Source organism: Phocoena sinus, chromosome 10 (assembly GCF_008692025.1).
Source record: "Phocoena sinus isolate mPhoSin1 chromosome 10, mPhoSin1.pri, whole genome shotgun sequence".
Lineage (NCBI taxonomy): Eukaryota > Metazoa > Chordata > Mammalia > Artiodactyla > Phocoenidae > Phocoena > Phocoena sinus.
This window is the reverse complement of record NC_045772.1, coordinates 9,146,683-9,209,490: the sequence shown is the minus strand read 5'-3', so window position 1 is coordinate 9,209,490 and position 62,808 is coordinate 9,146,683. Positions and strand designations below refer to the sequence as shown.

Below are 62,808 nucleotides of genomic sequence, written 5' to 3'. Positions count from 1 at the left end.
CCTGCCCTTTACCCAGATGGTGCTGAGCTCAAGAACCTTCCAGAGCTCCTGCGTCCTGCCTCGAGGCACCTGCTGCGTTGGAGTCCTTCGTGTGCTTACCCCTCTCCCCCCGCCCCTCCACCCTGGATCCTGCACAGCCCCTGGGCAGGTCGAAGAAACGTCAGGTGAACGACGGTAGGTGCACTGCCCAGAGAAGAACTTCTGGAACTTTCCTACAGGAAACATCTGTACCCTGTAGAAAACTCCCACCCCAGTACCCCCCGAGTTTGGAAGTGTGTAAGCAATTCGATGTCTCCTAACTTACTTTGAATATCTAGGTGAATTCTGCAGGCAAATCCACAATAATCTCATGGTTGTTTTAGTACAAAAGCAACATTTTTTCAAAAATAATATTTAAAATTACTTATTGTCAAGTAAATTGATGCTTCAGGAAGTGCTCCATGTCAGTCCTACAGGTTTGTAGGTCTCAGCCCACCGCAGGGAACCCAGCAGGACCCAGGTGGAGGGGCCCAGGTGACCCTATAAAACCCGCTAACTGCTATGTGCCAGATGGGAACTTGCAAGGCATTAACTCCTGAGAGGCCCTCACGGTGGTCGCCCCCCACATGCCCCCCAGTGCCAGCAGGCAGGGATTTGTGTCTGAAGGTTCACTGGGTCCTATTGTTGGTTCCCACTTTGGAGATGAGGAAATAAAGCACAGACAGGTGGAGGAGTTTGCGCGGAGTGATCGGGAGACAGATTTCTGCTCAGGATCGGAAAGAACTTTCTGATAGCGTGTGAGTTAAACGTCGGAAGGGGCTGCCTATGGGAGGTGGGAGGTTCCGATCTTTACGGCGTGTGAGCAGAGCGGCACCCACAGCATCCGATGGAGCCGGAAGCGTTGAGCTGCAGGCCCAGCCTGGGTGCACGTCAGAGCCGTGTGCCAATGGTGGGGGGGGGGGGGGGGGTAGTTGAAAATACAGATTCCTTGGCCCTACCCTGGGCTCACAAATCACAGCCTCCAGAGGGAGGCCCCCGAGTCTGGAATCTCACAAGACCACGTGCTCCTGGAGTTCCTGACTAAAGGCCGAGCTGAATGGCTTCTGCCCTCCGGCCCGCTCCATGTGCCCTTCCGTGATTTGGTGCTTCTGTGAGTCCTACGTCTGTGTGTCCCTGAGCGGCCTTGGATGAGGCCCAAAAGCTCTCTGATCCCTGTCTCATCTCAAAATGAAGGTTTACAGTTCAGCTTTTTGTGAAAACAAAAACAAGCCCCACACCTATCACTTAATGAGTTGTAACCATGTACCAGGCATGTACCTGACGTGATCTCACGGGATAGTTAACAACTCTGCAAGGAGCAGATGTCAGTGATCCCACTATAGACATAAGGAAGCCAAGACTCAGAAAATAAGCCAGGTGCCCAAGATCACACAGGAGCAGGAATTTGAACTCGGGACTTTTCTCTGTGCCCCCACAATGTTTCCTCATGATTTTCAAAGGCCCTTCCAGGCCTGAGAGCTGGGATTTGACAGCAGTCTCTCCATGCTAGTTTAACACATCCTGACTCTCCTGGATGTAGGAGAGAAACTTTCACAAGGACCCTCTGAGATCAAAGGTCACACTGGAATTTTGTCACCTGGTCTAACTTGTATGCTGGACTGGGGACAAGGGAGGTACCAAGCCTTTCCCAGCACTGGGACTTGGCCCTCAACTTCAGACCAGGCGAGAATCAGCCACAACCCTGTCCTGGCAGAGCTCACAGGCTGGGGCTGCCCCTGACCAAGACTCAGGGGCTCCTGGAAGGTTGCCTGGAGGAAGTGGGCTTGCATCTTGATGGAGCAGTAGCGATCAGCTGGGGGAGGAAGGGAGAGAAGGCAGGAGCACAGGCCTAGGGTGTGGAGGGCCAGGCGGGGGCGGCCGCAGGGGGCCTGGGGACGCCATGGGGGTCAGGCCATTCTTTCTCCAGAGTCCTGGAGGAGACAGTGCACGTTTTAGCAGGGGGTGGGGCTGGCTGACAGAGCAGGTGACAGGGATCTGGGAGGAGAGTCAGGCAGTGGTGGGGTGGCAGGGAATGAGGGGGAGTGTTGCTGGCGCCAGTCCTTCCCAGGAGGTCCCAACCCCTGAGGCTCTGTGTCTGTAGCACCTAATGAGGTCGGCCCTGCCTCGCAGGGACCAGCAGGGCCTCAGTTCCCTTTAGTGGGGTGGCCTGCAGTTGAGGTCCTGGCCCCAGCCTTCCTGAACTTCCAAGCACTCTTGTGGTCTCAGGCCCAGGAAGAAGATCCAAGAAGGGTTCAAGAGCAGGTAGGGGGAGATCAGGAGCTGAAAGCAGAGGGATGTCCCCTCACACTCGGCAGTCGGCGGCTCCAAGCCTTTGCCCAGCTGTGTCTTCTTCCCCGTGTGCCCTTCCCTTTTTCCTCTGTCTAGCGACAAAACACGCCTAGTGCCATCTCTGTGCAGCCCTGAGCCAGAGGGTGTGGGTGGGAGGGTGGAGAGAGGAGGGAGTCAAATGACCCAGTTAAGACTCCTGCCCTGGAGAGAAGATAAACCAGCACCTGGAGCTCCAGCCCGAATAGGCCCCGAGACCCAGGCTGAGCTGGGGACCGCTTCCGGCTGATGGGTTCAGAAGCTCCCCGGAGTGGGGGCTGGTGTACTTGTGAAGGATATGGGCTTCCAGGCTAGTCGTATCCTGACAACCTCCCTAAAGGTGGCAGACTAAACACATACGCCAAACGTCTTCTGCTCCTAAAGCCCCATGAAGACTACAGAAAGGAATTGATTCTCTTTTTCTTTTTTTTAAGGTATAGGATTCCCTGGCGGTCCAGTTTTAAGGTATAGGATTCCCTGGCGGTCCAGTGGTTAGGACTCCGCGCTTGAAAGCAGAGGACCTGGGTTCAACCCCTAGTTGGGGACTAAGGTCCCACAAGACGTGTGGCACAGCCGGAAAAAAAAAAAAAAAGTATAAACCCATGAGGATGGGACAAGCAGGACAGGAGGCAAATCAGTGCAATTTTGAAGCTGGAAAGTAAACGTAGAGTGACGGCTGACTCGGGCTTCCCTGGTGGCGCAGTGGTTGGGAGTCCGCCTGCCGATGCAGGGGACACGGGTTTGTGCCCCGGTCCGGGAAGATCCCACATGCCGCCGAGTGGCTGGGCCCGTGAGCCATGGCCGCTGGGCCTGCGCGTCCGGAGCCTGTGCTCCGCAACGGGAGAGGCCACGGCAGTGAGAGGCCCGCGTACCACACACACAAAAAAAAGAGGTCTCAGAAAAGCCACATGCCAGCCAAGCAGGGTGGCAGCTAAGCCCCAGCATGATTTACCCCACAGGACTGCCAAGGGCTCAGCCTGAGCTGGCAGCCCCAAGTGGGGGTAATGGATGGGGGTGAAATATGGAGCAGTCAGACCCCCAAATCCCCTCCCAGAGCTGCTAGGTAGTCACCCTCCCCCACCCCAGCAGGAAACCAGAGGCATTCTCTGGCGACGGTAAACCAGGGGTCCCTGGCCTGGGGATAGGGGCATTGTACTGAAAACAGGGAGCTGAGAGTCAGGGGCTTCTGAGTCTGGGTTCCCACCCTTGTCTCCTGTCCTGCTCCCAGCGACAGCCAGGTCTTTACCCTCCAGGCAGGACACTGAAGGTCCTCTCTGGAGATTCGAATCCTCCCAAGAACAAAGTCCCAAAAATACTGACATGGGGGGGATCCCCAGCAAGTGCCCCCCACAAGCCTCCTTTCAGCAAGATCTAGTGTCTGTCCTAACACACCCTGAGGAAGCAGTCGTCTCTTTGACAAAGTGTATCTAGGACTCTGGTAAATAAGGTAAAAAAGACAAACAGAACCAGCCTTTACCATATGACCGAGCAATTCCACTCCCAGGATATGGAAACATGTCCACACAGAATTTATACACAAATGTTCATAGCACCATTGCTTATAACAGCCAAAAGGCAGAAACAACCCAAACATCCCTCAGTGGGTGAATGGATAAGCTAACGGTGGTCTGTGCGTACAATGGAATATTATTCAGCCATAAAAAGCAACGAAGCCCTGATAGATTCTATAAAATGGATGACCCTTGAAAACAATATGCCCAGTGAAAGAAGATAGACACAAAAGGTCATGTATTATATAATTCCATTTATACGAAATGTCCAGAATAGGCAAATCCATAGAGATAGACAGCAGATTAGTGGTTGCCAGGGGCTGGGGGAGGAAAGAATGGGAGTGATTTCTCAGTGGATATGTGGTGTTTTTCTGGGGTGATGAGAAAGTCTGAAACTAGAGAGAGGTGGTGGTTGTCCAACGTCGTAAACACACCAGGGACCACATAGAATTGTACACTTTCACGTGGTTGAGTGTATGTTATGTGAACTTTATCTGAATTAAAAACAAACAAGTAAGAGAACCGGCCAAGGCTTCTGAGCTCCAGATGGCTCCTCTAGGCTCGCAAAGCACCTGGATTAATCCGCGAGGGTTATGTTTCCAACAGAGAGAGAATTCAAACCACAAACGCCATGCCAGATTCCGTAGTGGTCACACTCAAAAAGTGAAAAGATACAAGTGAAGTTGATAAGGACAGAGTAAAGGGACAAAGTAGGTGATTAAGTAGTTAATCCCACTAGGGGACTGTAAGTAAAGAAAAAAAGTATGGGAGACCCCTGTAAGTTAATGATCACTCAAGAAAGCAGGTTTGCTTAACCACAAAACCAAGCAGGCTTGCTTAGCAACAAAACCATGCAACAGAAGCATGAGATGCCCCAAAACAATAAAACAATGGTGGCATGAGACCCACATCCTGCCCAGTGAGCTCAGTAAGTTAATGATTCCCAGGACACACTCCTCTGTGTGCACTAACAAAAATATAAGGAAAGGGTGACATTATACTGAAACCTGAGATGATTTACCATATTTTAGTATACGTTACTACCTTTTTGCTCATTTCTGTTGCACCATGACAGTCCCAGCTTGACCATGGAGGGACAAGAAAACTCCCCCACCTGACGTGGAGGAGGAACTGATGATGGAAGCTTGACATCTACTCAAGAGTGAGGAAGAAGATGGTCTTCTCCCACTCCTCACTGTTCCTTTGATTATAAAACTGTAGCCCACTAAGTTCTCGGGGCATGGCACCCTCTGGCCCACCCGCTTGTAAGCCTCACAAACGTTCTATTCTAATAAGTCACTTCTTATCTATCACTTTGCCTCTTGCTGAATTCTTTCTGCCCTGAGACATAAAGAACCAGAGCTCCTTGGAGCCCCCAAGACGCATTGCTGGGGTTTCCAAATTAATTTTAGTACTCTACTTCCTTTAACCCAGCATAGCCAAAATATTATCATTTCAACATGCAATCAATATAAAAACTACTAATGAGATGGCTCTTTCATGCTAAGTCTTTGAAACATGGGTGCCTTTACTCGCACAAAGCATCTCAAGTACAGGAAGGCTGGCCGAGTTCCTGCACTTCATAGCCACTCGTGGCACATGGTCACCCCAATAGGATGGCGTAGCTCTAGAGAGTCTCAAACTAGAGTCTCGGTACATAATTTGCAGAGTATGAGAGTTTTCAAATTAAAACTGTGAATTAGGGACTTTCCTGGTGGTGCAGTGGTTAAGAATCCGCCTGCCAATACAGGGGACATGGGTTAGATCCCTGGTCCAGGAAGATCCCACATGCCGCAGAGCAACTAAGCCCATGCGCGACAACTACTGAGCCTGTGCTCTAGAGCCCGCGAGCTACAACTACTGAAGCCTGCGCGTCTAGAGCCCGTGCTCCGCAACAACAGAAGCCACCACAATGAGAAGCCCACGCACTGAAACGAAGACCCAACGCAGCCAACAATAAATAAATTAATTAATTTTAAAAAGAACTATGAATTAAAAACAAATTGACGATAATCCTATTTAGGATCATCTGAGCAATCACCTAAAAATAAGTCCTAAATTAAACATAGAATTACCATATGATCCAGCAAATCCGTTTCTGGGTACACACCCAGGAGAAGAGAAAGCAGGGACTTGAACAATTGTTTATACACCAATGTCCATGGCAGCATTATTCACGGTAGGGAAAAGGTGGAAACAACCCATCGATGGATAAAATGCCTATTGACGATGAATGGATAAGTGAAATGTATCCACACAGTGGGATATTATTCAACTGTAAAAAGGAAGGAAATTCTGACACAGGCTACAACACAGGAACCTTGAGGATTACACTAAAGAGAAATAAGCCAGCCGCAAAGACAAATACTGTGTGTCTCACTCCTATGCCGTACTTAGAGGAGTCAAATTCATGGAGACAGAAGGTAGAAGGGTGGGTGCTGTGGCGTAGGGGAGGCGGGGATGGGGAGTTAGTGTTTAATAGGGACAGAGTTTCAGTTTGGGAAGATGAGAAAGTGCAGGAGATGGATGGTGGTGGCTCTGCAACAATGTGAATGTACTTAATGCCACTGAATTATACACTTAAAAGTGGCTTAAATGGTAGATTTTATGTTATGTATATTTTACCACAATTAAAAAAAATAGGTCCTGCCCCTCAGTGTGTTGGGTGGGTGCTGACCAGGGCAGTTGAGAGTTTACAGTCTCTGGTGGTTAATGAGAAAAGATGCGGAGAGACTTCGTGCCCAGCGAGGCCTGCCTGGCTGCCCAGGACGGCCAGGAGCTGTCCCGGCACTGTCCCTGCTGGGGCCTCGCAGGGTGGGTGGGAGAGGACAGAGGTGGTGCAAGGAGTGGGGAGGGCCCACACTGTGGCCAAGGCCCCCCAGCCCCAGAGAACCAGCTCTTCGTTGTGTCCCCTGGACTGTGGTGAGAGCTGGCAAGGTCCGTTCCTGTGGTCAACTTGGTTTTTTTTTTTTTTTTTGGCTACGCCATGTGGGATCTTAGTTTCCTGACCAGGGATCGAACCCCTGCCCCCTGCAGTGGAAGCACAGAGTCCTAACCACTGGACCACCAGGGAACTCCCCTGTCACCTTGTACTTTTATTGGTTCTGCTAATATTCTTTATATTTGTTTGTACATTTGCTTTGGTTTTAATGTGGGAGGCAAACGTAAGCACAAGAGGTTTATACCTGGCTCTGAGTCTGTGCGCAGTTAAGAAACACTGTAGTAAAAACCATCGAAGACAACCCCAGGGTCCCGGAGCTAACTTTTTTCTTTAAGAGAGTGTCCACACGGCATCGCTTGGATGTTGGGGTAACGCTGTGCTTTGGCTTCTGGGTCTGTTTCCCTTGAAGCACAGTCATCTCTGTGTCCCTGCAGGGCCAGCGTCCGGGCTGGGCCAGCGAGGCAGCAGAGCTGGAGACTCAGGGAAGGCTGGGGTGGGGCTGCATCCTGGGTCTTGAAGAGGGAGTTTGAGGAGTAGGAGATGGGGCTGGGGAAGGGCCCATCTCGGGGGGAGGCACCCGCCCCAGCCCAGAGGGTGTCAGGGCGTCCAAACAAGCCCCTGCTTTGCCCGACTGTCAGGGTTGGGCGGCCAAGAGACCAGCCTTCCCCCTCAGACACCCCGCAGCTCCCTCCTCCCCCTACCCCAGACATTACCTTGTCCTGTTGGTCTCAGCTCCTCTCTCAGCGCCACCTCACCTGGCCCAGCCACCATCACTTCTTCCCTACATCCCTGCACCTTTAGCCTCCCCTGCCAGTAAGGGATGTACTGGGTCCAGCAGGCCTTCACTCATTCACTCAGTGAACATGCACTGACTAGGGCAACACCGATTGGGAACCAAGCAAAGGCCCTGCCCAGTGGGAGACAGACAACAAACAAGGAAATGTAAGTGACATATGACAGCAAGGGGCCGCAAGAGCCAGAGGAAAACAAAAGGAATCGGGGGAGGGGTGCTGTGATACCTTCCCTGGGTCCTCAGGTGGGTCCGCGCCTCCGGGCCCCTCCGGGGATGCCTGCCATGATCCAGCCCCCGCTCCTGGAGGATCTGATCACGTAGCCTGGCAGCCCCGGTGAGTGCCCCAGCCACAAGTGGTGAGAAAGCCGCCTTGGTGTGGCCTCAGGAAAGGGGGCCTCAGGGAAGCGACATGTCCAAGGCCGTGCAGCTTAGGGGGTGTGCTCCTGGGGCTGGGCCCAGGCCTGACCCCACTTGGCCATCACATTACATGGTGTGGCTGTGTGACGTTGGGCGTGTTACCTTCCAGCTCCGAGCCTCAGCTTCTCCACCTGTAGGATGGGCATGGAATGGTAGGCAGAGACACTGCAGGGATCAGCAGGGCCTGGAATCCTCCAGGGAGGTTGAAGAGGAGCAGCCCGGGGAGGGAGGAGTGGCTGTCATCCCAGCCTCATTTACAGCAGCCCCTCTCCTGGCTCCAGGGCTGGAGACACCGGAATCTCACGGTTGTCTGCAAAGACAGATGTAGGAGGCCTGGCAGACTCCCAGCTCCCATCAGATCGCCCTGTGGGCCAGGAATCCAGGTAACAGACGCCCCCACCAGCAGCCTCAGAGTCTGCCATGTGACCATCAACGCCTCCTCCTACCCCCAGGGCCCACGTACTGATAAGCCTGGGAGGTGGAGGAAACCGGTTGGGAAAGCAGGAGCTCTAAAGCCCCCCTAACAACTCTGGGTTCAGGGCTTGCTCTGCACCGCGAGCCCTGGGACTTCCAAACCTCTCCCAGCCTCAGTTTCCATGTCTATAAAGTGAAGATGGTCGCTCCCGAGGTAGTAGGAAGAGTAGATCATGGTAGGTAAACCATCCTCTACTGGGAACGAGCTTTTTTTGTTTTTAATTTATTTATGGCTGCATTGGGTCTTCGTTGCGGCGCGCAGGCTTTCTCTAGTTGCGGCCAGCGGGGGCTACTCTTCGTTGCCATGCACGGGCTTCTCATTGCGGTGGCTTCTCTTGTTGCGGAGCACGGGCTCTAGGCGCGCGGGCTTCGGTAGTTGTGGCTCGCGGGCTCTAGAGCGCAGTCTCAGTAGTTGTGGCACACGGGCTTAGTTGCTCCGTGGCATGTGGGATCTTCCCGGACCAGGGCTCGAACCCGTGTCCCCTGGATTGGCAGGTGGATTCTTAACCTCTGCGCCACCAGGGAAGTCCCAGGAACGAGCGTTTTTAAGTTGGTGATCATCTTGGTGGCAGTGGAGTGTTGGTCACAGGAAATGGGGTGGGGTGATCTGGGGTCACCTTAGTCCTCCCTTCAGCCGCAAAGGAGCCATTTCCCGTGAGCTGCTGAGAATTCAATCGGGAAGCTGGGGTCTGGGTGCAGGGCCAGGCCCAGCTCTGTCTCTTTCCTGCTGTGTGGTGTGGGCAGGTCACTCCCCCTCTCTGGGCCTCTGCTTTCTCTTTGGGGGCTGGTCTTGAAGGTAGCGAGGGTTGGCCCCCTAGGGGCTAGCCCCGGGACCCAGCTGCTTTGGACACCCTCCCCACCCCCACCTGGGGCGAATGGCAAGGTCTGCTTAGGCAGCCCTGGCACCCACCCAGGCTCCTTTCTGCAGAGATGACCCACAAGATAAAGTGGCGGGAGTGTGGAGACACGGCTTTCAGGAGACAGCGGGCAGTGAGCAGTGCTTGTATCCAGGCCCACAGGAAGGAGGGTGGGGGATGGGGGAGGGCAAAGCTGGGCACAGGGGTGCAAATGGACCCCCGGCTGGGGGACAGACACATACAGACAGATGGCCCCACGGTTGTCTTGGCAACCCCCAAACTCCATCAGCCCCAAGTAGACGTGCTTGCTCTGGGGAGCAGCTGAAGACACAGCTCTTCCTCAAGATTCCCCCTTGCACAAGCCTCTCCTGTGTAGAAATGTGGTCCTACAGTCCGTCTGGGGCAGACTGAGTGCCCTTCTTTCCATCGATTTCTCAAACAGGAGAGCCAGAAATGGGATGGTGGGCGGAGGGAAGAATGCGGCCCCCCCCGGGGGAGCGCGTGGGCCAAGCTGCTGCTCTCTTTCTGTGTGGACTCAAGGCCCTCCAAGGGCCCTTTCAGCCCAGCCCTTCCACACCTGGTCCCGCAAGAGGGACCCCGGTACCGCAGGGGCTTGGTGGGACTGACAGAGGTGTGGCAGTGGACGGCCGTCTGCTGCCCCTGAGTAGCCTGGCTGGGGCCACTGGCACGTCTCCGTCTTCCCCAGAGCAGGAAAGGGTGGAGGTGGAGGGGAAGGTGGACAGGCGTGGAGACACAGGCCTAAGTGGTGTCGGAGAGTCACTTTGACTTTTGGCCTCACCCTCCCCTTCTGTCACTTGGAGATTCAATCCTGGCTCTGCCACTCTTAGCTGTACCATCTTGGGAAAGTTACCTCTCTGTACCTCAGTTGCCTCATCTAAAAAATGGGGAGAAGAGAGGGCAAATGTAACCACTCTGTGCAGGCCCTGTTCTCAGCAGTTTACATCTAGCAGCTCATTTAATCCTCCCCAAAACTCTATGTGGGCCAGGGGCAGGGGGCTCTGTTATTAGTCTCACTTTACAGATGAGGAGATGAAAGCACAGAGAGGTCAAGTAACTAGCCTGGGCTCACACAGTTAGTCATCATTCCGGAGCCTATGCTCCATCCACTCCTGCAGTGTCTGCTCCCCATCTCCTAATTCCTTCCTTTTTTTTTTTTATTATGGTAAAATATACATAACATAAAATTTACCATTTTAACTACTTTTAAATGTATAATTCAGTGGCATTAAGTACATTCACATTGTTGTAAAACCATGACCACCATCCATTTCCAGAACTCTTTTCATCTTCCCAAAGTGAAACTACCCATTAAACAATAATTCCCCAGGACTTCCCTGGTGGTCCAGCGGTTAAGACTGCACTTCCACTGCAGGGGGCACGGGTTCAAGCCGTGGTTGGGGAACTAAGATCCTGTATGCTGTACAGCCAAAAAAAAACAAAACAACCCAATAACCCCCCATTTCCTGTCAACCACTGTCCTGTCTCTATGAATTTGGCTTCTCTGGGGACCTCATGGAGCTGGAATCATACACTATTTGTCCTTTTGTGACTCGCTTATTTCATTTATAATGCCTTCAGGTTTCACCCATGTTGTAGCAGCTGTCAGAATTCCCTTCTTTTTTAAGGCCGAATAATTTTCTGTTACACATTGACACCACATTTTGCTTATCCATTTATTCATCAATGGACACCTGGGTCGCTTCTACATTTGGCTATTGTGATTAAAGAGGCTGTGAACGTGGATGCATAACTACCTGTTCAAGTCCGTGCTTTCCATTCTTTGGGGTATATACCCAGAAGTAACACTGCTGGATCATAGGCTAATTCTATGTTTAATTTTTTGAGGAAGTGCTGTACTGTTTTCCACAGTGGCTGCACCATTTTACATTCCCACCAGCAAAACACAAGGGTTCCTTCTTTCACCCAAGTGTGACTCCAAGCCCGGGGAATGCTGGCAGCCCTGGCAGGGCCAGGTAAGAAGCTGTAAGAGACTGTCCAGCAGCTCCTGAGTGAGGGGCATGCGGGGAGGGGCAGTGATGCTGGCCATCCTGGTGGGCACCAGAAAGCCTGTTCTGCCAACATCCCCATCTGTGGACACTGAGCTCTGGGCTCAGTCCTCTGGCTCTGACCTTTCCTGACCCCTCTCTGCCAGACCAGGCTGCCCCAGGGCAGAGGGAATGAGAGGGGCCCACGTGGGAGATGCTGGCAGGCTTAAGGCCATGGGACAGTCAGACCCTGGGGCAGAAGGGTCCCTGCTCAACCAGGCCTCACCCTGCCCTGCTGCATCCCTTTACCTTGTCATCCCCCTTCCCCAGCCTCGGTTGCCTCCTCCCCCTTGTAGGGACAAGCCTGAGAATTGGCTTTGTGACCTGGGAGATGCAAAGCTCCTTTGAGGAACTGTCAAGGCCAAGGCCTTCACTGTGCACGTGCCTGTTGGTGAGTCAAGGGATGTGGCTGTTCTAGAACCCTGGCTCCTGGCTCCCACCCTGGCTTTCTCTACACCCTGCCCAGGCTGCCAGCAGCCTCCCAAGAGGTGTAAGGCCAGCAGGCCCCCGAAAGTCTGGACTCATTGAAGGCCCTGGTCCCAGGCTGAGGGTGGGTGCTCTGCCCTCCAGAGAAGGTGCCAGAAACAGGTGTCTCTTCTGCATAGGCCCCAGTCCTGGCGGGAGGCAGGGGCCAAACATTCTGAAGGTGGCAGCGCAGAGCCCAGGGGAGTGGTCTGGGCTTCAGAGCCTTGGGGCCACACACATGCTGTAGGTTGAAGACCATGGTTATGGGGTCTTGTCCTAGCAGCTTCGTATGGTCGCGGACAGGCCCCAGCCTCTCTCTGAGCCCTGTCTCCTCACTGGTGTAATGGGGGTAGGCTGGAACTCAGTGGTCTTCAAAGACCATTCCATGACCCTAAACTTTCAGAAAGGGAGGAGAAGTCAGGGGGGCTCTGAGTGGCTGGAGTTTCTGGACAGTAACCAGCTACGAGTAGTAGTAATAACGGCCCTTGCTATGTTCCAAGCATTTTTTTTTTTTTCGGTACGCGGGCCTCTCACCGTTGTGGCCTCTCCCGTTGCGGAGCACAGACTCTGGATGCGCAGGCTCAGTGGCCATGGCTCACGGGCCCAGCCGCTCTGCGGCATGTGCGATCTTCCCGGACTGGGGCGCAAACCCGCGTCCCCTGCATCGGCAGGCGGACTTTCAACCACTGCGCCACCAGGGAAGCCCTGTTCCAAGCATTTTGACACGTGTAAACTTATTTCATCTTTACAACAACCTTATGCAGGAGATACGATTCTTTTTTTTTTTTTTTTGGCCGCACCCCGTGGCATGCGGGATCTTATTTCCCCGACCAGGGATCGAACCCGTGCCCCCTGCAGTGGGAGCGCAGAGTCCTAACCACTGGACCGCCAGGGAATTCCCAGTAGATACGATTCTTATTCCTACTGATAATTTACAAAAGAGGAAACTGAGGCACAGAGAGGTTCAATGGCCCAAAAGTGCAACAATAGCAAAATTCAAAGCCTGCCTTGTTGACCCATATTCTAACCCACGATCCTATACCATAATGTGGCTGAGGTGTTTTTTTTAAACCAGAATTTTTATGAGCACCTGAGCCTTTCCAAGTGCCAAGTCCCTGAACTTCAGGTAGCAGCTGGCAGGAAGTGTACAAGAGTGGTCAGAAACCTGACCGCAAAGGCAGGCGGCGTAAACCGGAGGGTCGGCCCGTAGTGGGAGGGGAGAGGCCCTCGGCCGTTGTCTGTACTAGTCAGGCTGCATCTGGGGAAGGGCAGGGGCAAGTGGGAGAGTGGCTGGAATGGAAATTTCTAGAAACCCTGTCATAAGAGTAGCTGCTAAAGAACCTGGGAGGAGAAGTGGTGCAGGGACTCTTGCCAAATTTCTGAAGGACTGTGGCATTCATGAAGAAACTGACTTGCTCTAACCAGTTCCAGGTGGCGGGATCTAGGATTTCTATCAGCCAAATCTGTCCCACAATAAAGAGCTGCTGTGGGAGAGAGTGAGCGCCATGTCACAGGAAGCATGTAAGCAGAGCTGCCTGGGACGGGGGTCGGAGGAGTTGACCTTGAGCGTGAGGCTCAGTTGAGCCACATCTGCGCAGCCACAGTAGCCTCGGGGTGCACATGGGTGAGAGGTTACCAGCTGAGCCCCTGCTGCCAGCTTGGGCCCCCAGGTGGAGACCCATCCCCACCTGGGGCCTTTCTCTGTGGCCGACCCACAGAAAGATTTCGGGATGAATTCCTCTTTTCTTCCACTCCCACCCGTCCACCCAGCTCCAGCTGGACAGCCAGGGCTCCCCACACCACCTCATTATTTACATTTCTGGTGTCAAAAGGACCAGAGAGCCTGCTGGGCCAAGGGACCTCTGAGGCCACTGGAGGGCCACCTCTGGGCCCGGGGCTTTCAGGCTCAGACAAGTTAAAACAGTCTGGACGTTCCAAAGGTCGCCTTCCAGGCATGGGAGATGTGACCGAGGTGCTGTGGGCAAGGTCCTGGCTCAGCAGCTGTGAGGATGGAACCTCGCTGATGGGCCCCAGGAGCGCAAGCTGCCATCGAGTGGACAGGCCGTGCGTCAGCATCGTGGATTTGTGCCCCTACCTCTGTTCATGGCGTTTCAAGGCGCATTTGCCAAGGCAGGTGCTGGTGGCATGGATGGGAGCCGCGGCTGCAGGAGGAGGGGGCTCTGGGTGGGTGGGGCCCAGCCCTGCCCTCCCGTCTATGGCCCACAGGAATGTTGTCGGGTGAGTCTGTGGGGAGTGCCCAGCAGTGTTTTGTGGGTGTGGGGTGTGTATCCTGTGTGTGTGCACATGGGGTGTGTCTGTGGGTCTCTGTGTACAAGGCTGGTTGTGTATGTGTGAGTGTGTGAGTGACATTAGGGTGGGGAGTCTCCAGTGGGCACACCTGCTCCATGCATGTGCCCGGCATAGGCATGCAGGTGTGGTTGTGTGTACTTCTCTCTGTGGGCACGGCCACTGGTGTGACCCAGCGCGTTCCCCTTGGCGACCTGGCCCCCGAGTCTCACTCCAGCAGGCCCCCCTCCTGGCTGGCATCTACCACAGTGGGGGTCACTAGCTCAGCTGGTGACAGTCCAGCTCTCAGCACGTTTGGTGTCCTTGGAGCCTGTGGGGGTCCTCAGGCGGAATCCCTCCCTCTGTGTCCCCTGCACACTTTCTGCCTCTAACCAGTCCCTTCCCTGTCCACCCTCAGCCTGGATGCCCTTTCTCCTCTTTTGCTAGTTTCCAAATCTACCCCACCCTTTGAGGCCTGGCTGAGATGCTGCTTCCACCTTCCCAGCCCTGCAGGGGGATGGCACGGCTGCCTCCTGTTGTGTTTCTGCCTCATCCCCTGCTCCCCATGTCTCAGGTTCTCCTGGGGGCAGGAAAGAGTCTGATTCATCTAGCCCAGGGCCTGGCATACGGTAGGTGCTCAATCAATGAATAGATGTAACCTCAGCCCCGCCCAAATGTACTCTCCCTCCTCTCTCAATGGGGTCTGCAGATGTGGATGAGAGAACTTGCGGGGTGACCCACCCCTGGTGGCTGGAGCTCTGGCTCTGGAGTCTGAGTCCTGGCTCTGCCCTCAGCTGTCGGGTGGGCTCTGTCAATCAGTTTCCTCACCTGGGGTTCCAGTGTGTGAGGCTTGGGGGGGCTCCGGGGAAGGCAGCGGGGTGGAGATGGAACAGGCTCCCGAGTTTCTAGGAGAGGTTGCTGGGGCCCAACTAAGTGTGCAGTTCATGGTACAAAAAGCGACTGGCTTCCTGGGTCACATCTGTTTACAACCACACAGCTGCCCTGGTCCTGATGGGAGGACTCTTCCATCCGAAGGTCTCCCTCGACCCGCTCCCTCCGGAAGGCTGACACTTCCCTCTCTAGGCTCCCACCAGCCCTCAAGCCCCACACAGAAGACACTTACAGCTGAGGGATGTCCCCCAAACCCACACGGGGGTGAGGCTTCCTTCCTACAGAACAGAGCTTACTGAGCGGCTGCTATGTGCCAGGCTAGTGGGTACTGGGGAGACAACAGCGGGGTCAGGATAAAGATCGCTGCCTTGCTAGGGGTTATATTTAGTGGGGAGACAAGCAAAGAACAAGAAACATAGGAGGGGGTGTTCCCTGGTGGCCTGGTGTTTAGGATTCTGGGCTTTACTGCCGTGGCCTGGGTTCAGTCCCTGTTCAGGGAACTGAGATTCTGCAAGCCGTGCAGCACAGTAAAGGAAGAAGGGAGGGAGGGAGGGAGGAAGGAAGGAAGGAAGGAAGGAAGGAAGAAAGAAAAATAGGAAATTACCTAGTGTGCCAGAAGGTGAACTACTGGGCATATACCCTGAGAAAACCATAATTCAAACAGAGCCATGTACCACAGTGTTCACTGCAGCTCTATTTACAATAGCCAGGACGTGGAAGCAACCTAAGTGTCCATCGACAGATGAATGGATAAAGAAGATGTGGCACATATATATAATGGAATATTACTCAGCCATGAAAAGAAAAGAAACTGAGTTATTTGTAGTGAGGTGGATGGACCTAGAGTCTGTCATACAGAGTGAAGTAAGTCAGAAAGAGAAAAACAAATACCGTATGCTAATGCATATATATGGAATCTAAAAAAATGGTACTGATGAACCTAGGGGCAGGACAGGAATAAAGACGCAGATGTAGAGAATGGACTTGAGGACACGGGGAGGGGGAAGGGTAAGCTGGGACGAAGTGAGAGAGTGGCATGGACTTATATATACTACCAAATGTGAAATAGCTAGCTAGTGGGAAGCAGCCGCATAGCACAGGGAGATCAGCTCAGTGCTTTGTGATCACCTAGAGGGGTGGGATAGGGAGGGTGGGAGGGAGACGCAGAGGGAGGAGATATGGGGATATATGTATATGTATAGCTGATTCACTTTGTTATAAAGCAGAAACTAACACACCATTGTAAAGCAATTATACTCCAATAAAGATGTTAAAAAACAAAAAAACGTGCTAAGAAAAAAGAAGAGCAGGCAGAGCGATTAGGAAGCCTGCACCTAACAGGGTGCTTGGGGAGTCCCCGCATTTGCACTGAGACTGGGAAGAGGAGGAACCGAGCGGCACCTGGGGAAGAGCATTCCAGAGGAGAGAACAGCCAGCCCGAAGGAAGTAGATGAGTTCAGGGAGCCCTGAGGGGAACGGGGCAGGGGGGCAGCAGCTCAGACCGGGCGGGCCCTTGTGGCTCCTGAAGGACTCTGGCCTCACGCTGGGTGAGATGGGAGCCACAGCAGGATTTGAGCAGAGGAGGGAGGGGGTCGGACTTGTGCCTTCCAGAAACACACTGACTGTTCTATGAGGCAGGAGCAGAAGCATCAGTGGAAAAGCTACGGCAAGAATACAGGTGAGAGCCATGGAGGGGTGAGAGGGCAATGTGGGAGCCCGCAGGATCCTCCACCGTGGGAGGAGAGTGGAAGAATTGGGGGAGGGGCCTCTGAAAAGCCAGGAGAGCCCAGGAGTCCCTCAGCTTGGTCCCCCACCCTTTGAGAATCCGATAACAGCTATGGACCCTCAGTAGCAGCAAAGGCCTTGAGGTGGGAACTCTCCACATAGGGCATGAGCAAGGCCTCTGGGAACCAGAGTGGCTTTCAGGGGTAGGGGATATGTGGGTTGGGTCTTGAAGGATGAGTAGGAGTTTTTCCAGAAAGGCTCTCTGGGCAGGGCTAATATATGCCAAGGCACAGAGGTAAGAAACGTTGGAGAAACTACAAGCTTTTCAGAGGGCTGCTTGCTGTACGCTTTGGGGAGGGGCTCAGTAATGAAGGAATGGATGAATGAATGAATGAATGAATGAATGGAGAGCATGTGGGGGAGGGTAGGAGAGGATGCCAAGTTTGGTGACTTCATCTGGCAGGTGATGAGGAAGGAAGGGGACTAACATTTATGGAATCCTTCTGCTGCCAGCCCACACGCTGTCAGGCAGTCACCTCATGTCCATTCTGCAGATGAAGAAGCCAAAGCTTTATTTATTTATTTTTTGCCACACCACCAGGCGGCATGCGGGGATCTTAGTTCCCTGACCAGGGATGGAAACGGTGGCATCGGCAGTGAAAGCGCAGAGTCCTAACCACTGGACCGCCAGGGAAGTCCCGAAGGCAAAGCTTTGAGCCAGCTCACTCTGCCCGTGGCGCTGCCGTGCTGCTGGCCCCCAAGGAGCCTTGGCAAGGGCAGGTGCTTGACCCTCATCACGGGTCAGGGGACTCCTCAACTGGAGACCCAGGGCCAGGCGTGAGATGACCCAGGGAGGGGAGAATGTAGTTCCCACAGGCCAGGCAGCAGCTGCCAAAAGGGATAACAGACCTAGCGATTGTTCCCAGAACCAAACAGGTCCCGGGTGAAAGGGGACAGCAGATCTGTAAGGCAACACCTGCCTTGGGGTGGCTAATCTTGTATCTGGCCTCTCTCAGCTCCAGCCTCCCACAGCCTCCTTGTCAGGCAGCCTGGCCCCAGAGGAGGAGTGGAGAGGGAGGACCACCTACTGAGCCTCTGCCTCCCCACATCCCTCTGATGGCCTGGAGACACGGCGGGGAGTGAGTGAGGGGAAGGGAGAGGATGGGGACGTCCAGGTTCCACACTAATATCAACCTGATGACTGGGCAGGGATCATCCCCATTTTCCAGATGGGGAAGCGGAGGCTTAGCACAGTGAAATGACTGGAACAGGCAGTGGAGGTGCATTAGAACCCAGATCTTTTTAAAAAATTTTTTATTTTATTGAAATATAGTTGATTTACAATGTTGTGATGTTGTGTTAGTTTCAGGTGTACAGCAAAGTGATTCAGATATATATATATATATATATATATATATATACACTTTTTTAGATTCTTTTCCATTATAGGTTATTACAAGATTTTTTTAAAATAAATTTATTTTTGGCTGTGTTGGGTCTTTGTTGCTGCGTGCAGGCTCCTCATTGTGGTGGCTTCTCTTGTTGTGGGGCATCGGCTTCAGTAGATGTGGCTCACAGGCTCTAGAGCGCAGGCTCAGCGGCTGTGGCTCACAGTCTCTAGAGCGCAGGCTCAGCGGCCATGGCTCACGGGCCCAGCCACTCCGTGGCATGTGGGATCTTCCCGGACCAGGGCTCGAACCCGTGTCCCCTGCATTGGCAGGCAGATTCTTAACCATTGTGCCACCAGACAAGCCCCTAGAACCCAGGTCTTAATCACGACAATACTTGGCTTCTCCCCCTGTCGAGCAGCTACTGGCAGCCAGCCCTCTATAAAAGCTGGAGGGGAAGAGACTGGGGAGGAAAGAACTGGGGGTTGTTTCCCTCCTGGCAGCTATCTCAGAGGTGGGCTCCTGGCGCTGCAGGGCCTGTGCAGGGAGGGTGGAGAGGTGGGGCCTGGTGTGCCCAGCTCTGCCAGAGGCAGGTTGTGTGTGACTGGGCAAGTCACCTGTCATCTCTGTTGGGGTGGGTGGCAGGCATTTGCCACGTGCAGTTCCCAACACAGTGGGCAGATGGAGGCCAACTGTGGTGTGGCCCCAACCAAGTCTGACTCCCCTGTGGTCTCCCAAGAAGCTTGGGAATCTGGAAAGTTCCGGAGAACAAGGACCCAAGTGGGGAGAGGACACAGCATGCTTGAGCAGGCCCCCAGAGTCTCCCTGTCCCGGCCAGCTCCGAGCAGGGAAGGCCAATCGCACTCTTGTTCCTCCACACAACTGCCCTCCCTGGGAGGTGCCTGCCTTTAGGTCCCTCTCCAGTGCATGGGCCTAAAAGCACCCACATGTGGGTGGAGGTGCCCCAGTGAGGGATGCAGGGTATAGCCTCCTGAAGCAGGACACTGGGGACACAGCTTTCCCAAGTGGCCATTTTCAGACAGGTCAAAATGGCCAATCACTGTTTTTTTTAATGACAAGCAACATGCACACAGCACGAACTCATTTTTTTTTCTCTGCAAGTGTTGATTCAGTGCCTCCTGCATGTCAAGCCCTGTACTCAGGGCTCAGGAGAAGGCAGCCCTGAAGCTAAGATAGAGACTGGATGGCAGGCCCTGAGGAGGGCCTCGTGTACAGGGACCCATTTCACCCTCTGAGCAGCCTTATGAGGGCGGCTTCCTTATCCCCATTTTACAGACAAGGAAACTGAGGATTAAGTCATTTGCACAAAAACCCAGACTGAAGCCAGATGTCTCTGGTTCCTGAACCCAGTTACCACCGTGCAAAGTGACCTGCCCACAAGCCTTACCTCTCACTCGGCTCCATGGGCAGGGCCTGGGGGCTCAGCGACAGGTGACCACATCTATTTTGTACCTTATTAAAAAAACCAGAAGGGAGTCAGGCTATAAGTGGAATAGATTGGTTTTTAGGTCACAACAAAATGGCTTCACATCAAACGAGCTGCATCACAAAAAATGTCATAAGGGTAAAATCCTTACATAGAGGGAAGCGTGCTTTCCACCTGCCACCCTTCAATAATTTTCAAATTTGCCCTGTGTGCAGCTATTCTCTCTTCACTCAAGTCAATTAAAAAATTTCAAAGGACAAAAAGGCATACTTGTGGCTCAGGCCTTGATCTGGACCTGCGGGGCTCGTAGTCTAGGGGGGAGCCAGAGCTTGTCAGGGGCAGAAAGAGCACACGCGAAGTGACAGATGAATACTACGGACCACCCACCATGAGCATCCTGGCAGAGTGAAGACCGAGAAAGCCCCACAAACTTGAACTCGAGCCCAGGGCATGTCATTTCACCACCTCCCCTTTGCCGGAAGCTGTGAAGACTGAGGGATACGATATTTTGTGCCCAGCTTGGTGCTGGGCCGGTGTCCAGGTTTCTTAGATGCCCAGAACAAGTCTGCTGGGGAAGCCAGACCTGAAACAGTGCTCCACTTCTGGGACGAGGGATGCCCAAGCTACTGCAGGAGGCCGTGGGAGGAGATTCTCCTGGGGACGTGGGGGGCAAGGGAAGTGTCTCTGAGAGCACTCTTTCCAGGTGGCAGGAATCCCCAGGCAGAGGCACAGGGAGGGGCATGGCAAGGTGGAGGTGAGTGTGTGTGAGCAGTAGTGAGGATTCCGTGGGGGTGGAGAGACAAGGGCAGAGTCTGCTAGAGAGGCAGGTGGGGGAGAAGAGGAGGCTGACATTTTCGGGGTAGAATCGATGGGATTTGGGGGGCGTGACAGATTACCTGAAGCAGGTGAGTCATGGGGATGATACATAGGGCTCAGGGATCTATATACCTAGAGCAGTGCCAGCTAGGAATGGTTTTTACATTTTCAAATGGAAAAAAAAAAATCAAAAGAAGAATGGTTTACCTTGAGTGGTCATAAATAAAGTTTTATTGGAACACAGCCATGCTCATTCCTTTACACAGTATCTGTGGTTGATTTTATGCTACAGTGGCAGAGTTGAGTAGTTGAGACAGAGACCCTATGAGCAGCAAAGCCGAAAATATTTACTATCTGGATCTTACAGACAATAGTTTGCTCATCTTCGGCTTAGAGGGAACTTTCAGGCAGAGATGAACAGTAGGGGGTGATGCTGAAAAACTGGATGGGTCCAGGTCACCGGGGCCTCCTTCCCTGCACAAGAACTGAGCTTAAGCTGAGAGCAAGTGGGAGCCATCTGGGGTTCAGGGAGGAGAGTGACCTGCTCAAATGAATGTTGAAGAAGGGTCCACCTGGCTGCTTAGCAAGAATGGATAAAGGTGGGCCCGGAGCACCTGGAGTAGGAAGACCAGCAGGAGGTGTCTCCAGAGGTCCGTGGGGCTGCCCTTGGGAACATGTGCTGGGACCTAGCCTCGAGGCATCTCCCCGCCCTGCCCTGCTCCCCTTTGCCGATGGTCTACAGTGGTGCTGCTGTATACCCAAGATGCCTTGCACACACGGGTGGAAGTGAATGCTCAACGGGACCCCCAGAGCAGAAGCTTGAAGCCCACCTCCCCGGAAGGGCAGGAAGCACATGGAGGGTGCCTCGAGCCCGGAGCAAGAGCGTTAGGGGCCAAGGTGTGAAATGGTGGGCGCTTGGAGAGCTAATGCTGGCCGCGTAGCAGGAGAGGACGCCCAAAACGTGGGCACGGCCAGTGGGCTTTGAGTGCCCGCTGCGGGGGGAGGGGACGTTTCCGCCCGGAGTCAGTGGGCCATGCCTGGGGGAGAGGGAGCACACAGTTGTGTTGGTCATATGCATGGATGGAGTGGGTCAGAAGGATACAAGTAAGCCAAGGCCCAAGGCCCACAGGCCAGTGTACATCGGGGATCTTTACCAACACACAGACCTGTGTAGACGCAGTAACAGGCCCAGCGCTATGCGCGCACCACAATACAAAACCAGGCCTCTGCCCACGGTGGTCGCAAATGCGTATATACATCATCACAGACGCCCAGGGCCTGGCATGCACACAGTACAAGACCTAGAGGCCTCTCTGCACACGGTCACAGATGTGTGCACACAATCACGATCCAGGTACACACAGGCACAGCGCCAGGGATCCACGCCCATGCACACACGGGAACAGACCCGGGTACACGCTGCAGGTCACACAGACCCATTCACACTGCAAAACAGACACACGCATCCAGGCGCACACAGAACCGGACACGCAGACGCATGCACATGCCAGACACACATACTCTCCGACCCGCTCCGCCTCCTATCGCACACACACAACCGCACAGGACGCACCGGGCCGTGGGCCGGCGCACGCACGGTCACAGGCAGGGGCGCGCGCGCGCACGCGCGCACACACACGCACACACACACACACACAGACACACACACACACAATTTGATCGCACGCGCGGGAGGCGCGGAGCGGCGGCGGCCCGAGACTGCGGTCCGAGGCACCCCCAGTCCCGGCGCTGCGAGCGGAGCCCGGCTGGCGGCGGAGGGTAGGGGGCGCCGGTGGGGGCGGGGCGGGGGCCGGAGCCGCCCGAGCCCGGAGGGAGCGGCACCTCTGCGCTCGGCGCTCGGGCCTCGGCTCCGCACCCCCCGCGCGCCTCCCGTGGGGCCCGCCCAGGCGCCGGTCTGCTCGTCGGGCCCCCGCCGCGGCCCCGTGGTGCAGGCAGGCGGCCGTGCCTGGCCCGCGGGACGGGGTGGAGGTGGGGGCGGGGGGCGGGGGGCGGGGATCGGGGCCGGGCCGGGGCCGCGCCGCCTGCGATGCCGGGCGCCCGCCGCAGCCGCCGCCGCCGGAGCCCGGGATGGGGCGAGAGGTTGCGGCGGACGCCAGCATCTCCCCGCCGGGGGCCCCGGGGGCCGCGGAGCCGCCGCCGCCGCTGATGCCGCCGCTGCTGAGACCCGGCGGGCGATGGGTGAGTTGACCCTGGCGTCCTGGGGGCCCGAGCCGCAGCCCCCTCCATCCCTGCACTCCGGCCCTCCGCCTCCATCTCCGCGCCTCCTCCTCCGCGCTCGCTGCGCCCCCAGTCACAGCTCCCACAGACCCTCTCCCTGAGCGTGACCTTTGGGGGCGGGGGCGGGAGAACTACGCTGGGGGGCCGGGGTGGGGGGCCGAGATGACGGGCGGATACAGAGGCGGCTACTCATTTCTGGCGCCCCCTCCCCCAACCCGGCTGCTCAGCGGAGCTTTCCGTGGCCCGGGAGGGCAAAGCCTCATCCCCTCGACCCCCCACCCCCGGCCTGGGCTGGGGGCGTCCCCGAGCCTCGGGGCTGGAGCCAGGCTTTGTGCGCTGCGCCCCCGACAAACCTCCCGCGCGGCGCGGGACTGGGGGTGGGAGGCCTCAGCGCCCGCCTTCCCCCATCCACCTCCCCCCACCCCGGGTTGCGGCGGCGGCGGCGGCGGCGGCGGCAGGGGCCCAGGCGCTGTCTGGGTGCTGGGCGGGTGCGGAGGCCGGGACCAGGCAGAGGGGAGTGGGGGAAGAACCCCAACCCTTCCTGCTGAGGGGGCTCCCGCTCTTTCCACTTCACTGTCCAGGGCGGGGGAGGCAACCAGGCTGGGGGAGGGCGCTATAAATATCTGCAAATAATGAGTTCTGGAACCGGGGTGGGGAGGGGAGTGCACCTGGGTTGTATTGGGGGGGTGTGCCTGAGCTGGGGTGCCAGAGAGGCAGAGATGGGTCTCAGCCAACCCTGGTGACCTGAGGTCGGGTGACTGTCTAGGCTCTAGACGACTTCCTAGAAGGGGCGTGGGCAGGGACACTACCTCAATGAGCTCTCTCCAGGGTCCCCCAGCACTGCCACTCTCCACCCCAGAGCACTCCTCTTCACTCCTGGGCCACCAGACCAGACCTTCCTTGATGGGGGAGTTGCGGGCACTGTTGTGTCACCTCCTGGGCAGTTACTAAAAATCCAGGCAATGGGCCAAGCCTGAGGATGGAGGGAAGAAGAAGGCAAGTGCCCCCCACCCCCCACCTGGAGGAGCTGGGAGTTCTGTGGGGTTATCAGTGCTAAAGAGATAGGCACAGGGTCCTAGGAAAGTTTGAAAAAGGGGCTGCCAGTCCAAGGGGGAGAGAGAACTTGCTGGGAAACATAAAAGGAAGCTGGAAGGGTTTGTTGGTGGAGAAAGTGGGAAGGGCATTCTGGGAGGAAGGATGGCATGAGCAAAGGCTCAGAGATGTGAGTATGTGCTGGGAGATGGAGGTGGGGGGATGGTCAAGCACTGCGTCAGGCCAAAATCAGAAGCCAGATGAAGAGGGGGAGCCAGGGCTGGAGGGAAGGAGGGCCAGGTGGAGGCGAGATGGCGGGTCACACCAGGGAGCTGGCACGAGGACAGCACAGTGAGGGGCCGACTTGACTGGGATAGCGCCATCTGGCTCAGCTGCCCCCCTTCCGAGGGTCTGCCCAGTGCCCTTGATGTGGTCAGGGCTGCTTGACCCACACTGGTGATCCCTTTTACTGTGGAAGCTGGACCACCTCCGGCTGGGCAGCTTTCAGAACCTCAGTTTCCACATCTGTCACGTGGGGAGAATCCTCCACAGAGTTGTGGCGAGGACTGCATGAGATGCCGCATGCCGCACCTGGGAAGCACTCGGGCAGCGCTGGCTGCTGCATCCGTATTTTTACGTGTAAAACAGGGACATGGATACCAGCTGGCGGGCCACGTCCACTTCATGGGTGATGTGAGGATCCCGTGAGGGCTGGATGTGACTAGGAGGTAGCCGAGGCCTGGGGGAGCTGTGTGTCCATGTCCTCCTTCTAGGAGGAGCAGTGAGGAGTGACCAGGGACAGGGTGGTCTGCAAGACAGCCTCCTCTTGCCCTCGTGGGCACCCATCACCTTCTGGCCCCCAGCCATGCCCATCAGGGGGCTCTGCTCTGCTCCCCAAGGCCAAAGCCCCTTTGTTCCCCACACCGCATGGCGCACCCCACTCCCAGCTAGCTCTAGTCTACCACATGGGGACCAGGGCTCCCTTCCAGAAGTTTCTTCAGATATTCTGACCAACAGACATGATGTCCTCCTGTGAGGGGCACTGTGCCGGGCAGCCAGGTGGAGAGGACACAGGCCTTGCCCCCCGGAGATTGGAATCTAGTTGGCCAGCAGATATCCCTGGGCACCCATGGTCTGCCTAGCTCTGTGCTGGCTGCTTGGGGGTAGGGGGAGAGTCTCAATAATTGTGCCATGAGGCAGCCAAGTGCAGAAGTTAAAAAGCAAGGATTCCAGATCCAGTGACCCAGGTTCGAATCCCGATCCTGTCACTTCTTACTGTGTGACAGTGTACTACTCACTCTGCCTCCCTGTGCCTCCGTTTCCTTGTCTCTAAAACGGGGATGGTGCACATTGCTGCTATTTGAACAGCCTGGTTCAGTTTCCATCGGGCATTCGCCGCCCCCTTCCTGAATGAGTCTCCCTCTTCGCCCCCGCTTCCTCAGAGACTACACAGCCTGCCCCAGTAGATGTGTCGTCCACTTCCACGTTGTCTTCCCCTCTGTCTGTGAGTCCCCATGGGCCACAGCCTGCCTTTCTGTACCCACTGCTTGAGCAGGGGGCAGTGGTATGCTGGCAACTGGGTCTCGAGTGAGCTGGGGTGTAAATGATTCTCAGCCCAGGGGAACGGGCCTGCTCTTCCTTCCACCCGTTCCTCCCCCTTCTCCGTCCCTGATGGAGGACGCTGACCCTCCACAGGGACCTTGCTTGTGCCCATCTTCCAGAAGGGGAAAGAGAGGCTTCAGGAGCGGGTGGGAACTTCCCAAGGGCTGGAAGCAGGCCTGGGGGGTGGGGGGTGGAAGGGTAGTGGCCCACGGTCCTGTGGTCTAGAATGGGCTGACGAGGGGGCCCAAGGTTTTGCCCATAATCCAAGAAGTTAACAGAGTCCCCAAATACTTTTCCTTGCACTGCTGAAATTCCCCCGTTGGCTCACTTATTTTCATCTTTTCCATAAAAATAAAACTGGAACAATAAGAATCATTCACACACCTAATTACTCTGTTGTTTCATGAATTTAGAGCTTGTTTGGCTAAGACTTTGGTTCCCACTGAAGTGGGACTCCTTGGGGTGGGGTGGGGTGCAGGGTGAAGGCCAGGACAGAAGGTAGGAGTCTGTGTGGACACTGGGGCCTCCTGAGGGCCCAGCCTCTGGCTACCTCTCTAGGCAGGCCAGGAACTTCCCAGAAGGAGCAGGCCTGACAGCGTCTGGTTGAGGGAGGGTGGCCAGAGGCAGTCTCTGAGACTCTGGTTGAGAGACCCATGATGGAGGACTTTCCAGTCATAATAATTTGCTGTTATTTATCGAGCGCTTACTATGTGCTGGGCACTGGGCCAAAGCACTTTGTCTGCGTTCAGAGATGCCTCTAACTTCCCTCGAGGTAGATGCTATCAGTATTATTATCCCATTTGGCAGTTTGAGGCGGCCTGGGGCCCAGGGACGGGAAGTGGCAGGGCTAGGATTATATCTAGCCTGTAGGACCCCATAGCTTCATGGGGCTGCCTGTCTAGGCCCCCTCAATCACCCAGAGGTGGCTGCTGTCTGAGGCTTGGGTGCCTGAGACAGCTGCCTCACCCGTGTCCTGGCCTCCAGGCCATCCGCTTCAGGGTCCTGGTGCTACTTCCTTCCTTGCCATAGTCCCGGGGCCCTGCCTCACCTGGGCATCTTGGGGAAAGTATGTATTTCCCAGGCCTCACCCTGCCCTGCTGTGTCAGAATCACACCGTGGGAGGGAGGGCTGGAAACCCAGATTTGAATCCCCTGGGGATTCAGAGGCCTGTGGACTCCAAGAACCACTGCTTAGCCCCATGAATTCCAGGAGAAGACCCCCGCCCTCTGGGACCCAGATCCCTATGACTCAGCCCCCTCCTGTGTTCTCCGCCTCCGCTCCACCCCCAGCCTCAACCCAGCCCTGCACACATTATGCCACGCCCCCTGCCCGCTCCTCCCCTCCCCCTGCCCATTGCTCTTATCCCAGCACCTGCTACTGCCGCTTCCTCCAGGGAACAGGTCCTGGGCTGGCTGTGGAACCCCCAAAGCTTGCTTAGTACTTTGGACAAATCCCTCGTCACCACTCTCCTCTTGTTACTGGGGACCAGCACACGGTCTGGGTGAACCGTGGTGGCCAGGGAAGGGGGACCAGGGAGAGCTGCCCATTAAGGCGGGGGACTCGTTCCTGGGCTGGGCACACAGGCACTCTCTGGGGGCTGGCACCATGCCTCACACAGAGGAGGCACTCGAGAAGTATTTCTTTTTTTTTTTTTTTTTTTAAATTTATTTATTTATTTAATTTATTTTTGGCTGCGTTGGGTCTTCATTGCTGCGTGCGGGCTTTCTCTAGTTGTGGTGAGTGGGAGCTACTCTTCGTTGCTGTGCGTGGGCTTCTCATTGCGGTGGCTTCTCTCGTTGCGGAGCACAGGCTCTAGGCGCGTGGGCTTCCGTAGTTGTGGCACGTGGGCTTCCGTAGTTGTGGCTCGCCGGCTCTAGAGCACAGGCTCAGTAGTTGTGGCGCATGGGCTTCCTTGCTCCGTGGCATGTGGGAACTTCCTGGACCAGGGCTTGAACCCTTCTCCCCTGCACTGTCAGGCAGATTCTTAACCACTGTGCCACCAGGGAAGCCCGAGAAGTATTTCTTTAGTACTTGTTGAATGGTAATTTTGAGAGTGGAAGGTGAGGGCCACTTCCGGAAACAAGGCAGATTGGCTGGTTTAGGTGAAAGATAGAGAAGGTGCCTTCTCGACCCATCGCCCAGGACTGTGAATGTTAATGGTCGTAACTCATATTTATGGCAGAAATGGGAACGAGATGCTGGTGCTTCCTTGCGTGATTTCATTTCAATACCTCAGGGGCGATGCACCAGCTCCCCCAGCCAGACTAGAAATCCAGCTTCCAGATTTCCTCTCAAGCCTTTTCTGCTGCTGTCCCTCTGTCCAGAATGCCCTTCCCCTCCTCTCCTGACCCATCCTTTAAGACTCCTTCAGGAAGCCACGCCACACCCCTACCCCAGTGGCAAGGCTGATCCTCCTCGCTGGGGATTTCTGCCTGTCCGTCCCCATGGGATGAGACCCGTGTGCAGGACAGGTCTATCGAGGGTCTGGCAGGGATGCCAGTGGAGTGAACAGAGAGGACTGGGTCAGGGGACTCGTGTGCAGGTCACCAGGGACAGCAGTGGGGTTGCTTTGCTGTTCCTTGTGTCTAGGTGGCAAAGGGAGGGGATTCTGGGAAAGACCAAGGGACCTCCCGGCGCAGCTCCTGAAGGCAACTGGCAAGTGCAGCCCAGTCAGTGACTGTCACCTCAGTCCAGAGAGGGGGCCATACTGGGGAGCTTGGGGCCACCGGGGAGCTGAACCGGCTCATTTCCCAGAGGGAAGATTGGATCCCGGGGTGCTTGGCACTGACCCAGGCCTTTGTGGTCTGTAGGAGGAGAGCCCAGAACTGTGGGGCTGCACCCCACACCCGAGGGGTGTTTCTCAATGGGGTCCAGGTTAGGGAGTGGATGAGAAGGAGTCAAGGAGAGCAGCGTCCCCAGGGCTCAGGTCTGCCCTCTGGTCCTCCGGTGTGGGAGACAAAGCTCCTTAGGAAAAACGTGTGTTGCCCCAAAGCTGGCAGGAAATCCGTGTCAATAGCTCATTCCAACAAAAATGTGCACAGGAAAAAACTCCGTAAGAACTTAAGCCAAAATGTTAGCCCAGGGGGTGGTGGGATGGTGGGTGGTATCATCCTGTTTCTTTCGCTGTGACGTCCAGATTCCCTAGAATGTACGAGAAACCTTTATAACCAGAGAGATGGAGGAATATTCTAAAGGAGAGAGGTAAGAAAAGGTGTCGTGGGCTTCCCTGGTGGCGCAGTGGTTAAGAATCTGCCTGCCAATGCAGGGGACATGGGTTCGAGCCCTGGTCCGGGAAGATACCACATGCCACAGAGCAACTAAGCCTGTACGCCACAACTACTGAGCCCATGTGCCACAACTACTGAAGCCCATGCACCTAGAGCCCATGATCTGCAACGAGAGAAGCCACTGCAATGAGAAGCCCGTGCACCGCAACAAAGAGTAGCCCCCGCTCGCCGCAACTAGAGAAATCCCGCGCACAGCAATGAAGACCTAATGCAGCCAAAAATAAATAAATTAACTAACTTAAAATAAAAAAAAAAGAAAAGGTGCCGTGAGAACAGCCACCTCCCCATATTTTGGATTCTGGGGTCACTGCTTGTGGGCAGCCTCCAGGGGGACTGGCTGTGGGGTCTCAGGGTGGGAGTTGGCCCGTCCCAGGCACATCCCCCAGAACAGGTGCACCCGTGGCAAACAGCTTGCGTCTCTCTCATTCCTGGAAATCGGGTCAGTGAGAGTCCAGGCCTGGGGCTACTGGGATGCAGCGCCCCGAGAATTCCGTCCCAACCTCTGACTTCCTATGGCGCCAGTCTGGCCTTCGCTCCTCTTCTCCCATGTACCCCACTTTCCAGCCTCGGGGCTGTTGCTGTGCTGGACCCTCCACCTGGAAAGCCAACCCACTCCACCCCAGGTGCTGCCACCCACCCAGGAAGCCATCCCTGCCCCTTCCAGCCAGGGGTGACCCCAGAGCTGTTGGCTTTACCCCCACACCCCTGTGCCCAGTGGGTGTGCATCGCCATTGACTGCCCTCCTGACGGACTCCTGCCTCGAAGTGCCTTTCCGCAGTCCAGCAGCGTGGTCAGGTTCTCCCCTGTGGTAATAGTATTCCTAACCACAGCTCAGCCCTGAGGCTGGGTGGGGACTCATCTCTGACTCCTCCATGGCCCCTGACTCTGTCCCCGGTACAAAGCCCTCATTCATTCATCCAGCACTTAATCACCGGGTGCCTACTATGTGCCAGGGGCTGGGCTAGGTGCCAGGGCACAGATCTGCCGACTGCAGGGTGTGAGCGTGTCTGTTTTTGTGCTTTGTGTGTGTGTGTGCGTCACCAGCGCGTGCTCACAGCAGGAGAACCTCCGTCATATGGATGCGTGTCCCTCAGTCTGTGCCCATGTGTAACCGTGCCAGTCTTGATCATGCCTAGCTAATGCATTCAGCAGGCGTTTATTGAGTGCCCACAAGGGGGTGCCAGGCCATGACCCTGAAGATGAGTGTCCCAAGGTCTCTGCTCTTGGGAAGTGCCCATCTTGTCAGGCCATCCCAGTGCAGACTGGTGGGGACGGTGGCCAGCAGGGGTGGGGGTGGGCAGGATGGCATCCTGGAAGGACGGGGAGAAGGGTGAGGAGGGGCACTCCTGCCCAGCTGTGGGTGTGCTCTGCGATCCCCCGATGGCCCTGCGACCCCAAGCTGACCCTCCTTGCTGGTTTCACTGCTCTGAAGTGCTCCTGAAGGCTGATGGGGCTGGAACACGGAGTTGTGGGTTGTGAGCCCCGCTGCCAGTGCAGGGAGGGGAGTACAGTGCCCTGAAGAAGTAGCATGTTGGCTGGAGAGCCAGGGCTGCAGAACTTTCCATGAGAGCAGAACCTCGGGACCAGACCCCAGAACACAGCACCTAGAAGTAGAACCCCTCAATTCAGAAGAGAGAAACTGGATTATGGAATTGGAGGGGGGAAATGGAGCAGCAAACCTAGAATGTGGCCTGGAACGCGGAGCACTGATATCAGTCAGAGCTGGAAGGTCAAGTCCGTGTCCCCGGGGGTCAGTGGGAAACTGAGGTCCAGAGAGGATGGGGTGGTCCTGCACCTGGGTGAGCAGCAGTGGGCATGCACGTGGTCTCTGTTGAGCCAGGCCCTTCCCGTGGCCTGCTGGTACCTGACCTTGGACAAGGTATGTCCCCTCTCTAAGCCCCGGTCCCCATCTGTGAAGTGGGCTCGCGAAGATGAGCTGAGATGAAGCATATCACCTGGGAAGGGGGCGCTGCTCTGGGCGCCCAGGGTCTCCTGGGAGGTTAGTAGAATTGCTGAGACTGGGACCCCAGCCACCTGACCCCTGGAATGACCTTCGCACCTGTAGTGATGCTTCCGTCACTGCTGTTTCGTTCCCTCTCTCCTGCCCCACCGTCAGTGGGAAGTTTGAGCACTTGCAGGCCTGTTCCAGAATGCTCTCTGGATCCAGCAGTGGGAAGGACTAAGTAATTAAAGAAGCAAGAAGAGATTGGTGGCTTCCATGAAATTAAGGTGCGGGGCCCAGTGCCTGCAGCCCTGCGTGATGGCCCCTGCCATTTGGTGAGGGCTTACTGAGAGTCCCTGGTGGGGACTGACCCAAGGAAGCTATGGCCCCTCGCAGGCAGGGGCGGACAGAGAGTAATCGGGAAGGGAAAAGAGAAAAGGCTCATTGTTCAGCCTCGAGGAGGCTCACTGGGTGCCCAGAGCCGCAGAGCCAACCAGCTGTGCACCTGCTCCGTCAGAGCCACTCCCAGCAGGAGGTTAATTGTGCTCAGGTTCCCAGGTTGCAGGAGCCACAGGCTCTGGGCCAGGTGCAGCCCCACATCCGTCCCAGGACCCTGCAGGTGGTGTTACCAGCCTCCCTTTAATGGCTCAGCAGACAGGCCTGGAGAGGGTAGGACTTTTGCTTGGGGCCACAGAGCTGTGGGTGGCAGAGCCAGGGTTCAAGCCCATTTCTTCATTCAGCAGCGGCTGCTTGAGGCCAGGCCTGGCTCTGGGCCCTGAGCACACAGCGGTGAGCCTTGGTGGGCAGGATCCTAACCTGCTCGAAGCCATTGCTTCATTTTCCACCTTCTTCCTTCCCGTACTGCCTCCCAACCATCAGCCACCACGTTGCTGAGCACTGAGGATGGAACCGTTCCCTTGAGCACCACCAGCCCGTTGGAAGGGACCCTTCGAATTCACGTAGATGCGCCGCTTCACTGGGGCGTGCTGAGCCCGAGGTCACGTGGCAGGCAGGACTGGGACCTGCAGGCACTTTTCCAGGCCCCAGACCAGGCCTGAGAGCCCGGCGGTATTGACTGAAAAGTGCAGGTGTGTGGATGTGGGAGGAAGGTCTTTCATTCATTCAGCAAACCTCTGTGTCAGGCGCTGTGCTGGAGCTGGGGACCAGGGGAGTGGGGGGCAGGCCAGGGTTGAAACAGCTCGGCTCTTTCCATAGCCTGGGGTCAGGGAGACCTGGAGGAAGTCTAGTTCAGCTGAACCCTCCCCAGACCGGCATGGGGAGAGGGAGTGTAAGATTACGCAGAATCATCGAGCCTCCTGGAAGATCTGGACTTTATCCTGAGGACACTGGTTCTGAGCTAGGAGGGGCAGCGTAAGATGGGCTTTTGCTTGGCTTACAGGCACCTGGCTGGAGCCCTCTTGGGAAGGCCACTCCCGTTATGCCGGTGAGTACTGGTGGTGGTGCCACCAGTGAGGAACAGCGGCACGGGGAAAAGGGTGGGACTTGTGAGGTATCAGGGCATGGAATTGACAGGCCTAGTCATGCGGGGTCAGTGAGGGAGGATTTAGGGTGGTTCCTGGGCTCCTGGCGTGGGCGGTTAGGTGGATGGTTACACCCCTGACAGGTTCCAGGAGGAGGAAAGTTGGTAATGCCCGAAGCTGTACAAGCATCCTGGGTGCCAGGCTCAGGTCACAGGTTATCAGCTCAGGTTGTTGGAACAACTGAGCAAGTTCTTTGCGCCCTGCCTTTTTTTTTTTTTTTTTTTTTTTGCGGTATGCGGGCCTCTCACTGCTGTGGCCTCCCCCGCTGCGGAGCACAGGCTCAGCGGCCATGGCTCACGGGCCCAGCCGCTCCACGGCATGTGGGATTCTCCCGGACTGGGGCACGAAACCGTGTCCCCTGCATCGGCAGGCGGACTCTCAACCACTGCGCCACCAGGGAAGCCCCCCCCTTTTTTAAAATATTGATTGATTGATTTTTGGCTGCATTGGGTCTTTGTTCCTGTGCGCGGGCTTTCTCTGTTTGCGGCGAGCGGGGGCTACTCTTCATTGCAGTGCGTGGGCTTCTCATTGCAGTGGCTTCTCTTGTTGCGGAGCACGGGCTCTAGGCGCGCCAGCTTCATAGTTGTGGCACGCGGGCTCAGTAGTTGTGGCGCACGGGCTTAGTTGCTCTGCGGCACGTGGGATCTCCCCGGACCAGGTCTTGAACTCGTGTCCCCTGCATTGGCAGGCGGATTCTTAACCACTGCGCCACCAGGGAAGTCCCTTGCGCCCTGTCTTGCAGTGGAGGGTCCCAGGCATGATGGGAACTGACTCTAAAGCCCAGGTCCCCACCCTCCCTGCAGCCTGGCCCAGATCCCACTGGCTCTGCTCTTCTCTTCTCTTCTCTTCACTTACCCAGCCAGCACTCGGGCCTCCCACATGCACAGGTGTACCCACCACCTGCCGCCCTGTACACGTGGGGAGGTGCCCGTGGGAGTCCTTCCACTCCTACTGCCTAGGAACACGGGGGCCAACCTCTGCCTCCACCCTGGGCACGGGCACCGCTCCGCCCCCCACGTGGGCACTCACCTACCCCTGCCCCCCAGGGGGCAGCACATGGGACAAAGTCTCTCCAGCTATCGCTTGATTCTGTCACCCACCCTGCATCCTGCCTGTGCTAGAGAAAGCTCCAGGAGGACAGAGGAGGGGTGGGGTGTGCCCTCCCCTCTCTTCCCCCACGCTCAGGCCTGCTGGGCTGGAGATGGAGCTGAGGCTCCGAACTGAAGTGGCCCTTTGTACATTGTCCCTGGAGGATGGGCGAGCCTGGCAGGAGGGGCTGGCACTGCTGGGGCTGCCTGGGCAGGACGGCGCTGATCTCAGCAGGGCTGGGGGGGCTTCCTCTGGAGCAGTGGAGGGAGCCCTGCTAGGTGTGGCTGTGCACTGGCGGGCCTGCTGCCTCAGGCACCCCCAAACCAGATGATACTTGCCACTAGGGGTCTAGCATCACTTCTCATATGAGTTCCATCCTCATTCAACAGCTGTTTATGGAGCTCCTGCTCTGGGCCAGGCTTTGTCCTAGGGGGTGGGGAGTAGCAGTGACCGATGACTGGGGCCCATGGTGACCCTGCTCTCATGTTGTTGACATTCCAAGCGAGCAGGGTGTGGGTGGGGGAGACAGACCACTAACACATAAACAAGGAGACAGATAGCTTCAGCGGTGAGGAGTGTCGTGGAGCAGATGACCTGGGAGGGGACGGCCCCTTTAGCTGGCTAGGCAGGAAGGCCCCTCTGAGCAGGCGGCTGGCATGTGGAGATCTGAGGGAAGGGCATTCCAGGCGGAGGGAACAGCCAGTGCGAGGACCCTGAGACGGGTGAGCCTGGGGTGTGGAAGGGATGGGAAGGCAGGGACTGTGGCTGGAGTCAAGTGGACCAGGGAGGCGAGGTCAGCAAAGATGCAGGGAGTGGGCCTGTGGGTGCAGAGAGGAGTTTGGATTTTATTCTGAGTGTGATGAGGGGTTTGCGCAGAGGGATGTGGCCTGATGGGGATTCGCAGTGACAGAATTGGTGGGCTCAGTGCCAAATGAAAATGCAGGGCCCCTTGCTCAAAACTTAAGAATTTCAAGACAGAAAATAAAGGGAAGGCGGGGCCGGTGAGGAGGAGTAGAGGCATTTTGGAGGGAGGTGCCAGCAGGCCTAGCACCGCCCCAGCCAGGCCATCCGGGCACGTGGTGAGGCTGTGTGGAGAGCCGGCATGAACTCAGCCTAGGAGATCAGAGGACTGGTCTCTGTCAAGGTGCTTTGGGCGTTACCCCGTTTAATTCTCCTGAGGTGAGGGGCTGGGATGATCCCACGTTGTTGACAGGGACTCCAAGGTCCAGGGATATTGAGTGACCTGCCCAGGATCACACAGGGGGTCGAGAAGGCGCAGGGGCCGGATTTGAGTACCGTTCCCCTGGAGTTTGGATTCCAGGGAGCTGCTGCCCCACTGCTCTGTCATTGAGGGCTCTCGCTCCTGAGAGATGGGGCTGGGGGCATCTCACATCGTGCCGGGCCCAGAAATGAGTTCTTGTAGAGGCACAAAGTGCTCAGCCCCGGTCTGACTGGCCTTGTTTTTCCTCACTGTGAGTCTGGGAGGTGTGGGTGCTCTGATTTCCATTCCACAGATGTGGAGACTGAGGCAGGGCAGGGCTGGCCTCGGCCCCTGGACTTGTCTGCTCTGGCCGCCCTCTCTTCCTGGCGGGTCATTTGGGTCTGGAAGGCCGAGTGGCTGGGAGGTGGGCCAGGAGCTGCAAGCCCGAGGTGCAGGGGTCTCTGGGGGGGTTTCCCCCCCACTGGCCTCAGTGGGCTCCGTAAGGATGTGAGCAATAGGCCTGCGTGGGGCGGGGCTCCGTCCACATTCGCCGAAGGACTGGCAGTGTGTTACTGTCATGAACTGGAAGAAGCCGGGTTCTCCTCAGTCCTTCAATCAGAAGCTCTATTAATGAGTAATAGTCTGCCCGAGTCATTACTGCAGCCTCCCGCTGACTAGGCTCCACCTCGGCTGGACCCTGGCCTCCTCTCCCTTCCTGCTTTCTCTCCCTTCTGGCAGCGGCACCGCACGCCACCCCGCCTCTCCCAGCCCTTTCCCTGCAGAGATGACCCAGCCCCTGGGCCCTTGGGACGTCCCCCTACTTGGGGGTGTCCTCTCAACTCTCCTCACTCGGGCCTCCAGCCACCCTACTGGGTGGGGCTGATCCTATGTGACAGAGGGAGACACTGAGGCACAGGGGGGCTGCAGGGCAGGCAGACAGACCAACAGGAAGTTTCTCTCCCGAGCAAGCTGGGTGGAGGCGCCCCTGCAGCGCCGCGCCCCCGGGAGGCGAGGGCTAAGCTGCATTGTGAGGAGGGGAGAGGAGGGGGGAGGAGGAGTCCCAGGGGTGTGGGGCAGTGTGTTTAAAGGGCTCTGATGCATCCCACCCTCCAGCAGCACGAATGCTGGCAGCTCTGCCGGCCAGCCCCCTTCTGCTCCAGGGCCCGATTTACGGCTTCACCCTCTCGGGAGGACCCCGGAGAGGGCCATTCCTAACACAGAGAACTAATGCCTTGCCAGTGGTGGACTTGGACGTGGAGCCAGGCAGTACGGTAGCTGTTTGGGGGTCTGCTCTGAGCCCTCTGATTTCTCATCCCTGGCCAGCCTCTTTTCCCACTCCCGGAGAGCTGGGCCCCCGTGCAGGTGAACGGCCCAGGTTCTCCTAATGGGCAGAGTCGGATTCAGACCCGGGTCCCCCAGCTCCTCTCCCCGCCCCCAGCCCCCGCTTTGTTCGAGCCACTGGGTCCCACCAGTGGGGCGAGTTTGCTTCTGAGCTCTTCTGCGTGGACCTCCGTGTCCCATCCGCGTCCCGCTGGATGTGCCCAGCAGCCCCTTGGGAGTCAGAGCACAGGTCGCGGTGAACTTCTGCCCAGAGAGCGAGCAGGCAGAGACTCCAAGAGGAGTTGGGCTCGCGGTCTACTGAGTGCAGGGCACCGACAGGCCCCTCACCTGTGACACGGAAACGCCGGGTGCCCTCACCTCCTCAGCTCCTGGCTCTGGGGAGCGGCTCCCGCAGCGGGAGGCTGCCTTGCCCTGCCGCTCAGTTAGTGTTTGTACCTCGTAGATAGAGGTGAGGCCACCCTGCTGGGAAGAGGTGGAGCCAGGAAACCAGCCCTGATGAAGGGCAGAGCTGGTGTCAGGCCAGGCCAGAGTTGGCCTGCGCTCAGCTTGGGGTGGGGGACAGCCTCCAGGGAGAAACAAGCCATACAGGCCGGGAGGGGGGCGGGAAGCACGGTGCAGCCGCCGGGATGGGACACTGCCTTACCTGCGGCGTGTCACGCCAGGACCCGAGGCAGGTACTGGGTCAGGTGAGGGGAGGGTGGGCCTGGGGGTTCCAGGGAGGTGCCAGGCAGAGATCAGGGTGGGGTGATGGGTACCGCGAGGGCCCAGGGGCTGGTCGGCCACTCTGCTGCCGCCTAGAGGGTGAGTCAGGCTGGTCACTCAGACTCTGAACCCCTCTCCTCGCCTGTGACGGTGATGGGGGCTAATGGAAGGATCAGATTAGAGCTAAAGCACTTAGTGCACCTGCCAGAGAGTGGCTCTGGGATAGGCCTCAGGTGGGCGCTCTTCTTCCCCCCATACGGTGACAGGCTGGTAGGGGTGGCCACGGGCGTGGGGGTCTGTGTGTCCCCAGGCCATACGGCCAGGCCCAGCTGGCGAACTGCAAGCAAACAGAAACCCCTGGGTGGTGGGTGCAGTCGGTGCAGGGCCCTCCCTCACTGTCTCTGAGCTCCAGGCCAGCAGGGCTAGGGAAAAAGTAAAGGGCAAGGTGGGGATAGAAGTTGAAGAGAGGGAGGGTGTGGGCAGGAGGGCAGTACACGTGGGCAGACGACGACCCCTGGCAGGGGTCTGCAGGAGTCAGGTCCCCTAAGGAGCTTCAGGCCTCCAGAGCTCCTGAAGTCCAGGCCTGGCCTCAGAGGTTTCTCGACTTTTTAGAGCACCAGACCCCCTTCCGGCTACTGGAGACCGCAACATGGGACCCTGTCCAGGGTGATCTGTTCCCATTGGAGTTGGTGGGGGATGGGAAAGGGCTCTGGGGCTCCTTCAGCCTTTCAGGGAACCCTGGGTTTTGTGAAATGCGGTGTTTTTGTTTGTTTTTTTTTTTTTCGGTACGCGGGCCTCTCACTTTTGTGGCCTCTCCCGTTGCGGAGCACAGGCTCCGGACGCACAGGCTCAGCGGCCATGGCTCACGGGCCCAGCCGCTCCGCGGCATGTGGGATCTTCCCGGACCGGGACACGAACCCTCGTCCCCTGCATCGGCAGGCGGACTCTCAACCACTGCGCCACCAGGGAAGCCCTGAAATGCGGTTTTAAGTCAATGCAGCCCAGCCTTGAGAGTGCCACGGGGGAAGGGGGCGCTCACACTGTTCCAGGGGGAGTCAGGGTGGGGGGGTGGGGCGGGGAAGCTGCCGGCAGAGGGGTTTTGGGAGGGTGCAGCTGTCCTGGGCACGGGGCTCTGGTGGCTGGTCTGGGCGCATGCCAGAGCCAGGAAGGACTGTGACCCACAAACGCAGGCCCACGGGCTCCTGCTGGGGGCCGGGGCAGACGTGCAGGGGCCTTTGACCCGGGCTAGGCTCAAGGCAGCAGCCTAGACTTTGTGCGGGAAAGCCTGAATGAGAAGCCACAGCGGTGGCGTGTGGGTGTGAGTCCTGCTGCTGCCAGCTGAGTCTCAGGCAGGTCCCTCAGCCCCTGTGCCCCTCTCCTCCTGCCCAGTTGCCTTGAGGATAATGGAGTAAGGCCAGCTCACACAGCGGCTGGCACCCGCGGCACTCAGTAAGTGCTAGCTGCCCTGAAGAAGGCGGTCTGATGGAGGCGCCATCTCCTGGGAGGAATGTTCCAGGCTTGCTGCTCTCCAGCCCTGCCCAGCTAGAGGGTGTAGCTGTGTTGACCTCAGTAAAGAGGTAAACTGAGGCCAGCTCAAAGAGGTGAGGACTTGCAGTTTGGGACAAGCAAAGTGGAGCCAGCTACGTGCGAGTCTGTGGAGGGTTGGGGGCAGGTCGTATTTACGGGCAGGGACTGTAGAGGGGAGAGTTCAGTGAGGGTTTGTTAAAATCAGAAACAAAAGGAGACCAGCCTTAAAAGCTTCTTGAGCAGACAGGATCAGTCTAGTCACACAAACAAAGCTCAGGGCTTCCCTGGTGGCGCAGTGGCCGAGAGTCCGCCTGCCGATGCAGGGGACGCAGGTTCGTGCCCCGGTCTGGGAGGATCCCACGTGCCGCGGAGCGGCTGGGCCCGTGAGCCATGGCCGCTGAGCCTGCGCGTCCGGAGCCTGTGCTCCGCAACGGGAGAGGCCACGACAGTGAGTGGCCCGTACCGCAGAAAAAAACAAAAAAAAAAACAAAAAAAACCAAACAAGGCTCATCTGGTCCGCTTTGTGAGACCAACTCGACCTGGGTCATCTTCCATTCTGCCTCTGGCAAAACTTTCCAAGGGTTTTAGGAGGCAACCTCTGATCAACCCTCCAATCCAAGAAAATCCCATCACTATCAGTTTTCTGGAAATCCGGCATTTACAGGAAATCAAGTCTCCTGGTCTTTAAGTTTTGTCTCCCTGAGGGCACATGCGTGAGACTCTCCATTTTACATCTTCTGGTTCTATTTTAGATTGAAAATCTTTCGCAGCAGCCTTAGGGTTGCTGACCCAAGAGGGTGCTGACCAAGATGGGGTGCCCAGGCTTCTGCCTAAGGAGCCCCTGAAGTGTGGGGAGTGTCCTTGCCACTCCTCGAGGCCCTACACCCCCTCACAAGACTTGGGGCCCCTGCTTTGCTGCCGCTGCACTGGGATTCCCGACACACAGGCTTCTGTGCCCTTGGCCCAATGCCTGGGCTGCTGTCCCTACTCTGCGCGGTGGCTCCCTCTTGACCTTGGGTCTCGGCTGAAGTGTCCTCTCCTCGGGAGGCCCTCCCTGATGCCTGGCATCCTCTGTTGGCCGGTTCTCTCATTTGTCCTCTGTCCCTCCACTGGACTGAGCTCTGTGAGGACCTCATCCCCTCATCTTGTTCCTGCTGCACCCCCAGCTCCACACCCGGGGCCAGTCTGCTCTCTCCACCCACCCCAGGACAAGGCAGAAGCACCGGCGGCCCGACCTCGGTCCTCATATGCCCGCAAGGCCCTCTCACAGCCCCAGGGTGGCTTCCCTCCAGCCTGGCCCAGCGCCCCCAGATCCCCGTGCCTGAAATTCTGCCGTAGCGCTCCTTGCTCTGGCTTGTCCCGGACACTCACTGAACGTCTGTCTGTCTGGGCCCCGGGCCGGGCGTGGGGAGCGCGGGCCCCACCTGGCTTGGAGAATTCAGTGTGGGAGCGGAGGCTGGAGAGGCAGGGGACCAGCCCAGTTGCTGCTGAGGTTTGCCATGACAGGGCAGAAGCAGGGGCTGGAGGAGGCAGTCCGGTGGTGCCCGGTCACACGGAGGGGGGGTTAGGGTTAGGTTTAGGGCTGGGGCACCTTGGAGGGGTGCCGGATTTGGGAACACCTGTTCTCAGGGATGTTTGTATGTCTCTGCGTCTAGCCCCTCTCCTTGTCCCCAAGGCCACCCAGGAGTCCCTGCTTCCACCTCAGAGGCCTTGGTCTCCCTCCTCCTGTGACAGACATTCACCGTGTGCCCCTCACCAGCTGTTGTTTCACGCACACTTCCTGTTCCAGGCACTTTAGATGCGCGGACCGCTCACCACAGCCCTGTGACGTGGACGCCATTATAGCCCCATTACACTGCTGCAGGGAAATGGCGAAGCCCTGCCGACTGGCTGCAGGGTCTGGACACTGCCTCAGGTGGCCTCTGTGCAGATCCAGGCCTAGGCCCCGCCCCCAGGCTTGGGGCAGTGTGTGTCCCGGCCTCGCACTGACCACCTGCACCTGCCTGTCCTCCACGGCTCTGCTTCTACTCTTCTTCCTTCCCAGACTCTCCCCAGGTCCCGCCTCCAGCCCCCATGCTCAGTCCCAGGATGTCTGGCCCCAGTGCCCCCGGGGCCGCATCCCTCCCGCTCCCTCCCTCAGTCACCTAGTATTTAGCAGGTACCTCATCACCAGCTCACCACTGCCCCCTCGCTTCAGCACCACGGCTGTCCTGCCGTGTGTCCTCCCTGCCTCAGCTCCTCCACAGTCTGTCTAATGCTGGGCGGTCCAGTGGAGTAGCCACTAGCACACGTGGCTATTAAAACTGAAAATTAAATTAAATTTTTAATTAGTTCCTCAGTCTCTCCTGTCAATTTCAAGGGCTCAGTAGCCACACGTGGCTAGTGGATGGTGCATGGACAGCCCAGGCCTAGACGTTTCCACCACTGCAGACTGTGCTGTTGGACAGCTCTGGATGCAAACAGATTGATCACCCTGAGGCACAGGCTGTTGGGGTCGCTCCACTCAGAGCCTTCAGTGGCCTGGGGCTCAGGCCAGTGTCACCTTCCCCTGCCCCCTTTAAAAGTGGAGGCTGTGTGGGTCTCAGACCCTGGAGAGCACTGGGGTTGCACAGATGAGCGGAGGAATGCTCTACAAGTTGATTTACCCTCTGAGCCTCAGTTTCCTCATCTGTAAAATGGGGACAATGATACCTCCCAAGATGGTTGTGAGGGTCAAGTATAAGTAAAACCCCCAGCTGACAGCTGGCACAGGTTTAAGCACGTGCTAGTGGTGACCATCGAGTTAACGTGAATAAGGCAAGGCAGCTTTCAAGACCGGGGTCACAACAGCTGTGAACTTCGGTTCTGGACGGTGGGAGCCACTGCAGGCTTCTGAACACAAACGCCCCACTGGCTGGTGCCTGAGGATGACTCATCTGTTTAGCCTCCAGTGCTGTCCAATAGGACATTCTGGGATGGTGGAAATGTTCTATATCTTCACCGCCCATGGGCTTTTGGGGACAGAGGCTGATGTCCTGGGTGGGCCAGTGACCAGTGGGAAGAGGGGAGGAAGCCCCAGGGAGCCGAGGGCAGGTCCCAGCCTTGGAGACTAACTTTCCCAGGCACGTGCTAGCCACTCTGTGGGAAAGTCCTCAGGCACCTGAAGGGGCTGGGGTCAGGTGGAGTGGGGAGGGGTTTGGAGGAAGGAGAGAGAGGGCTAGGGTGCACAGAAGTTTGCTGTGGAGTAGCAGGGAGGGGGTGGGCTTCAGCATGGGCATGGGACTGAGCCTTCAGCCAGGCTCCCACCCTGGAGCCGAGCCAGCAGAGAGAGTGGGGCCCAGACCCTTGTGCCCAGGGAAGTGGCCTGGGTGCCCCGTCCGGCTAGTCCAAGAACTGGCTCCCAGTATGGCTCTGCCTCGCCTCTCTCGGCCTTGGTGTCCTTATCTGTGGATGGGAAGAGCGGCAGCTGCCCCACCCCCAGCCCATGGTAAATAGGTTTTGTCAGCACATTCTGGTCACCTGGGCAGAGGGAGTTCTTGGCAGGGGCTGGCCCCTTGAGCCGATTCCCTCTCTCCAGGGAGTGCCAGGGGAGCAGAATTCCTGGGGACTGAGGGTCATGATACACCAGACCCTCCCTTGGCCAAGACATTCATGCTTAGCCTGGGACAAGACTCCCAAATCTGCAGCCCCACTGGGCTCCAGGTCTACCTGTTGGCAGGTGCAGGATGCTTGGGGAGTCTCAGTTTCCATCTGCTCCATTCCCACAAGCCCTGGCTGGCTGAGCAAGTAGCTTAGCCTTCTATTTATTTATTTATTTAATTTATTTATGGCTGTGTTGGGTCTCCGTTGCTGCGTGCGGGCTTTTCTCTAGTTGCGGCAAGCGGGGGCTACTCTTCGTTGCGGCACGTGGGCTTCTCATTCCGGTGGCTTCTCTTGTTGCGGAGCACGGGCTCTAGGTGCACGGGCTTCAGTAGTCATGGCTCGCGGCCTCTAGAGCGCAGGCTCAGTAGTTGTGGCACACGGGCTTAGTTGCTCCATGGCATGTGGGATCTTCCCGGACTAGGACTCAAACCCGTGTCCCCTGCACTGGCAGGCGGATTCTCAAAAACTGCGCCACCAGCTAAGCCCCAGCTTAGCTTCTTGAAGCTAAGGCTTCTTGAAGCCTCCATTTCCTCATCTGCAAAATGGAGACACACATATACCTTCCTTCAGGGTTGGCCCCATGAATGTGCCCCTGATTTCTCTCCAGCCCTTGCATCGGCAGTGCCTGGCTCACAGCAGGTTCTTGGTAAATGTCCGCTAGCAGCCTGGATGATGTGCTGGTGTAGGCTTGTTTTTTGTGGAGCTTGCCTGATGGATATGAACCAAGGGAATGAATAAAACAAGGAGAGACGAAGGAATAAACACAGCGTCAGCTGTTTCTCCCATCTTGCCAGAACTCTGGAATCTATCATATTCTGTAGCCACCTCCTCTGCCTGTCTTCTCCGTGTGGGATTATGGAACCTCACGTTGGAAAGACCGTTATTTAGTTTCAGAGTCAGGTGGTGGTTGCCGTCTTCTGATCCCTGAGACGCTGATTGCTTCTGCTTAACTCCAAGGAAGAACCCAGAAGTGGTAGCGGAAGTTCCAGGGAGGCTGATTTAGGCCAATAGGAAGAACGATTTCTAGCAGTGCAAATGTCCTGGGATGGGCTGTACTAAGGATTGGACAAGCAGAGGCCAGATGGGCACTTGGCAGGGACACTGGCCTAGGGTGAACGTTTGGGCAATACTCTTTTTCCAGGGTCCTTCAAACCTTGGGAGAGGAGTCTGGACCCTCCATGGGGCTCCAGATTTCCCAGTTCTGGCCTTGGTTCTGAAAGCCAGATGAGTCACTGAGAATGCCCTGCAGGGTGGTGGGGGCCAGTCAGTAGTAAGCAGCCCCCCAGTTGGCCCAGTCCTTTAGCAGAGCTGGCCAGGAGGAAGGCCTGGCACACGGAACTGGCAGAGCCCTTTGGTAACATGGGGCAGAACTGGGACTGGGTGGAAGTCAGCCTTCAGCTCAGAGTCAAGACGCCCTTTGAAGCAGATGGGTGGTGGTGAGGGTCCATCTGAAGGTACTTTTAGGTTGGGGGTTGTAGATGGGCCAATTCCTGCCAGGAGTGGAGACTGAGGGTGGGCTGTGCGACCTCCAGGATTCCCCCATGGATATTCCAGGAGCACCCTGAGCACCTACTAGGTGTCGTACCTGTTCCCTGCTGGCCCGTTCTCCCAGTTGGAGGAGTTGAGTGCCCTGCGGATCTCCCAGAGCTGAGGACCCAGGGATCACAGCTGTCACCAGGGTGTTGTAAGGCAGGTGGGGAAGGGGGCCAGAGGGTGGCAGACAGGGGAAGTGGCCATTAGGACGGAAGCTGCTGAACCACAGGGGAGGCTGGCAGGGGCCAGGGTGACGCTGGCCAAAGGCATCCCAGGGCGGAGCTAGGACCCTGGTCAGCGCATGTGAGCTCAGGACCACGGAGAGCTCCACAGGAGATTCCTGTCACCCGGTGACAGCTGTCAGGGTGCGTCTGTACCCGGGAAGCTGCTGCCCACCTGGCTAGCCCCGAAGTCACAGCCTGTGGCCTCCAGGGAGCACCTGTCTTCTCTCTGGCCAGGAGCCCCCACTGGACTCAGCCTGAGCCCAGACCCCAAGGTAGTGACTGGGTCATGGGGTGAGGCTCACCTGCTCCGTCTCACCTCATAATCGTATCAAGCAGAGCCCAAGGAAAGAGGCCACAAGGAGAAGGGAGAAGTGGGAAGCGGGAGGGAAGGAAGAAAATCTGCCCAGCTAGAACCTTCTGGGCACGGGCACGGCTGCAAGTCAGTACAGAAAGAGGAGGCCCGGGGTGGGCTGGTCCTGCCACTATCCTGGGTCTGGGTCAGCCTCCGGCATCCATGATTATCTAGCTACCAGGAAGCACCTGGCCCATCCCCCATCCCCTTCACACCGGAAACCCAGGCCCCTGGGGCTGGGAGCAACTCACGGAGCGTGTGTATGTGTGTGTGGGCTCTTCTAGGGAGGCTCCCAGAGACCCTCACAGTTCTTCCCTCCTTTCCTTGGAGCCCCAGGACACGGGTCACTCGTTTCCCAGCCCACCCCCCGTCAGGCTCAGGTTCTGTCCGGGCTCCACTTGGGCTCCCACTCTGCTCCTTGCTGCTCTTAAACAAGGCAGCACCTGCCAGGGCCCAGGCCCTGCCAGGGGCTCGGCTCCGAGCCTTTGCACCAGCTGCGACCCCCCGCCTGAAGTCCCTCTCTACTCTTCTTCCAGGCGGGAGAATACCACTAATGATAAGAAGAGCTGAAGCTTATTGGGCTCTTACTATGTGCTAGGCTCTCTGCATGGATTATTATTCGACCCTCATTTTCTAGATGAGCCAAAGGAGGAATGTTACTCACCTGCTCCGGGCCACACAGATAGGAAATGGCAGGGTCGGGACTGGAGCTGGGCAGTCTGATTCCAGAGTCTGTGCGCGCGCGAGTGGCTGTGCACGTGGAGGCGGCTCTGGAGGCCCCTGCCTCGGGGGCTCGTGTCCAGCTGGGGAGACAGACATCCGCGGAGATGGGCTGAGCATGGCGAGCGCTGGGAAAGGGGCAGGGGTGGGGCTGTGGATTGGTCTCTCCGATTTGGTGTCTCATTTGAAGTGGGCAGGGCAGTGCTTAGAGAGAGGACCCTGCAGAGAGAGCTGCCTCCAGCCCCAGCTCCGCCATTGCCCATCTCCATGGTGGCTGTTGAGGGGTGGCCTCCGCCCCAGTCCAAAGCTGGTCCATCCTGCAGGTCCTGGATGCACCGAATGCGACTCCTCGCTCACACTTCACATCCAGGTCATCGGCAATCCAGCAGAATCTAACCGCTTCCTGCAGCCCCGCCTCTTGCCCAGACAGTGCAGTGTCCTCCTCGCCACTCTCCCTGCTTTGCCCTCGAGGCAACAGTCTGCTGTCGGCCAAGCAGCCCAAGTGAGGCTGTTCAGGCTGGAGGCTCCGCTCAGAATCCTCCCGTGAAAGCCGCACTTCCAGCCGCGGCCCCGGGCCCCGTGTGATCCAGCCTGTCCACCTCCCTCCGCTCTGCCCTCCGTGTGTTTCCTCGCTCGTGGGCGGCAGACGCTGTCCTGGGTGCTGGCTGTCCTGTTGCCCGGAGCCTGCTGCCCCTGCACCCTCGTCCTCTGGCCTCACTCTTCTCCGTGAGGCCCTCCCTGGCCACCTGATGACCACTGCACCTGCCCCCTCCTGTCCTTTACCCTGTTTCAATTTTCTCCAGAGCACGACTCTTTGTAACATACCATATGATTGGCAGCGGTCCCTTGCCCTGCGCACGCCTGTGCCCGCTCCACGGGGCGGGGGTTCTTGTCACCCGCGTCCCCTGTGCTCCCAGGGCCAGCACAGCACCTGGCACCCAGTGGGCTCTCAGTAAGTAGTCGCTGAGTGAATGGAGGAGACAGGTTGGGTGACACCCCGCGGGGGGTCGTGTGGGTCAAATGCAATTGTGGCTGTTCCATCCACTGGGTTGTGTTCCCTGGTCACTGGTGGACTGTCCGTGGGACCCTTATCACCCCACTGGGGTTGATCTTGGCAGATGGAAGGGACCCAGGACAGCTTTACCACTGGATGAAATCCCATTATTGACCCCACAGAATTGAGTCTGACCCTTACTAATTGTGTGTCACTGAACAAGTTATACCATCTCTCTGGCCTCGGTCTCCTCGTCTGTATAATGGAGAGGACAAGGGTACCTGCCGCGTGTTGGGGGATCCAGTGAGAACATGCGTGTAATGTGCTCAGGACAGTAGCTGGCCTGTAAGGGTCAGCAATCATCAGCTTTATCATTACACCTGGTGGTTCTGGATGAAGCTTTATAACAGAGGTAGAAATGCTGGAGCTGGGGCCAAATTTGGTTCCATGGCTTTAGCCCACAGCCAGGCCAGCTGCTCCAGGGAGGGCTATGGTCTCAGCTGTCAGGAGGGAGAGGCTGGCTCAGGCACAGGACTTATGTTCAGGTCCTGTTCAGTCACCTTCTTAAGGTTTTTTGGGGAAAGTCTCATCATCTTTCTGAGTCTCAATTTCCCCACCTGTAAAAATGGGGCGTTCACAGTCCTCAGTCTCCCAGGGGTGGTGAGACTTACATGAGACCCCGGGTGCCAATGCTTATTTATTTGTTTTCCTATTAATATGCCATTCAGTCTAAAAAATGTATCTGAAGCACTTATCAAAATACTTGAAGATAAGATAAAAAGGGATCGGGCCAAGAAGAGTAAGTTTAAAAAACACAGGCAGCTGTGTGTGAAGGTGTCCTGGAAAACTTGGCCTGTGACGCACTGACTTGCTCTGGGCCAACCACCGTGTGTCTGTGAGCCTCCTAGCAGCCCGAGCGATGAGGGAGACACACTCGGTTCCATGATTCTTGGCAGCAAGCCAGGCTGGGGCCTTATCAAACGGCCTCACCCTGAAGACCCCAGTGATTAAGAGGGGGATCCCAAGCACCGGTGAGTCTGTCCTCTGAAGCGCACAGCTGGCCAGGTGTAACTAGATCCTGAAAGCCAACCTGACCAGGGAGCCAAGGGGCAGCTGGGTCAGTGTGACCTCAGCAGGGCTGTAGGGGCCCCTTTGCTCTAAGCAGGGCATTCACTTGCCTCCTTGAGTTTCACTGACCTTCCTAAGGCCTTTGTTCACTGCTGCCAGGGAATTTAGTCTGAGCGGCAGCCCCGGCCTTGCCCTTCACAGCTCACGGCCAGTTCAGTCCAGCAAGGGCTGGGATTGGGGTGCCCCACAGAGACACGCCCCAAGTGGGGACAAATAATCCGCCAGAAGGATCAGGGCTGCCTTGCCAGGTCCTACAAGCCCTCGGGTGGGTCACTCTGGAGGCTTCTGCAGTGTCGCCTTGTACCTAGTCCCTACCCCAGCAAGACCTCCTATCCGCCTGCCTCTGTTGGGCCTCAGCCCTTTGCCCCTCCACTCGCCCTGCTGGCCTGGCCTGCCTGGTCTCGCTTTGCCAGAGCAAGGCTGGAACCCATGGTGGGGAGGGGAACCTGGAAGACACACTTCAAAACGTTGCCAAGGAGCAGCCCTCCCTCCTGCCTCCCAGTGGAGACCTGTCCCCGCTCTGCCCCTGGGGCAGCTGACATTTAGCAGAGGTCAGGCCCTCACCCCCGATTGTCCTGCCTCCTATAGTCAGCTGTGCCGGCCCCCCGATGGCAGGCTCCAGGGTGTCAGCATTTAAACTGGAGGAGGGGGGACATCTGGGTCCTGAGAGCACAAGTACCGCCCTGGCCAGCGGGATCGGCGACTCGACTGCTTCTCACTAGCATACTCAGGACTCCTCACCAAGGTGAGGCCGGGGAAGGCGGGCCTCCCCCACAGAATGAAAGGGTTGGTGGAGGTGGTCCTTAAAGTTTTGTCCTGGGTCCAACATTTCATGATTTTGTGCCTTATGACCATGTAGCTTAGAGAAAATTTATGTTGGAGTCTTCCAGCCTCAAGCTTTGAAAGAAGCGAAAGTTTATTGAGCACCTGCTGTACGGCAGGAACTCCGTGCCCATTTCACAGATGTAGAAACTGAGGTTCAGAATGGTGAGGAGCCTTGCTTAGGTTAGGATATGGAGGGGAGGGTATGGCAGCAAGGCACCCAAATGACCCAGAGGAAGAACCAAAGACGTTAAGGGGAAGCCACAGAAAGGAACATTTTAAGGGAAGGGACAGCGTCCCCTACACAGGGATCTATGGAAGGGGACATGAAAACACCAGGTGCCAAAGGCCGCTTTCTGTCCCAGCCCCTCCTGTGACTCTGTAGGTCATCCCAACCAAGTATGATAATAATTATAAAAAACTGAGAACAGAAAAATTGCATGTAAGACCGGTGATACACCTCAAACACATGAACTGCTTATGGCTGGATATCAATCTACTGCCTGGCATGGGGTAATGAAGGGGAACTTTTACTTAATTTTGTTCTTTAAATATGTTAGAATTAGAAGTGTTCCCTTGAGATCTGGGAATTTTTTCAGTGAAAAAGGTTTGTAAATATAGCCACAGAAAATATAGATAAAGAGACAGAGAGATGGACAGATAGAAGGAGAAAGCACCGTGGGTGGTGCAGGGAAGGGACCCCACCTCCGCAGCCTGCGACCCACTCTCCCCCTCCCTTGGGGCCTGGAAGCCCCCTGGGGCAGGTTCTGCACTGCAGGGTTGCGCTTTTCCCAGGATGCATCTTGTTCCTGGAGCAAAGCCTAACAATGCAGCTGGTACAGTCAGGGTGGGGTGGGCAGGTTGCCAGGGGTATGTGTGGTGACCTGGTGGTCTTGGAGGGGAGAGGTTGTGGGAGTGGAGGGGTCCTGAGCCTGGTGGGGTTTCCTTGATGCTGGGGCTTCCAGGGGTCCTTGGTGCAGTGAGTTGGACTCGCAGGCTTGACTTCTAGAGGAGTCGCCTGGAGGTGACTTCCTGCAGGGTCACCAGGCGCTGGTCAGGACATGCACAAACACGGTGGCAACAAAGCCCTCCCCATTCCCTCCCTTAGGAGAAGAGCCTCAGGCTCCCCTTGCCCGGGTCTGCAGACCCCTGACCCATCTGCTGTCTCCCTGTTTCCTGCAGGATGAAGATGAGACGCTACAAGCTCTTTCTCATGTTCTGTATGGCCGGTCTGTGCCTCATTTCCTTTCTGCACTTCTTTAAGACCCTGTCCTATGTCACCTTCCCCCGAGAACTGGCCTCCCTCAGCCCTAACCTGGTGTCCAGCTTCTTCTGGAACAATGCCCCGGTCACGCCCCAGGCCAGCCCCGAGCCGGGCAGCCCCGACCTGCTGCGTACCCCGCTCTATTCCCACTCGCCCCTGCTCCAGCCGCTGTCGCCAAGCAAGGCCACGGAGGAAATCCACCGGATGGACTTCGTGCTGCCCGAGGACACCACCGAGTACTTCCTCCGCACCAAAGCCGGGGGCGTCTGCTTCAAGCCAGGTACCAAGACGCTGGAGAAGCCGTCATCAGGGCGGCCAGAGGAGAAGACAGAGGCGGGCGAAGGCGCGTCGGCGCGAGGCCCGGGCCGGCAGCTGCTGAGCGGCCGGGAGCGGCCGGGGGGGCGCGGCGCGCGGCGCAAGTGGGTGGAGTGCGTGTGCCTCCCGGGCTGGCACGGGCCGAGCTGCGGTGTGCCCACCGTGGTGCAGTACTCCAACCTGCCCACCAAGGAGCGCCTGGTGCCCCGCGAGGTGCCGCGGAGGGTCATCAACGCCATCAACATCAACCATGAGTTTGACCTGCTGGACGTGCGCTTCCACGAGCTGGGCGACGTGGTGGACGCCTTCGTGGTGTGCGAGTCCAACTTCACGGCCTACGGGGAGCCGCGGCCGCTCAAGTTCCGCGAGATGCTGACCAACGGCACCTTCGAGTACATCCGGCACAAGGTGCTCTACGTCTTCCTGGACCACTTCCCGCTGGGCGGGCGGCAGGACGGCTGGATCGCCGACGACTACCTGCGCACCTTCCTGACGCAGGATGGCGTGTCGCGGCTGCGCAACCTGCGGCCCGATGACGTCTTCATCATCGACGACGCCGACGAGATCCCCGCTCGCGACGGCGTGCTCTTCCTCAAGCTCTACGACGGCTGGACGGAGCCCTTCGCCTTCCACATGCGCAAGTCACTGTACGGCTTCTTCTGGAAGCAGCCGGGCACCCTAGAGGTGGTGTCGGGCTGCACGGTGGACATGCTGCAGACGGTGTACGGGCTGGACGGCATCCGTCTGCGCCGCCGCCAGTACTACACCATGCCCAACTTCCGCCAGTACGAGAACCGCACGGGCCACATCCTGGTGCAGTGGTCGCTGGGCAGCCCCCTGCACTTCGCCGGCTGGCACTGTTCCTGGTGCTTCACGCCCGAGGGCATCTACTTCAAGCTGGTGTCCGCCCAGAACGGCGACTTCCCCCGCTGGGGTGACTACGAGGACAAGCGGGACCTCAATTACATCCGGAGCTTGATCCGCACAGGGGGCTGGTTCGACGGCACGCAGCAGGAGTACCCGCCGGCCGACCCCAGCGAACACATGTATGCCCCTAAGTACCTGCTCAAGAACTACCACCAGTTCCGCTACCTGCTGGACAACCCCTATCAGGAGCCCAAGAGCACAGCAGACGGTGGGCGGCGGAGCAAGCGTCCGGAGGGAAGGCCGCCCGCCAGGAGCAAATTGGACGTGGTTGAAGGCTAAGGCTGCACCATCTTATAGGGCCGGTGGCCAGGGTAGGGGGGTGGGCGGCTGCCCCCCTGTTACCTTCCTGTCTCCTTCCGCCGTCTGGGTGGCTCTTAAGAGAACCAGGAGTGGATAGGTGGGGGAGTCTTTCCTACTCAAGCCCCTGTGAATCCAGGGTCAGGCCTGTGAGCTCAGAAAACCTTCCTCGTCAGGAGAGGAGAGCAGGCCCTTTCACCCCTCCAAGAGTGCTGCAGCCAGGAGGTGCCAACGAAGAGTGCACGGTGGTTACTGGGGAGCAGGGGAGGGTGGGGAAGGGAGCCTGCAGGAACTCCCTAGGGCAGCCAAGTGGGAGCTACGGTCCCCTCTGGGGAGAAGCCCACCATTCAGCCTCCTGGGGCTTTGGACCTGCAGTGGGAAAGGGGGATGCCAGGAGATCCCAGGGCTCTGTAAATAGATGCATTTGGGCCCAGGAGGAAGAAGGGACACCAAGATCGGAGGGGATGAAAAGTGGCAGCTGGAAGGAAGCCCCGATGGACGCTTTGTAGTGTCCTCAGGAGTGCTGGGCCAGAGGGAGCAGGGACCTCCACCCTGCTGCCCCACAGGACACACTGCACGGATGGCCCTGTGCCCCCAGCCCCTCCGGACCTGACACAGGTGTGGGACCTGGGAAGTCTTCCTTTTGGTTCCAAACCTGGCCTTGACATTCCTTCTTACTTTTGATATCACTGTCTTGTGGGCTGCCCACCCAGTCCTTGCAAGACCAGGAGTCCAGTTCTCAGGGTGGGATGGGACTGTCAGCCAGCCTAGTAAGTCAGCCCTGGGGGAGGAACCTCCTCGTCCCCCATCACCCCTTCCCACTGGAACCCACAGCCCCAGCTCTCCACCATCTCAGGTGGAGTCACCCATGTGCCCCTCCTTGGGGCTGGCTAGGGGCCAGGAAGGGGCCATGAGGTTGCCCTGGGCCCAAGAGGGACATTAAGGCCAGTTGTATGTCATCTCATTCCTTAGTTGCCTCGTGGGGGAGGGGGATGTATTGTTAGAGTAGATTCTAAGCTGCTGTAATTAAGAGACCCCCAAATACAGTGGTTTAAGCAGACAGAAGCTTGTTTCTAACTTAACTCTCCAGAGGGAAGTTGTCTGGATCTGGTAGGGCAGCTCTGCTTTCCTTCATCACACTTTCCAATTCTGGGTAGAGTGGTTGCTCAAGCTCCCACCGTCACATGTGCATCCGTGTCTGAGGGAACCAGAAAAAGGCATGGAAGCGCACACCCTTCCTGTTAAGAGCATGAGCCAGAGATGGCACAGTCACCTCCGATGGCATCTCACTGGCCAGGACTTAGTCACATGGCCACAAGTAGCTGCAAGGGAAGCGGGAAAAGTAGTTTTCAGCTGGGCTGCCCTGTTCATTTATTAAAGGAAGGAGGAGGAGAGGATGGATATGGGTACAGGAGCATCTCTGGCACAAGGGGAGGAGGGGAGAGGGTAGAAATGACTGTTGTAGTTGTAGATCCTGCTCGCATGTTCAGAGCTCCTGAAACCTGCCCCTGCCCCCCTCACTGCCAGCCCAGGGCCAGGGTGCAGTGAGAGCCTGCCACTGTGGGCTGGGAGAGACGCCCCCTCCCCTAGGCCCCCTCAGATGTTTACCCAGTGATGCCGGGTCGCAGAGCCTGCCTGTGGAACTGTACGTGTTTGTGCGTGTGTGTGCGTGTGTGTGTGTGTGTGTGTGTGTGTATTTATGGGCATGGGTGCATGCTTGCTGTATACTTGTACGTGACTGTGTTGGTGCGTCCCTGTACATATATGCTTGTGTGTGGATGTGGAAGCAGGGCCCAGGCCACCCTTCCCGAGACCTGGAGCCTGGGGCCACACCTCCTGCAACTTCCCAAAATGACTGAGGCAGAAAGCAAGCTGGGGAGCCCGGAAAGCCAGGCTAAAGGGGATGTTGGGTCCGTCTGTCTGTCTGTCTGTCTGTCTTTCAGTCCAAGGAATGAGAATCCTCCCGACCAGAGTGCTGTAGGGCTGAGAGCCCACCACGACCCCCCGGCCCCTTCCCTCCATCCCGGCCCCTCCAGCCTCCAGCCGGGATTTTCTTGGGGTGTCTTATTGGGGGTTTCCTGATGGGTCGGGAGAGGAGGGCGTCTCCTTTGCCATAGCTCTGCCTGGGGAGGCGCCCGGCGTGGGTGTGGCTCGGGGAGCTGGCCGCAGAGCAGCCTCGGGCAGGCGGGTGTGAAGCAGGTATGGGGGTCTCTGTTGCCCCCCCACTGTCCCTCCCATTGAGGGGGTGTCCCGAGGGAACCCTTCCCTTGGAGGTAGAGCAGCCCCCTTCTCTCTGGCCCCTCTTGCAGCTAAGGGGCTCAAGAGCTCAGGGTGTCCCTGTGGCTCTGGATCACCCAGGCCAGGGTGACCTGGCCTCACCTCCAGCCACCTCTGCTCCCCGCCGGGCGGGCAGTCCCTGGGGGCTTCTGACGCGTGCCTGAGCCCCAGCCCAGGGCCCCCCTCCTTGACAGCTTCCTCGCCCTACGCCCCTGGCACACTCTACTGCTGAAGGGATGCCCCTGTCCAGGCTGTCAGGGGTCCCTGGCCTCCAGTTCACCAGCTCAGGGGCAGGGGAAGGCAGAGGGGAGGAGCTCAGACCTGCCAGGCCCCACCTTCCCTCTCAGACCCAGGAGGGCCGGGCGCATTCACGGCCACCGCCAAGTGGAGGCCTGGCCACGGAGCGGAGCGCACGGCTTCCAGCGGGCTGTGGGGGCCAAGGCGTGGGGTTGAAGAGTTTCACTTATAGGCACGTCAGACACTGGGAATTTCGGAGGCAGGGGAGCCCTGGGCCACTCCCCCAGTATGAAGGAAAACCAAACTGTGAATGTGAGCGCCAGTGCACTGCTGGCCCTGGCGCCATAGCCAGCTTGCTTTCTCTGGGAACCACCCGCCCTATGGCCTCCAGACTCAAGGAGGCCCAGCACACCTTGGATCATGTTGGTTCCCATGGGCAGGCGTGGAAGAGCTTTGGGGACAAAGGTGACAGGGTGGGGAGACAGGACTTGCCCAAGCAGCGGGCAGGGTCCTGGGAAATGTGTAATTTAAGGACACCAATAATAATAATAGTATTATTTTTTTTGTAAGGGAAAATCAATATGTACATTCTGAAATCATTTTCTCTGTAAATGGTTGGATTTCATTTCACCCTTAAAGGGATGCTTAAAGGAGAAGATAATATTAATAATAAAAACAGCTACAAAGTCTGCAGTGTGTGCTTGAGTGGCCAGTTTGGGGGTGCTCTGGGGCAGGGAGGGGTGCGAGTGGGTAGCTCTGGTCTTGCTGGGTCGGTGGGGTGTGAGCCTTCCTGGGGACTGGACAGCGGTGAGGGAGGGGCCGTTCTGAGCATCTTCATTTAGACATGCAGTTACCCCCTCCCCTTGCCCCGACCAAGGGAGCATCTGTCCCTCCCACCGGTGGAAACGGGCCTGGAAAGGGAGGCGCTAACAGTCCTTCACAGAAGGACCTGGCCTGGCTATGCCCACCCTCCTGAGGTGGGTGGGGACCCCTTTGGGGATCTAGATGAAGACTTTTGTGCCTCTAGTGAGAGTGGGGCGATTCTCCCGCAATTGTGCTCTCAGCGGTCTTCCTCCCTACGCCTGTCAGGGGTCCTAAGGCCACACAGCCACTTGGTGGCAGACCAGGGCCAGATCTGAATTCCCAGGACTAGGCCTGTCACCAGCCCTCCGGGGCAGGTAAGGGCGGCAGCCTCCAGGATGGGTCATCTCCCCTATGGAGCTAATCTGGACTTGTGCTGTGATGTGTCTGGGCTGTGGAATGTGGGGACTTCCCTGACAGCTTCCTCTAGGCCTTCTGGATCCTGGCATTGTCCTGGGGAGGGGAGCCTCTGGGTATATTCTAAGGACAGTGTCAGAGATGGTGGGAGCGGACACACTTTGAACTCTGCCTTGGTACCTCATGGGGTGGCTGTGAAGCAACTGTCTGTGGGGAGACTGAGGCTGGGGATAGGAAGAGGAGTGACAGAGGGTTGGTGGCTGGAGCAAGGGCTAATGCCTCCTGAGCCCCTGCAAATTGCCAGGCGCTGTACACACGTAACTCTGATGCCTGGACTCCCGGCCACACCCCCAAAGCCCAGGAAGGCGCCCACAGGTGCAGGATTGAGCGAGAGTGGAAGAGATGTAGATGTCGCATCTATCTGGAAGAGAGCGGTGGTGACCCACTTGCCCCTTAAGATAAGCTTACAGCCCTTAAATCACATCTGAGGGAATTCCCTGGCAGTCCAGTGTTTAGGACTTGGCGTTCGCATTGCCGGGGCGGCGAGGCCGGAAAAAAAAAAAGTCTGAGAGTGAATCACGACCATCATAAACATTTACAGACATTATTTATTAAATGCCTATTTTGTGCCAAACTCTGGGCTAAGAGTGTTCCCTCCCCATCATTCCCATTTTACAGATGTGGAAAATGAGGCTTGGACATATTAAATAGGCAGTGAATGGCAGAGTCAGAGTTTGCCTAAACCCAGAAGCTGAGCTCTTAACTGCCAAAGTGCACTCCCTCTATCAGCATCCACTCGGGGAGGAGGAAGGGGAGAAGAGGTGAGGACAGGATGGCGGTGATGCCCGCGTCAACGTTCAGACATCATCCAGGCTCCTAACTGAGCCAGGCACAGTGCTGGGTCACCGGACACTGAGAGCGAGGACAGTCCCTGTTCGCAGAAGGACCACAGTCAGTGGGGGAACACAGACAGGTAAGCACGACCTCAGGACGGTGAGGTGAGGCTGGCGCAGAGTCCTCAGAGCCCAGGAACCGGCATGGTGCTCTGTCCGTGAGTATCAGGTACAGCACTCCCCCTCCGCTGGCCATCCAGGAGGGTGTGGGGTGCTGACAAGGCTCCATGACCTTGGGAGGGACGCGTATTCCCTTCCAGACTCAGTCTTCTCTCTGTAAAAATGGCCCATAGAAAGCTTTACTGCGCATAGAGGGTAAAATGAAATAAAGGGAAATGCATGGCAACCTGTTAAGCGCCATCAGGATGGAAGAGACAAGAGCAAAAGTGACGACTACAGTCAACACCAGTCATTAACCACTGCCCTGCCCGGTTCGCTTTGCAAGTTGGAGCTTCAGCTGTGTGCACATAAAACCCACAAATCCCGAAGGCCCATCATCCTGGAGCCCATTGGAAGTCCCCACCCATGTGCCCCAAATCATGAAACATCCACAAATCTCTGGTTAAAGCTCAAAGGAGTGAAAGGCCTTGCCCAGGGCCAGTCTTCTTGCCAGCATCCTTGGCCCCTCACCTGCTGTTCTAATGAATTTCCAGAGACTCCGTTATCGCAGGAAACTAACTCTTTCAAATTCATATAGTCTTTTAATAGTTTTTTTTCTTACTCTATTGCTTATTTATTGCTGTAACACAAACCACCCTGAAATTTAGTAGATAAAACAACAATCTATCTGCTCACAGTTCTACCATTCAGGCTGGGTTCAGCCGAACAGTTCTTCTGCTCAGCAGCGGGCGGGCAGCTGCTACAGGGACGCACCCACCTGCTCAGACCTGACCCACACTGTTGGTGACAAAGGAAGGGATAACGCACAAAAGAATGAGCCTGTCAGCCAGTCAGCCATCACACAGACAGGACTCCCCCAACCTCACAGACCCACTGAAAAGACGCTCTGAGAAGGACCCCACATCACCCACGAGGTCTACTGCCAAAAAAGCCATTGCCTGACGGTCCCAAGGAGCATCACACAAACCCACGTTAAGGAACAATCTACACAAAATATGGCCCTTCATATATACACCCCCCTTATTGCCTGCAGCCCTGTGCTGCCGTATTTGCGAGAAAAGCCCAACCCTGTATCAGTATCACAGACCATCTTTTTATATATATATATATATATATATATATTTGTTTGTTTATTTATTTATTTTTGGCTGCACGTGGGCTTTCTCTAGTTGCGGCAAGAGGGGGCTACTCTTTGTTGTGGTGAGCGGGCTTCTCATTGCGGTGGCTTCTCTTGTTGTGGAGCACGGGCTCTCGGTGCACGGGCTTCAGTAGTTGTGGCACACGGGCTCAGTAGTTGTGGCTTGTGGGCTCTAGAGCGCAGGATCAGCAGTTCACAGACCATCTTTGAAGCACCTATCCTAGACTACTGAAAGCTTCCAGAGACAAAACGTCAACAGTGACACAGATCATTACCAGTGTGGCCTCGACATGTGGCCTGGTTGTCCCCATTATCCCAACTGGTCAAGGCCAGAGAATCTCCCAGTCAAGTCCAACCTAAAGATCAATCCATTCTCAGCTGAACTGCTTTAGCCACTAAGCTGTGGGGTGATTTGTTACACAGCTAGTTGTGGCTCTACGTAACTGATACAGTTTGCTTTCAGTTAATGACAGAAAAGCCAAACCAAACTAGAAAAGCAGGGAAGGAATTTATTGGCTTGCTGGGGGTAAAGTTCAGTAATGTCAAAGGCTTTGGATCCAGCTTGAGGCAGAGCTCAGTGTCACATTGTCATCCAGCTCTCTCTGTGGCTCAGCTCAGTTCCACATCCCAACCTGTGTTGTCCTTATTCTCAGATGGGTTTACCCCTCATGCCTGCAAGATGGCTGTAGCGGCTCCAGGTCTCACAACATCTCATCTTGGGTACTCAGCACAGAAGAAGTAGAGCTCCTCCCCCTAAAAGTCCTATGCCTGGATCTCACTGACTTGGATGTGGTCATGTGATCATGCCTTGAGCACTGAGACTGGAGGGGGGTTGGAATATACTGATCGCCTTATTGAAAAGGAGGGGGGATGGTCCCCCCAAAGTGGGGGCAAAGATGCCACCATTGGTACAACCTCAACTGCCTCCATCAGGCCTTTTACCAGCCCTTGGTAAACTCCCTCTCCTGGATCATCTGGGAAATGAGGCTCTTCATAGGACAGACTTCCAGAGTGGTTGTGAAGATGCTCAGAGCTTGGGACAAAGCCTGGAGCACTGTGAGAGTGTCAAAAGTGTGAGTTATCGTCATCATGACTATGTTCTCCCACTCCACTTCCTCACGTGGTGCATCTGACACACGGATCACACAGCCTGTCTCAACACGCCTTCCCTTAGCCTCTGTGACTACTTCTTCCTCCTCCCTGACATTCCTCCTTGGTTGCCTTTCTGGGCTCCTTTAACGCCATGCACCCCTTCAATAAGGGGGCTCCCCATGGCTTAGTCCTGGGCTCACTGCTCTGCTTACAGTATATGACTCTAGTCAAGGTGGCGTCAGCTCACTCTCTCCAGGGAGTCCTGTCTCCTGAGCATCTGGTCCATGGAACCCACTGTTAGATGAGTCCCCAAGGTGTCAAGTTCACCTCAAACACCAAGGAGCCACATGGAACTCAGCTTCCCCACAGGCTCTTCCTCCTGTTCTGTATTTTCCATCCCATTGATGACCCTTCATCCTCCCAATCACAACAGCTGGAAATCTGAGAGTCATTCTTGAATTCTCCCTAATAGTAGCTACCATTTATTGAGCACCTGCTGTATACCGGAGACTGTGTTATGATCTAACCATCCAGGGTCCAAATCCCAGATTCCCACTTGCTAATCACATGACCCTAGAAGTGTTCATCTCAGCATTTGTAAAGTAGAGATAACTGGGCTTCCCTGGTGGCACAGTGGTTAAGAGTCCGCCTGCCAATGCAGGGGACAAGGGTTCGAGCCCTGGTCTGGGAAGATCCCACATGCCGTGGAGCAACTAAGCCCGTGCACCACAACTACTGAGCCTGCGCTCTGGAGCCCGCGAGCCACAGCTACTGACCTGCATGCTTAGAGACCGTGCTCCACAACAAGAGAAGCCACCACAATGAGAAGCCCATGCACCACAATGAAGAGTAGTCCCCACTCGCCGCAACTAGAGAAAGCCGTGCACAGCAAAAGACCCAACACAGCCAAAAGTAAATAAATTTATTTTTTAAAAAAAGTAGAGATGACAACTCAAAGCGTTAGTTGTCATGGGTATTAAATGATGCCTGTGAAGCAGTTGACACAGAGCTGGGCACCCAGTAGGCACTCAGGCAGTGCTACCTGCCGCGGACATCTGCACTTGCTCTTTCCTGTATCTCTTCCTCCCAGAATTTTTTTTTGAATTTTATTTAATTTATATTTTTATACAGCAGGTTCTTGTTAGTCATCAATTTTATACACATCAGTGTATACATGTCAATCCCAATCGCCCAATTCATCACACCACCATCCCCAACCCCCCGCGGCTTTCCCCCTTTGGTGTCCATACGTTTGTTCTCTACATCTGTGTCTCAACTTCTGCCCTGCAAACTGGTTCACCTGTACCATTTTTCTAGGTTCCACATATATGCGTAATATACTATATTTGTTTTTCGCTTTCTGACTTACTTCACTCTGTATGACAGTCTCTAGATCCATCCACGTCTCAACAAATGACCCAATTTCGTTCTTTTTATGGCTGCGTAATATTCCACTGTTTATATGTACCACATCTCCTTTATCCATTCGTCTGTCATTGGGCATTTAGGTTGATTCCATGACCTGGCTATTGTAAATAGTGCTGCAATGAACATTGGAGTGCATGTGTCTTTTTGAATTATGGTTTTCTCTGGGTATATGCCCAGTAGTGGGATTGCTGGATCATATGGTAATTCTATTTTTAGTTTTTTAAGGAACCTCCATACTGTTCTCCCTAGTGGCTGTATCAATTAACATTCCCACCAACAGTGCAAGAGGGTTCCCTTTTCTCCACACCCTCTCCAGCATTTGTTGTTTGTAGATTTTCTGATGATGCCCATTCTGACTGGTGTGAGGTGATACCTCATTGTAGCTTTGATTTGCATTTCTCTAATAATTAGTGATGTTGAGCAGATTTTCATGTGCTTCTTGGCCATCTGTATGTCTTCTTTGGAGAAATGTCTATTTAGGTCTTCTGCCCATTTTTGGATTGGGTTGCTTGTTTCTTGAATATTGAGCTGCATGAGCTGTTTATATATTTTGGAGATTAATCCTTTGTCCATTGATTCATTTGCAAATATTTTGTCCCATTCTGAGGGTTGTCTTTTCATCTTGTTTATGGTCTCCTTTGCTGTGCAAAAGCTTTTAAGTTTCATTAGGTCCCACTTGTTTATTTTTGTTTTTATTTCCATTACTCTAGGAGGTGGATCAAAAAAGATCTTGCTGTGATTTATGTCAAAGAGTGTTCTTCCTATGTTTTCCTCTAAGAGTTTTATAGTGTCCGGTCTTAAATTTAGGTCTCTAATCTATTTTGAGTTTATTTTTGTGTATGGTGTTAGGGAGTGTTCTAATTTCACTCTTTTACATGTAGCTGTCCAGTTTTCCCAACACCACTTATTGAAGAGACTGTATTTTCTCCATTGTATATCCTTGCCTCCTTTGTCATAGATTAGTTGACCATAGGTGTGTGGGTTTACCTCTGGGCTTTCTATCTTGTTCCACTGATCTATGTTTCTGTTTTTGTGCCAGTACTGTATTGTCTTGATTACTGTAGCTTTGTAGTATAGTCTGAAGTCAGGGAGTCTGATTCCTCCAGCTCCGTTTTTTTTCCCCTCAAGACTGCTTTGGCTATTCGGGGTCTTTTGTGTCTCCATACAAATTTTAAGATTTTTTTTGTTCTAGTTCCGTAAAAAGTGCCATTGGTAATTTGATAGGGATTGCATTGAATGTGTAGATTGCTTTGGGTAGTATAGTCATTTTCACAATATTTATTCTTCCAATCCAAGAACGTGGTATGTTGGTATCATCTTTGATTTCTTTCATCAGTGTCTTTCAGTTTTCTGCATACAGGTCTTTTGTCTCCCTAGGTAGGTTTATTCCTAGGTATTTTATTCTTTTTGTTGCAGTGGTAAATGGGAGTGTTTCCTTAATTTCCCTTTCAGATTTTTCATCATTAGTGTATAGGAATGCAAGAGATTTCTGTGCATTAATTTTGTATCCTGCAACTTTACCAAATTCATTGATTAGTTCTAGTAGTTTTCTGGTGGCATCTTTAGGATTCTCTATGTGTAGTATCATGTCATCTGCAAACAGTGACAGTTTTACTTCTTCTTTTCCAATTTGTATTCCTTTTATTTCTTTTTCTTCTCTGATTGCTGTGGCTAGGACTTCCAAAACCGTGTTGAATAATAGTGGTGAGAGTGAAGATAGTGGTGAAGACAGAATCTTCACTATCATTATTCTGAATTCTTTTTCTGGAAGGTTGCCTATCTCCACTTCATTTAGTTGTTTTTCTGGGGTTTTATCTTGTTCCTCCATCTGGTACATAGCCCTCTGCCTTTTCATCTTGTCTGTCTTTCTGTGAATGTGGTTTTTGTTCCACAGGCTGCAGGATTGTAGTTCTTCTTGCTTCTGCTGTCTGCCCTCTGGTGGATGAGGCTATCTAAGAGGCTTGTGCAAGTTTCCTGATCTTCCTCCCAGAATTTAACCATGCATTTTGGCATGTTTGACACACAAGCACATGTGCACACACACATGCCCACACATGCACACACCAGCTCCTGAGCATGGCTAAGCCAACTAGTGACATCCGCTGCCAGGTCAGGGCGATTGCTTCAGGGATGGACAAGTGGACCAGTTCAGGCTAGTGATACAGAAGAAATTGCCGGAAGCTCCTAGAAAGGAAGTTCTTCTCTCTTCTTCAAGAATAATAGAAAAGGAACTACCCCCCTTCCACTACCAGAAAAAATACAGGGGTGTGTGTAGAGCATATAGCTTATAGCACTGGCTGCTGTGTGGAGCCTCTGCTAAAACCCACATCTAGGACTTCTCAGCTATGTGAGCCCATAAATTCCCTTTTGTTAAAGACACTTTAAGGGACTTCCCTGGTGGTCCAGTGGTAAAGAGTCCCCTTTCCAATGCTGGGGACGCGGGTTCGATCCCTGATCAGGGAGGTAGGATCCCACACGCCGCGGTGCAGCTGGGCCCTCGCACCACAACTATTGAGTGCCTCAACTAGAGAGAAGCCTATGAGCTGCAATGAAGAGTCTGCGCACCGCAACGAAAGATCCCACATGCCACAACAATGATCCTGCGTGCCGCAACTCAGACCCGATGCGGCCATAAAGAAAGTGGAATAAATAAATATTTTTAAAAAGATAAAAAATAAAGACACTTTGAGTTGGGTTTTCTGCTACTCACAGCCAAAAACATTTGAACTCATCTGATGGAACTCATCACTCCTCTGCCAGTTCGTACCCACTATTCTCTCCTCCCAGAACCTTCTGCCACCATTTTGCACCCAACTTTTTCGCCTTTTGGGCTCCACTCCGGTGTCAGATTCTCCACACCCGGGTTAGGTGCTGACTTTCTGGGCTCCCGTTCTGCCTGAATGTCTCCAATGATGCCCTTTCCACACGGACTTAGAATTGTCTGCTTTTGTGTTTGTCTCCCAGAAACAGTTGTGGCACAACTCAATGGCTATCAGAGGAATGAATGACTAAACAACTCAACGCCACTAAACAGTGGAGGCGTCAGGACTCGAACCCGGGACTGTCTCCAGTGCTGATACCCCCACTTCCCTGACCCCCAGCTCCTTGGTCACCCCACTCTGCCAGCCCAAGGGCTGGCGTTCTGTCACAGACACCCTCCCTGCCCATCCGAGGGCAGTAGGTATTCTACGGCCCAAACGTCCTCCTTTGCAGGGCTTGCCCACAGGATCGGCTGCCCCGCAGTTATCCACCCAGCCTGGCCCAGACTTGCCACTTCTATTGAATATCACACTGGATCAGCCTCTGTGACGTAATTAGAACCTCCAGCCTGTCCTGCCAGGCTGCCTGTCTGAAGACCCAGCCTGCCTCACACAAGCCCCACTTTAGGGGGCTCTGCCTTCTAGAGGGTCACACAGGACAAAGCCAGGCCCTCATCCACGTGACAGTCCATCAAGGAGGCAAAAATAACAATCCTCTCCCTCCCGTGATCTGCTCTGCCCACCACTCCCTTGCCCTTCCAGGAACGGGACTTCTAGACTTTCTCGCATTTGGTTCCACAAACATTGGTCAAGGCCTGGGGCGTAGGCTGAGGGGTGGGAGGAACAAGACACGACATTCTTGAGATTTGTACGAGGCAGAGAGTTTCCTGATTCACCCATTCCAGTTAATGAGACCACTTCTTGGGACAGAAGGCTCGGCTGGGGGTGCTCAATTCAATAAAACTTTCAAAGAGGCCCCTTGATCGTTAGCATTTGAAGCAATCTGACTAACGCGCTTAGGAGGCAGTTACGGTCTTGCAAATCCCGTTCAGCCTTCAGGAAGCCCCATTGCTGATGCAGTCAGGCACGTGGCCCTGCGCCATGACCATCAGTCCTCTGGTCTGATGCCCGCTGGTCCTACCACCATATCCGGGCCACTACTTGACCTTTCAACTTGACCCTCCACTCAGTGACAGACTGCTGTGTGACAGGCCCTGAGGAAGATACAGAAATGGACAAGACACATTTTCTGCCTTCCAGGAGCTCAAAATCGATGGGGAGTAGACCGGGGTTTCCCGACCTCACCGCTACCAACATGGTGGGCCAGGTCGTTCTTTGCTGGGGGCGCTGTCCTGTGCATTGCAGAGGTTTAGCAGCATCCCTGAGCTCTACCCACTAGACGCCAGTAGAATCCACTCCCCCAAGTGTGACAACCAAACATGTCTCCAGACATTGTTAGAGGTAAGCAGGAGCGCCCAACCACTGAGCATCTGCTGTGTCCACGCCAGGCCCTTTGCATATGCGATC

At 55.9% G+C, this 62,808-nt stretch overlaps 1 protein-coding gene across 1 annotated transcript; it reads left to right on the top strand.

Moving 5' to 3' along the window:
- Window positions 1-22,534: 22,534 nt before the first annotated feature.
- Window positions 22,535-50,362, top strand: MGAT3 (beta-1,4-mannosyl-glycoprotein 4-beta-N-acetylglucosaminyltransferase). Its single transcript, XM_032646024.1, has 2 exons — window positions 22,535-22,619; window positions 48,499-50,362. The coding sequence occupies exon 2, from the start codon at window positions 48,500-48,502 to the stop codon at window positions 50,099-50,101; it is 1,602 nt and encodes a 533-aa protein (XP_032501915.1). The 5' UTR covers window positions 22,535-22,619; window position 48,499; the 3' UTR covers window positions 50,102-50,362.
- Window positions 50,363-62,808: the final 12,446 nt, after the last annotated feature.

What these genes read in the sequence shown, in the direction of transcription:
- MGAT3 (XM_032646024.1), top strand. Translation starts at nt 48,500, where the DNA reads ATGAAGATGAGACGCTACAAGCTCTTTCTCATGTTCTGTATGGCCGGT.